Source organism: Pelecanus crispus, chromosome 18 (assembly GCF_030463565.1).
Source record: "Pelecanus crispus isolate bPelCri1 chromosome 18, bPelCri1.pri, whole genome shotgun sequence".
Taxonomy (NCBI): domain Eukaryota; kingdom Metazoa; phylum Chordata; class Aves; order Pelecaniformes; family Pelecanidae; genus Pelecanus; species Pelecanus crispus.
In genome coordinates this window covers 2,955,078-3,022,454 of record NC_134660.1, presented here as the reverse complement: position 1 = coordinate 3,022,454, position 67,377 = coordinate 2,955,078, and the positions used below count along the sequence as shown (strand labels likewise).

General features: G+C 52.6%; 6 protein-coding genes across 10 annotated transcripts; 4 read left to right on the top strand and 2 right to left on the bottom strand.

The window, feature by feature from the left end:
- Positions 1-57: 57 nt before the first annotated feature.
- LOC104029464 (gastrin/cholecystokinin-like peptide) lies at positions 58-491 on the bottom strand. The gene is made up of 2 exons (XM_009480811.2): positions 287-491; positions 58-182 (listed from the first exon to the last, which is right to left on the bottom strand). Exons 1-2 carry the CDS (start codon positions 483-485, stop codon positions 58-60), a joined length of 324 nt encoding a protein of 107 aa, XP_009479086.1. The 5' UTR covers positions 486-491.
- A 7,314-nt stretch (positions 492-7,805) lies between these two features.
- Positions 7,806-9,029, bottom strand: LOC104035276 (eukaryotic translation initiation factor 1). Its single transcript, XM_075722778.1, has 4 exons — positions 8,945-9,029; positions 8,556-8,719; positions 8,344-8,445; positions 7,806-8,027 (listed from the first exon to the last, which is right to left on the bottom strand). Exons 1-4 carry the CDS (start codon positions 8,973-8,975, stop codon positions 7,983-7,985), a joined length of 342 nt encoding a protein of 113 aa, XP_075578893.1. The 5' UTR covers positions 8,976-9,029; the 3' UTR covers positions 7,806-7,982.
- A 20,862-nt stretch (positions 9,030-29,891) lies between these two features.
- On the top strand, positions 29,892-34,661 carry LOC104025899 (keratin, type I cytoskeletal 14). Of its 3 annotated transcripts, XM_075722689.1 has the most exons (9): positions 29,892-30,156; positions 30,205-30,425; positions 31,725-31,807; positions 32,343-32,499; positions 32,994-33,155; positions 33,251-33,376; positions 33,502-33,722; positions 34,182-34,219; positions 34,564-34,661. In XM_075722689.1, the coding sequence occupies exons 1-9, from the start codon at positions 29,892-29,894 to the stop codon at positions 34,659-34,661; spliced, it is 1,371 nt and encodes a 456-aa protein (XP_075578804.1). The 3 variants fall into 3 exon arrangements, with proteins under 3 accessions (XP_075578804.1, XP_075578802.1, XP_075578803.1); XM_075722687.1 differs by having other exon boundaries at positions 29,892-30,425; XM_075722688.1 differs by having other exon boundaries at positions 29,892-30,425; positions 33,502-33,726; positions 34,207-34,219.
- Positions 34,662-40,126: 5,465 nt separating this feature from the next.
- On the top strand, positions 40,127-45,306 carry LOC104026201 (keratin, type I cytoskeletal 14). Of its 3 annotated transcripts, none has more exons than XM_075722686.1 (9): positions 40,127-40,233; positions 40,333-40,660; positions 42,479-42,561; positions 42,868-43,024; positions 43,293-43,454; positions 43,550-43,675; positions 43,801-44,021; positions 45,085-45,113; positions 45,215-45,306. In XM_075722686.1, the coding sequence occupies exons 1-9, from the start codon at positions 40,127-40,129 to the stop codon at positions 45,304-45,306; spliced, it is 1,305 nt and encodes a 434-aa protein (XP_075578801.1). The 3 variants fall into 3 exon arrangements, with proteins under 3 accessions (XP_075578801.1, XP_075578800.1, XP_075578799.1); XM_075722685.1 differs by having other exon boundaries at positions 40,309-40,660; XM_075722684.1 differs by lacking the exon at positions 45,085-45,113 and adding an exon at positions 44,641-44,690 and having other exon boundaries at positions 40,127-40,660; positions 45,209-45,306.
- A 6,100-nt stretch (positions 45,307-51,406) lies between these two features.
- LOC104034362 (keratin, type I cytoskeletal 19) lies at positions 51,407-55,007 on the top strand. The gene is made up of 7 exons (XM_009487333.2): positions 51,407-51,940; positions 52,319-52,401; positions 52,679-52,835; positions 52,937-53,098; positions 53,436-53,561; positions 53,699-53,925; positions 54,920-55,007. Exons 1-7 carry the CDS (start codon positions 51,407-51,409, stop codon positions 55,005-55,007), a joined length of 1,377 nt encoding a protein of 458 aa, XP_009485608.2.
- Positions 55,008-62,133: 7,126 nt separating this feature from the next.
- On the top strand, positions 62,134-67,091 carry LOC104031779 (keratin, type I cytoskeletal 19). The gene is made up of 8 exons (XM_009483881.2): positions 62,134-62,715; positions 63,687-63,769; positions 64,328-64,484; positions 64,741-64,902; positions 65,328-65,453; positions 65,575-65,801; positions 66,130-66,275; positions 67,066-67,091. Exons 1-8 carry the CDS (start codon positions 62,134-62,136, stop codon positions 67,089-67,091), a joined length of 1,509 nt encoding a protein of 502 aa, XP_009482156.1.
- Positions 67,092-67,377: the final 286 nt, after the last annotated feature.

Here is a 67,377-nt window from a genome sequence, read left to right as displayed (position 1 = left end):
AGGCAGAGACGTGCACCGAGCGAGCTGATGCTCTGCACAGCATGGCCAGCGCAGTGGCTACGCAGCATCAGCCAAGTCCTCAGCGCTGCGGCGGCCAAAGTCCATCCAGTCGGGGTAGTAGTGGTCGTGCAGGGCCTCCATCCCCTCGTCCCCGTGCACGTAGCCCTTGCGCTCGCTCAGGTCTGCCGGGGGCAAGGGCAGCAGGTTAGAGCTACCCCGGGCTGGGGGCCCGGCTGTGCCTTACAGGCCGCCCCCCGAGCGCTGCCCACCCTGCACCTCCTGGTACCTGTGAAGATGTGGGGCAGGAACCGGGAGATGAGGTGCTTCTGCTCCTGGGACAGGGACTCGGGCCAGTCCCGCCGGACCAGGCTGGCGGGGAGCTGGTGGGAGTCCCCCGCAGCACCCGGCGCCTCTACCGCGGGCCGGCACAGGCAGGCAGTCGCCACGATGGCGAGGACGAGGCCGATGCACACCTTCGCCTTCATGGCTGCAGAGAGACTGAGCGGGGAAGGGGAGCGGAGGGGCTGTGGACCCCGAACTGGGGGCACACGCTAAGCCTGCGGTGAGGGGTGACCCATACGGGGAGCAGGGTGCTTTTCCCCAGAGCACGGCCAGTTCCCAAGTCCCCTCTGTCCCTCCCAGAGAGTCCCCAAGTCCCCTCCATCCCTCCTGGCTGGTCCCCAGGTCTTCTCCATCCCTCTCTCCCAGCTGGTCCCCAAAAATCATAGATGGGACTCATAAGAATCACTGAGTCCACTCCCCTGCTCCTCGCAGGGCTACCCAAGACTAAACCCTATGCCTAAGGGCGTCATCCAGATGCTCCATGAACTCTGACGAGCAGGGAGCTCTTCCCCAGGGCATGGCTGGTCCCCAAGTCCCCTCTGTCCCTCCCAGCTGGTCCCCAAGTCCTCTCCATCCCTCTCTCCCAGTCGGTCCCCAAGTCCCCTCTGTCCCTCCCCAGCAGGTCCCCAAGTCCCCTCCATCCCTCCCCGCTGGTCCCAAGTCCTCTCCATCCCTCTCTCCCAGTCGGTCCCCCAAGTCCCCTCCATCCCTCCCAGTCGGTCCCCAAGTCCCCTCCATCCCTCCCTGCTGGTCCCCAAGTCCTCTTCATCCCTCTCTCCCAGTCGGTCCCCAAGTCCCTCCGTCCATCCCCGCTGGTCCCCAAGTCCTCTCCATCCCTCTCTCCCAGTCGGTCCCCAAGTCCTCTCCATCCCTCTCTCCCAGTCGGTCCCCAAGTCCCCTCCGTCCCTCCCCGCTGGTCCCCAAGTCCTCTCCATCCCTCTCTCCCAGTCGGTCCCCAGGTCCCCTCCGGCCGGTCCCCCCAGCCCCGCCGGGACTCACCTGCTGGCTCCGGGGCTCTGCGGGGCAGCTCGGTCCAGGCCAGCCCGGCTCGGCCCCGCTTTTAAAGGCGCTGCCGCCGCTGCCCCACCCCGGGGCAGGCCCACGGGCGCCCGTGTGTGCACAGACACAGACACGGGGGGGGGGGGAGTGTGTCTGTGTGTTTACATTTTTTTTTTTTTTTTAAAGGCACACCCCGTTCAGGGCATCGCGCACACACCACCCGAAACTGCAACTGCTCGGCCCAGAGGCCCTGCACAGCGGGCAGCTCCGCTGAGCGGATGGGTGCCCCTTCCCACTCACCTGCTCTCTCGGGCGCGTTCTCTCCCCTCAGGCGCGACCCTCGGTTTCCCTGAAGCAGAGTCTTGGACACGACGCACGCCAGGCGGCTTTATCGAGTGGTACGGCCGAAAATGGCAGCTCGGGCTGGGTGCCTCCGGAGAGGGACCCTGAACAAAGAAATCCCGGGATAATTATACCCTTGCCAGTTAAGTTCTCCTCCCCTCACGCGATGCTTCGGTCCAATAGCAATATTTGGGTCTGGGGTCTCCTTGGACTTTTTTGCATCCTTTGTCTCCAGGCAGGATATTCCTCCTCTTATCGTGATGGCCGCAACTTCTGCTGACGGTTGTGGCTACCTGCTCTTCCTGGTTTGCCCCGGTTTTGGGCCTTCTTTCGTGGGGCCAAGCAGGAGAGCAGCACGCTGTGGAGGTGAAGGTTCCCAGGTTGCAGCCCAAGGCTTTAACAGGCCCGGCTGTTGACTGCGTCACTCTGAGCCAGGCAGTGCCTTCTGCAATGTATATAACTAGCTAAAAGGGACAGACATAGGTGCAGACGTATGTATCGGTGTAGATCTAGACAGAGCTATAAAGCTAGAGTTAGCGGGGGGGTGTCTGTGGCACTTGGCCCCCTGCGGCCAGTTTGTCTCTGTTACACAGACATTCACGCATAGGTAGGTGACTATACATAGCTATAGGTACACATACAGCGAGAGTGCGCACATCAGCTGTATATGTGTAGGTAAGCTCATTTGCAAGGAGACTGTATGGAGCAACTGGCCACAGCACTCTGTGTGTGCACACCTGCAATTTATAGCTCACTTTCTAACTAGATGCATGATTCAATGCATACACAGCTTATACATACATGCATCATGTACAGCTACATCTAGCTATAAATGAAGGGAGGTATAGCTACAGATACAAAGCTATAGATATAGCTGATAGCTATATATAGTGATGTGCATGCACAGCTATACATATATATATAGAGAGAGAGTGTGTGTGTGTATGTATGGATGGAGGACATATGGGACAACTGGCCAGGATTAGCTGCATGCATACAAAAAATGTACATCCATGTATCTATGTCGTCACATGCCACACACAGACAAGCCATACACATACTGAAAGCTAACTATATAGTTAGGTAATTACATACAGCTATACCTGCATGCTCATGCTGGTGTGGTCTCTGCACGTACAAATGCACACATGATGACATAGCTAGGTTCATACAGACTAGATTTAGCTGTAGCTGTAACTGGAGACACATGTATCTTGTTACATAAAAACCACACAGGTATCACTAGCTATAAATACATGTATCTATACGTATATACAAGTATATAAAACTATGAGGGCAGCAAAGCTGGGGAAGGGTCTGGAGCACAGGGCTGGTGGGGAGCGGCTGAGGGAGCTGGGGGTGTTCAGCCTGGAGAAGAGGAGGCTGAGGGGAGACCTGATCGCTCTGCAGCTCCTGGCAGGAGGGGGCAGGGAGCGGGATCGGTCTCTTCTCCCAAGGAACAAGCGATAGGACGAGAGGAAATGGGCTCAAGCTGTGTCAGGGGAGGTTTAGGTTGGATATTGGGAGAAATTTCTTCATGGAAAGAGCGGTCAAGCGTTGGAACAGGCTGCCCAGAGAGGTGGGGGAGTCCCCAGCCCTGGAGGGGTTAAAAAACCGCGTAGAGGTGGCACTTTGGGACATGGTTTAGTGGGCATGGGGGTGTTGGGTTGATGTTGGACTGATGATCTTAGAGGTCCCTTCCAACCTTAATGGTTCCTAGTTTTTACTTTCATTATAAATGAGCCAGCCACCAAGCCAGGAAATTATGACTCTGCCCTTAACTGGTTTAGTGGTGGACTTGGTAGTCTTAGGTTAATGGTTGGACTGGATGATCTTAAAGGTCTTTTCCAACCTAAACAATTTTATGATTCTATGTATATACAAGTATATAAAAATAAAGCTGTGGCCATTGATAGAGAGAGCTGTGGGGGGGTGTGCACGCATATGCCTACGTGCCTCTATGTCTGTATGGATGGAGGAGAAGCTATGGGGCGTTGGTCCCAGCAGTATATATGTGTAGCTATAAACACGTCTGTCTGGCTCCCTACATACATACTGGCCTAGGCAGGTATACATACACACACTGGGCACTTGGACCTGAGAGTATAATGTGCTATAGTACATGCACACACACTCTCTCTCTCCTATGTTATATTATATATGTATTATTATCTTTTGTAATAGACTATGCATGCAGACAAATTATATGCTACTTCTTCATGTATTATATAATAAACAGCAAGTATACAGTATAACACATAACATTCTATACAATATAAAGTGCAGGTAATATACATAATGTACATAATTGTAACAGATAATACAGTGTATTTTGTGCATCTATCTGAACACGTACATATATTCATACCTATGGCTACAGCTCTAGAGCTACAGATATAGACACACGTGCAGGCACCTATGTTTATATGGATGCAGAACATATGGGGCACCTTGCCCTTCTCTGTGTGTGTGTGTGTACACACCTGTGGCTCTCTGCGTATATAATGTATGGAGACTATATGGGGCAATTTGCCCCAGTGGCATGTATGTATGTGTGTGTGTACACATATATGTGTGTCTGTGTACATATTGATGTACACACACATATATGCGTGCCTATATCTGTATGTATATATGTATACATATACATATTGAGACAGCTACATAAGCTATACTATGTCTATTATACATGCTATGTCTATATATATGTATATACATATATATGTTTGTCTATATATAGCTCTGTGTGTGTATGCACACCCCTCTACATACCTAAATCTATGTGTGTATATGTACACATGTAGCTATAGGTATAAAGGCATGCATATGTGCATGTGTGTATAGGCACACATGTTGGTACTGAGTGACAATACATATGTAGCTACATGTATATGTGTATATCTAGATACATATATATCTCCATCCACTTAAACATACATGTGTGTCTATGTACATATCTATATGTATACTTATGCAGATATACATATTGAGATGGCTACATAAGCTTACTATAGCTGATATACATATGTGTACATACACATATATGTGTCTACATATATAGCCATGTGTATACATACATGTAGCTATAGGTATAAAGACATACGTGTGTGTATAGGCACATACGTTGCTAGTGATTGACAATCCATGGGGCCATAGTCCCTGTCAGCACACGCATGTGCCATTGCTGTCACCGCGCGTGCGGTGACCCCTGTGCACGGGGGCCGAGGGGCAGCTCCGGCTGCTGGGTTGGGGGGGCTCACGGGGTGGCTGGGGGTGCCCTGGCCGGGGAGCACCGGCCGCGTGCTGCCTGCCATGCCCAGCCCCGCGGTGCGGCTCCGGGTGCCGCTGCCACGCTCGCCCTGCCGCAGGCTGGTGACATCTTTGCCCCCGGTTACAAACCCGCTGGCGCCAGGGCCCCCCCCGCCACCATCACGGGGGTCCCCAGGGTGCTGTGCCTGCGGCTGCCTGGGCTCCGTGGAGCATAAACCTGGGACCGGCGTGGCAGTGGGAGCTGGGCGCTTTGCCAGGGCCTTTTCTGCGGCTCTGTATCTCTGCCCGCACCCCAAAAAGCTTTGGGGCATCACGGTGGGGGTGGGCACTGCTCGCTGCCTCTGTGCGCGGTGACGGACCCCGGAGCTCTGGCTGGGGACACACGATGCCGAGCACGGCCTGCCCCAGCGTCCCCCCCAGTAAATCCTCTCTGCCGCCTCTCGTCTTTTCTTTCAACATCGATAGTTCCTCTTGCCAGTATTTACCCTCATCTCGTTGTATTTGTAGAGAACATTTGTCTCACTCCTTCAATAAAACACGCGTGAGTGACATGCCACGGATCGGGTGCACGTCGCCGTCTGCCCGTGCCCCCGGCGCTCGCTGCGTTTGCAAAGAACGATATCGGTGCTCCTCAAACAACCCCAAAACAAATGGGCTTTGAATGGGCAGGAAGGCAGCAGCCGAGCAATCGATTGCTCGCGCTACAGGGCGGTGTTTTTACAAGGAACAAACAAATTGTTTTGCAATTTCTGGCTTTTAATGGCTCAATCTGGGCCAAATGAGCCGTCAGGGTGACGGGGACTCAGCAGCCATTTCCTCCAGCGCGACGGGCTCAGCAGCCCCTTGACGCAGGTTGGCAGCTTGACCCGTGGGCGCTCAGGCTGGCCCCTTCTCCCAGCCCTGGCTGCACCACGACGGGACGCACCTAGGAAAGCCCGAGCACGCAGCATCCCTCGCCTCTGCCCAGCCGGCTCCGGCTCTCCTGGCCCAGCCTGGGCCGCGCTGGCAGGGGAACGCCGGGCCAAGGCAGTGCCTCCCTCTTGCGTCTGAACAGCTGCGAGCAGCCTGGCAAACCCCAGCAGGGAGAAAGCCCGGCTCGATGCACTCGGAAAGGCCCCTGTGCAGGCAGGGGAAGTTAAATTTTTAGAGTAGAAGCAGACCGGAGATTGCGCTGCGTCGGGCTGCGGGCACGTACACGCACCCCAGCGTGCCAGCCTCAACGCTGCCTGCACCGGGTCTCCAAGGTGCAGGCAGGGCTCGAGGTCACCTGCCTCCCCAGCGCGCTCGTAGGTGCTTTGCATAATTGCGGCAATTTGGTTTCCGAGCGCAAAGTCTCCCAGGAGAGTAAATGGCAGCGAAGTGAACCAAGCGCTCCACCACAGCGTGCGGAAAAGGGGTGGAAAGTCAGGATCCTTGCAGGCGGCGAGCGAACAAACAAGGCTCTGTTCTTAGAAAGCTGCCAGAAGCGCAAGCGGCTGCCCAGGCAGCTCCCTGCGTTTCCGCTGCTGCATGGGGTGCGAGCGAGCCTCCCCAAAGCACCCCGGCCCTCGCAGTGGGCAGGCTCACGTCTGCAGCTGCAGCATCACCCGCCGCAGGCTGGACGGGGCCAGGGGCACCCAGGAGGGAAACTCACAGACTTTCTGCGCTTTCTTAGGGATCTGAGCACGTTTCATGGTGCTGTTCCGCAGGCGGCAGCTGCCAGCCCCCACAACGGGAGCTGCCCTAAGAGGGCACGTTCCACCCGAGGTGACTTTGTTCTCACTCCTTGGGGGGCTCAGGGAGGAAAAGGCCCCTCAGCCCCCGCCCAGCCTGCGGCAGGGTGACACAGGCCCCCCCGTCCTCCCCGCTGCAGTTTGTCGCTGCCAGAAGCAGAAGTGCTGACCGCCCCGGCCGGGCTGACAGGAACCCCGCACGCATGAGATCTGGTGCGAGGGTTAACGAACTCCAGCCCAGGAAGGGAATGACTCAACACCCACTCCCTCGCGGGCTCTTTACCTCAACCCGAGGTCAGGGAGCAGAAGGAGCAGCACTGAGTGCTCCGTCTTCCCCTTTTGCCATTCCCGCAGTGGGTCACACGGGGAAAACGCGCCCCAGGACCCCACAGAATTCCTGGGGGCTGCACATCCCACCCCAGCGCTGCTCCCACCAAGCTCCCACTCTGACAGTACCCGAAGCACTGAGCCAGCGTCACTGCGTAAGGAAAGCAACTGAATGCGCCAAGCAAATGCTTTTGAAAACCGTTTTTATTTAAATAAGACTTTAAATACATTACATAAAACATTAAGAATGAAACCAAAAATCTATTACTTCACAGGGCATTAGGCAGCAGCTGCTAGTGACACATACGCTCTGCGGCTCTATCTACAATGATACTCCTTACATTAGTCCAAAATTGATCCCTTGTCAGAAGTTTAACCCAAGGTTAACGGTTCCTTCGAGTACGCTAGCCCGGTACCTTGGGGCTTGTAGGGTACCGGCACCTGCCAGGCCTGAACTGCAGACATCCAGCCTTGAAGTCATTCTTCAGTTACTCCTCTTGTTCAAAGTCAAGCTTCCCCAAATCCCTCTGCCACCAGGAGCCAACACTGCCTGGAGGGAAGGCGCTATCTCCCTGTGCCATGGCACGGCTCGCACTCAGTGCCTCGCTCCGTGTAGGACTGCGGGAGGCACCGCGAGAATTACCGTCCATCGGAATGGAAGAGCAGCTGGACTGAGGAGCGATCCGGACAGTCTCTGGACTGACAGGCCGAGTCCCTTGGCTTAACTTGGAACATCTGGTTACTTTTAGCTTCAGGCTGGACCATGCCGAACGCCCGATTTACCTCTGTTAAATGAGGGACAGCAAGACGAGATAGCATGGGCTCTTGTCAGTTTATTACATCACTGAATTACACTAGTCCAGACTGAACAGTGGACCCAAGATCATTACATTACACAAACCGGCTGGTTTTAAACTTATGACAAGGGACAGATGGGAATTTCATGGCAAGGAAATCTTCTTGCATAAAGCTTCAGTGACCCACAGGCACTTAAAACCCATGGACTTTCAGCTGGTCGTCTTTAGCCAGTCCAATCTGCAAGAAAGAAAAGGCCACTTTACAGCACGCCGAGGCAGACAGGCCTCTGCGCACGTCCGTGCGCACGTCCAGGCGCTGTAGAACTGTTGAATCTCTGCTCCCCCCTGAAGGAGGGAATGAAGATTAGACTGCAGCTGCAAAAACCCGCTGGAAAGCATCTGCCTCAAGCAAGAATTTCAAAAGGAACAGAAAGAGCCTCCTCCGTCAGCCTGCTCTTTCAATACTAACAAAGGTAGAACCTGCATGGTTATTACAATACTTGTGTTTAGCTTAAAATTTAGCTAGCGCGCGCAGCAGACCAAAGCCACCCTACCTCTACGAGGAACTGGCATATGTTCTTGCGCTGGTCACCTTGCAACTGAATCACTTCTCCATATTCAGGGTGTTCAATTACAGTACCATTGCAGGCAAATTTCTACAAGAAAAAGCGAGGCCTCCTTAGGAGGATACCGATGGCCGACGCCACCCGCGGCCCCGCCACCCGCGCAGGCGAGGGGCAGCCCCGGGCCCCGCCGCAGCACCCACCTTTTTGAAGGCCTTCACCAGTTTCTTTTTATCGTAATCATCCGCGATGCCCTGGACTGTGGTGAGGGTCTTCCTGCCGTTCCGCTGCTGGATCCTTATATGGATGTAGTCCTCAGTGCCGGCAGGGAGCAGGTCATCACCCTTACTTGCATCAGCAAAGGGGTCTGCGGAGAGCGCCCGTCAGACCCCGGCCCGCCGCGCTCCCCATTGGCCAGCCCGCCCGCCCGTCACGAACAAGACCCGCCCACCCCCCCACCCCCCCGCGGCTGACGCAACCGGCCCCGGGAATAGCAACTGCGCCACGGGGCGGGGCCGCCCCAGGGCGGGGCCGCCAGGCCGCTCCCCCGGCCCGGCCCGGCCCGGCCCCGCCGCCCCACAAAGGGCCTCACCGAAGGGTTGGAGGTTCTGGATAGCGGACATACGATACGCTTCCCTTCCCTCGGCGGAGGCGGCGGCGGCGGAGGCGGCGGGGCGGCGGCGGCGCGAGCGGCTCTCGGCGGAGGATGCTCTCGCGGCGGCGGCTGGAGACGCTGTCAGGGGGGCGGGACTGGCGCCGCCCGCTTATATACCGCCTCCGTGTGACGCCAGCACGCACGGGAAACGAGGGCGGCGATTGGCCGCCGAGCGGGGGCGTCACGCCGCACGGCCGAACGCGGCCGCGCCCCGGCTGGCGCCAGAGGCGCCGGCGCATGCGCGGTCGAGGCCCCGGCGGGGGGGGACCCGGCCTCGCGCGCGGCGGCGCATGCGCAGTGCGGCGGGCGCCTGGCGGGGCCTGGGCCGGGCCGGGCCGTGCTCGGGCGCCGGGGCCCCCTCGGGGCTGCCCCGCCCCGGCCCCGCCGCCCCCGCCTCCCCCCGCCGGCCTCACCCGCGGCTTCGGCCGCCCGTGGCGGCCCGCTGGGCCCTGCTGTGCGGCGGGCTGGCCGGGCTGCGGGGCCGGGGGAGCGGCGGCCTGGCGTGGGGCCCGGTACCCGGCGTGTGTGACCAGGCCCGGTGCGGGGCGGGATCGGGGCCTGAGGGGGGAGACACGGCCCGTGGGTGCAGCATCCCCGAGGTGGGACAGGACCCCCTGTGCGGTGCCCGGGCTCCCTCCCTGCCCGGCTCCGTCCCCCCACGTCGTCCTGCGGCAGCGGTGCCCGGCTGCAGCACCCGCCGGGTGGACGTGGGAGCGGGAGCCGGCAGCAGCAAGATGCGGCTTGGTTGCCCACGTCCCCGCAGCCCTTGCGTCCGCATGGTGCAACGGCCAAAAGCTGCTGGGAGGCTGAACGGTGGCGGCACCGACGCCCACGGGGCTCCCGCGGGTGCACGAGGCGTTTGCTCTCCAGCCCATGGTGTGTGGAGAGCGCCTGGGTTTCTGCCAGTCGGGCAGTTTTATCTCCCGATGGTCGAAAGACGCAGTAATCCCCCGCACTGCCGGCCCGGGGGTGACGCTGCCGCGTCCCAGTTACCTTGTGTGGGCCCTCGCAGCCCGGGTTTGGCCTCAAGCCCAGCATGGGCCGATTTACCCACCCTGTGCTCCTCAGATGCACCTCTACGGGTGCTTTGTGGATGACTTCTCTATGAGCTCCAGCCCGAGAAAGACTCAGTCTTGCCCCGGAGAGCTTGCATGTGGATCTGTGCCTGTCACTTGGCTATCACCACGATGACAGCCACATTTCAAGCAAGTACAGCGCCATATGCACGTAGAAATCGGGCTTCTGTACTCGTTTTCTAAGGCTGCTTGGCAGGGAGATGCTCTGAGGACACCAGGGTGCTGCAGAACACGATGTTCCTGAGCGAGGGCCTGCGGGCTCTTTGATGCCAAGGGGAAATGCTCAAGGTATCATCTGAATCTGCCTGAAAAGGAAGCTTTTTTGCCTCTTTAAACATGTGAAACAAGTCCCCTTGCACTTACTGTATTTCAAGTCAGACAGTCAGACCTTGGCAAAGTTAAGTCCTCCTTGCAGGGTGAACTCAGTTCCTCTTTTCTGTCTGTCCCGAATGGCCGGTGCAGCGTGGCCAGTGTTGGCTCATCGCCTCCCCTGTGCTGCACAGCCAGGGGATCGCGATGGCCGGGCTCGGTCGGGACATCCCAGTAACCCTGGTCACGGCGCTTGGAGAGGGGCAGCCTCTGGCCTTCTGTAAGGCGCTGAGACAAAGGTGTTTTCAGGAGTGGGCTCAGCAGAGCCATGAACCCAAATGTGACCTGGACTGGGGGTCCCTCGGGGACCCTGTCAGGTCCTGGCTTATGGCCTGTGCTGCCCAAGAGCTCCGGGACTGCTGGGTGAAGCTGCTGGTCATTGCCTCAGAGGCCCGGTCACTGGTCAGTGGGAACTGGCGATCTCAGGTCTGGTCCTTGCCTTGAAGCCCTGTGGATGGAGACGTGACCGAATGTACTTCAAAACCAGATGTGTTTAATCCTGCTTCCAAGTCCTAATTTGGGGGCCAGGAGCCTGGGTCTCAGTGTTCAGTACGAACTGCTAAAGAAAGACCATTTATCGCCTTCCTGGTGCCTGCTGTGTGGCTAAAAACCCCTCGCAAACTGACGAGTGTCTCCCAGCACTGGCTCAGCACGATGCAGAGCGGGGGCTGCTGGCAGATGAACATCACATCCAGCTCAAAGATGTGTTACACGTTCTAAAAATACACTGAAACCCCACATATGAAGAACAGTAAATCTCCTACACAATTAATGGGGTCAAAAGCCATATAGATCCAGACGGCGCATAAACTCTCCTCTGGGAGCTAGTTAGAGCTGCATACAGAGTGGGAATATTGTCCCCAGGGAGGTACGGGTCTGTTGCATTGCATCTGTTGGGCTGTGGATCATATATCCCGGAGCTTATCAGCTCCTTTTAGATCTCCTGCGGCCTCAGCTCTCACTGTGTAGGTGTTCCTGCCCTGCTTTGGGAGCCATCTCTGAAATACTGTGTATTTTTGACAGATTATTGGCATCTGGGTGTGCTGCCATCTGTGGGGCCTGGCAGCCATTACATGGTTTGGATGTTGCATCATTCTTGGGGGTTTTATTTAAGATAAAGGCAAATTGTTTGTCTTGCACTAGGTAGAAGGAATAATTTGCGTTGCTGTATTTCAGTGTCTCTCTGGTGTTTCTAAAGCATCTGTCACTTTTGTATGTCCGTATGTGACGGATCAGCTGGAGAACTGGCTTAAATTTTCATTAAAATGTGAATGTGCTCCATGACCATCATGACCAAGCAGATGGCTCTTCTCTCTCCTCTTTTTCTGATTAGATTTTCCTTCTCTCCCAGAAAAGGAACCATCTCTCGCAGCCGCGTGGTGTGTATCCAGACAGCAGAGAGGCAATTAGACATTTACACTGCATCTTTCTGCTGGAGGCATTTCAAAGTCCTTACTACAGCAAAGGGACTGTTTATCGTGTTCAATGCCAACCACTCAAGAGTCATTCGTACCTCCTGTCTTATGTCTGCTGGTGGACAGACTGGTCTCACATCCGAGCCAGGACGCCCAGGATGCCCCAGAGAGTCAATTTATCAGCGTCGCTGTGATTCACAGTGTCCATATGATACGTCGGGGTTTGTATCCTCACCACTGGACCCCCAGAGCCTTTGGTAAAATACCAGAAGGGGCAAGTGTGTGTCAGACACCAGAGCTAAGCCCTTCGCTGGTGATGGGCTGAACGCTATCAGGGAAATGTTAACAGCAATTTTTCATCCTTCAGAGCAGGATTCGGAGCAGGCACCTGCAGTCTCGGGTGGCTTCGGCTGGGCACCGGGGCTGAGCCCCCTGCACCCTCCTCACCTCCCTCCGTCTTTGGGTGCTGGGTCCTGACCTGTTCCTGCCTCCCTGCCCGCCCCAGGAGGTGCCTGCTCCCAGGGCCACGTTTGTCCCGGGCTCCCCACGAGGTGGCAATGCTGATCTCCTTTGCAAGAGCAACTCTTGCAGCAGGTAGCACCCAGTTGCTGCAGTTTATTTTATTCTCAATGCTTGGCAAATAACCACCTGCCTCCATCCTCTCCAGGCTGAATGCTGGCTCTGTGCACAGGAAAATCCCAGTGCGTGGGGCCGTGGCAATGTCTGGTGAGCTGCCAGGTTTGTTTTTGGGTCAGCAGGAGGAGCGGAGAGGGCCCAGAGCGGTCTGTGTCCTTATCATCCCCTCAGTCAAAGATACGGCTCTGCAGTCGTGCTTTGGGCTGGGGGTGGCTTCTGGAAACCATCTTGTCCCTTAGCAGTGCGTGGTACACATGGACCACAGAGGAAACGCGCTGATGGTGAGGGCAGGGGCTGCCGAGCATCCGTGCTCCTGCTGGACCCGAGGATTTGGGGGGGAAACACTCCCGCGTGCACCTGCGCTTGTGCGGCACGACAGGCCTGCGACCCTGGGGCGATGCAGCTCAACCCTGTGTGCAGGCATCGTGCGACGGTGGTGCCAGGGGCTCACGGGTGCTCTTGGGTGGGCGACCAGCCCTGGGTTGCTGCAGGTCTCGCCCTTTTGAGTCCTGCAAGGCCATTCCACCCTGTGCTCTGAGGTGGGGGGACTCGGTGCCCCTCCAATACACCTGCGAAGTGTAGCAGAAAGGAAGGAATCCCAGCATTTTGCTTTACTGCTTCTCCCACAGCTCAGGAATGCCCTCTGGGCTGAGACATTCCTAGAAACCAGCTTTTCTCCTCTAACATCCTTCCTGCAGCCTCTGTGTGACTGCACAGACTTGGATTCAGGATGAGCTGGATTTTTTGATGTACAGTATTTGATCCCATTAATCAGCGCAGGCAGCACTGACAGACGTTAGCCCTGGTGATTAACCTGCTCCTGGAAAGAGCTGAGGCATGGCCGGGGTGAGCCCAGCTGTCACGGGGCCAGAGGCAGCGGCAGGGAATCCCAGACTATTTGCTCAAGTACCACATTTCCATTCCTCACACAGCTATTCCTGGCAATTCACGTCCCGAAGTTTGCAAACCCTGGAAGTGTTTACTTAACGAGCAAGTGAACCGAGGTCAGGGCCGTGGCCTGCGGGATGCGCTCTGCGATACCCATCCATCCGTCGGGTGCTCCTGGGATGGAGGCACTGGATGTGCAGTAACACAGACTTTCAAAGGAGGGTTTCAAATGCATCTTCCCCAGCGCTGCAGCGTGTCCGGGCGCAGCCCTCTCTCCTGCGACGCACAGCAAGGGCCATCTCTGGGCACGTCCCCACTCCTGCCTAACCCAGTGACCCCCGGTCACCAATTTGGCTCCTGGTGTATTACCATTACGGCTTTCTAATGACATTTATTCACCCTCCCTCCCGCTGCTCAGCTCCCCTTTCCCCTGGCAGGGACCTTCCTCCCCACTGCTCAGCCTTCGCCTTTCCCAGAGCCAGCTGTGAAACCTCTCCTCTCCGCGAGGTGCCAGGAGAGGTCTAAGCACCGGGGCTCAGCCCAGCCCAGCCCAGCCAAGCTGCTGGGGCTGGCGAGCAGGCACAAGCCTGGCTCCCAGCCTGGCTCAGCCTCTCCCTGCCTGCACTTGTGCACAAGCAACAGGGACGTCGCGGCTTCCCCCGGCTGGGAACGTCCCCGTGTCTGGCCGCACGCGGTGCCCGCCGGGTGGGCGCCGGGGAGCCCCAGCGGGGTGGGGGGCTGCAGCCCCAGCTGCTCCGTCCCTCCGGGCTTGGGCCCAGCCCCTGCGTGCCTGTGGAGGGGTGCTGGGGGTTGTCCCAGGGAGGGTTGTCCAGGGGCTGGGGGATCCCCTGGGATTCCTGCAGAGGAGGGATGCTGCGCCCTTTGCTGCAGCCCCGGCCGGTTCCCGTGTCGTTCCCACAGGGCCCGGATGAGGCCTGTCCCGCACCCACGGGGATTCCCCCTGGCCGGGGTTCAGGCCTCCGTGCACGCATCGCTCAGCGCTCACATTGCAGGGAAGGCATCAAATAAACGTCCACCGTGTCAGGGTCACCGGGGCCGGGGCAGCCCCAGCCCTCGCTTGGGGACTTGGCATCAGCCTGGAGCAAACCTGACACAGGAGCAGCGATTGCAGGGACCGGGAAGGGTGGGAGCAGCTCCCCTGGCCAGCACCCTGCCTGCCCTCATGCCAGCACACCAGCAGCCTGTTGGGTTCTGCCCGGCCTTGCTCTCCCCATGGAGCTGGGGGAGGTTTGCACCAAAGCAGATGCCTGCTCAGGGCTGGGCGGTTCCTGGGCAGTGCAGACCCTGCCAGGGCTTCCCAGGGTCCCCACCAGCTCTGCGGGTGTTTGGTGGAGAGCAAAGCTGCTGCTCTGAGACACGGTGACCCCGGTGCATGGGCCACGCTGTTCCCAGAGACATCTCTGGGCCCCCCAGGGCTGCTCCCCCTGCCACTTAGTGATGAGGAACAAATGTGAGGGGTTTTCTGCGGCGGAGGGGCCCAGAGAACGCAGTGAGGGCAGCTTGAGGAGCCGGGACAGGAGAGCCCTGATGGGTTTTTGCACTTGGCCTCTCCTGATGGAGGACAGGAGCGCGGTGCTGCCAGCACCAGGCACAGCCGGTGCTGGGCTGACTCAGAGCCTCAGCATCGGGCTGTGCCGGGGCGGAGGGAGGGATTGTCCCTGCACAGTGGCTCTGCATGTCGGCCCCAGCACGGCCTGTTTGCACATGCCAACAAATGTGCTCTTGCCAGGCACGTCCTGCTTTCTGCAGTTTTTCACACCTGGGTCATGCTGTTGGGACGGAGAGCAGCTCTGGGTGCCATGGGAAGGGGCAAAGGCACCAGGTTTTGCTCCCGCCGGCTCCCTCACTGGAATGCAGCGGAGCTGGCTAGCGTGGCAGAGGAACAGCCCGGGACACAGGGGTCCAGCCGGGGATGTAACACATCCTCTGCTGCTTCTGCCCTGCACAGCTCCAGCCCTGCCTCCCGCCGTCCGGCTGGGCAGGGGCAATGTGGCAGTCCTGCCCTGCAGCCCCTCTGCTCGCGTCTTCCCCTTCTGCTCTCGCTGAGCCAAGCAGCTTCACCCGAGCCCAGAGGGAGCTCCCCGCTCCATGCCAGGGAGAGAATTTGGGCCATGGAGAGGGCCTGGGAAGGGCCTTTGCTGGAGGACTTGTGGGCCGGGCAGGGCCCTGCGGAGCTGGGCTTGCCCGGCTCCTGGTGTGTGGGAGCTCACGCCTTGCACCAGCACTAGCACTGGGGAGGTCTGCGGACACAGGATGGCCCAAACCGGGCCCTTTCCTGCCATGCTGGGTGCCCAGGTATGAGGATACCCCGAATGCACTGGGAAGAGCAGTGACACCCTCCTCCCAAGTGCCCCCACGCACGGCCCCGTGCTGCCGATGCTGCCTCACACAATGGGGATCAAAGCAGAGTCCTGCGTTACCGCACAGCAAGGGCAGAGTGGAAGGGCCTTGCTGCGCAGCTCTCCCCACGTGTCCGGGGGGCTCCGAGGCCCACGAGAGGAGCAGCCCCTTCCCTCCCCGGAGCATTGCTGCCAGCTTTGCACTGCCCCGTGCACCTCAGCTCAGGCTGGGGGTTACCCTCCTGCTCATGCCAAGGGAGGAACCAGCCCTGCCGTGCAACCAGCCCAGCTTGCAAGCAGCTCAGGCGTCCTACCCTGCCCTGGTGTGACAGGGAGAAGACACCGGGCTGAATGCACTTCTTGCTGATGCAGCGGTAAAGGGACAGGAGATTATCGGGGTAACAGCAGCAGAAATGGCGAGCACAAGGCAGAGCCTGCCTGTCCCCACTCTGCTGACTTGAGCAGAGAGAAGGGGCAGGTCAGGCCAAACATCTTGGTCAGCATCTGCCTTGCTCCAGTTTGTATTTCACTTACAAGGCAAAACCTGCGAGGGGTGGGAGCCCGTCCCTCCAGCCTCAGCCCTGCCCCTTCCCTGCCCCACAGCCAGGCACACTCATCCTTGCCCACACACAGCAACTCCCCGAGGCCCAAACACTGGCCGCTGGCCAGCCCTCCTTCCCGCACGGCTGGCAGAGCCCAGCCCTGCCCGCCCCGTCCCGGCACGACGCCCGGCGCTGCAGAGATTTGCCTCTTACAAAACACTTGGCCATGGCACCCACTCTGCCTAGCCAGGATGGGAGCTGGCAGCAGGGCTGGCCGTGCTTTGGGGTCCTGGCACCCTGGGTGCTCCCAATGCTCAGACCTGAACGGGGACGTGCTGGCCCTGGGGAAGGGGGAGCTTTGCGGGCACAGCCGGGCTGCAGAGAGCACAGGTTGCAGTGGCAGAGGGACACTTGTGGGGACCCCAGGCCCTGGGGTGCCTGAGGTCCTTCGGGGCATCGTGGCTGCCAAGCCCGGAGCCACAGCTCGTGTTTGCTGCCATGTTCTGCAGCTGCCTGGCCCTCCCGTGCCCACTCGTGCTGCCTGGGGCTCTCCTGGTGCCCCACGGGTGCAGGAGCAGCGTGTTTAGCTTGTCCCATGGCGCCAGGCAGCACAGAGCTGCTCAGGCCCCTTATCTCAGCAGGCCAGTGTGTGCCGGCCTGGCAGGGGGACAGGGAAACCTTGGCAGGCCGTGCCTTGGGGGTTCAGCTGGAAAACAGCTCGGCCACAGCCCCTTCTTTCAGCTACGAGACATCAGGGAGCCAAGCACCCATCTGCCTGCAGACCTGCCAGGCCTCACCGAGCAGCAGCATGCCAGCCATGTCAGCAGGGACGTGCTCTCCCCAGGGGACCCTGAATCCCCTCAGCTCCCCCCACCGAGGCAGGCAGGGGTGCGGGCTGGGACCTCCTGGCTGCTCCATCCCTATCTGCCCCCAAAGCGCCTCTCCCTGCAGGGGGATGTTTGCCGCAGCCCCCGAGCGCAGGCATTGCCGTACCGGCGCTGTCCATGGGCTCGGCCTTCCTGACAGCCACCGTGCTCACCCCGTGGCGTGGGGCTTCGCTGGAAAACCAAGTCAAGATGGAGCCGTTGCCTTTCCACAAGTGGCTCTGCTGCAGTTTTGGCTGCGCTCGTGTCATGGGCTCAGCCTTGCGCTCACCGGGAGCTAGAGCCGTGGCAGATGGTCTGGGGGCTGATGGTGCAGGGCAGGAAGGGCTGGTGGATCGAGCAGGTTTCCAGGGTGCAGGGAAAGCCGGGGTCCGGGTGCCGGGGCTGGTGTTGGCCCCGAGGCTGTGGCACCCTGGGCCGGCAGCAGGCTCTCACCAGGCTGGGGCCGGGTTTGGGTGAAAACGCGTGGGGCTGAGGTCGGAGGTGGAGACGCTGCCCTGCTCCCTGGTCCCCCATCGCCCTCCTGCTCCGGGATGGGCTCCGGCTGAATTTCAGTCTTTGCCTTTGCTCCTTAACCAGGAGCAGGAATAAACACCCCCCGCAGCCTCCCCCACCCGGGGGCTCTTTTGGAGCCCTTCAACCTCGCTGGAAGCAAACACAACCGAGGGGACAGGGGCTGCTCAGCGGCCCCCAGCATGCAGCCCTGGAGCAGGAGACCCCCGGGAGCTGGCGGGTGACAGGGTAAATTGCAGGTGTGTCAGCCCGGTGTTGTTTCAGCTGACATGGCCGCCCTGCCGCGTCCCTGCCGCGGCTTGCCCCCACGCCCAGCGCCGGGCTGTGATTAGCGAGGCGGGGGCCTGCCCGCACGTTCCCATCTCCCGTGTCAGCACCGCCGCTGCCGCCCTCGCCCTCGCCCTCACCCTCGCAGGCTGTGCCAGCCGGGTGTGCCACCCCACCGCCCGCTCGCCCCGGGGAGACGCCGCCGCTGCGCTGCCTAATAAGGAAACCACCCGCTCCCTCCTGCTTGCAAAACACCTTGGACTTGGTGCTCTGCTGACGCTGCCCCTTCCCAGCAGCTCCTGGGAGGTGATGGAGGCCAAAATGGCCTCAGTTTCTCCCAGCGGCGCTGCAGGCGACAGCCCCGGGACCCTGCAGAGCCGATGCTCCGAACCCCAGCAGGGTCGGTCATTGGGGTCCCAGCGCCCCGTCTGCTGAGCGAGGGATGGGGGGGAGGGGATGCAGGCGGGGAACCGCAGTCTGAGCACAGGGCAGCTCCGTGCCGTGGGACTCGCACGCCGTGCATGGCGTGCGTGGAGCCCCAACTCCCAGGCCCTGTGCTGCAGGACCCAAAGGGTTTGCTGCCTGGCTGGCGGTGCCGGCTCTGCGCCGCGTGCTGCGCTGGCCTGGCTGGTGTGAACCACATCCCTGGTCTTGCCAATGCGCCACGGCCCAGTGCTGCGTGCAGAGCCTTGCTGCAGTAATGCTCTCATTCCTGAGACAGCTTTTGCTGGTGCTCAGCCCAGGCTGCTGCGGCACGCACCGGACAAAGGCTGCAGCAGGACGGCAGTCCTGGTGTCCCAGCGATCCCACGGTGGCCTCAACACTGGGTCACCGCCACGGGGTGAGAAACACGGCAGTGGCTGCAGGACGAAGCAGGCAGCTCTGTCGAGGGCTGTGTAGCAAAGCTGGCTCAGGGAACCGGCTACCTGCATCCTCCACGTTCATGGGGGACAGGGAAAAGCACAAGCAACGGGGGATTTGGGTCCTTCCCCACTGGTTTACCAGCCAGGAGGGACGGGATGCGTGTGAAGGGGCTCGGCGGGTCCAGCCCTGTCTGTAATTTGGGGAACACTGGCTGCCTGCTGGCTGTGGGCAGGCAGAAGTGCCCTGAGCACAAATGGCCCCTGCACCCCAGCGAGTCCCACGAGTTCCCTCGTCCCTCACAACAGCCCTGGGTCCAAGCCCGGGTCCCGGGCTGTCACTGGGGAGCTGTCCCCAGCTGAAGCAAAGGTGAAGGGCCTGGCTGGCCACCCGGGAGGCTCCACTCTCTTGGGGACACCGGTGCAAACCCCCCAGCTTCCAGTCACCAAGACCCACAGGCTCTGACCCCTTGGGGAAGCACGGTCGGACCCCAGCTGTGTCGGGGCACTGAGCTGCGCTGCAGCCGGCACAGGGAGCGAAGGCACCAGCACTCCCTGGGGCCTGCAGGAGCTCCCGGGGCAGCAGGAGAGGGGACGGGGCTGTCTGCAGCACCCAGGCCAAACCCGAGACAGGGCTGACAGGAGCACCCCCACGTCCCCTGAGCCCGCCGGGCTCCCCGGGCAGGGCTGCAGCTGGACTGTGCAGGTGGAAAGTTATTTCTCAGGAACTGGCTGATGGTGAAAGTTGTTTCCCAGGTGTGGCCCAAGAGGAATGTAAATCCTCTGAAGTCCTCATCTCCCCTGTAATTACCGTCAGGCAAGTTTCAGCTTGGAGCTGGGCCGCCCCAGCCCCAGGCATGGGAGCGAGAGGGGGTGACGCAGCCAGCCTGTCCCTGCAGCGCACATGTCCCCTCCTGCCCCGGGAACACGCCTGTTGACTCATGGGGACCGCGGAGGAGGCGAGGCCGGGCGGCACGGAGGGAAGCACCCGCAGTCGGGGTGCTGGGTGGGTGCACCCCACTGGGCTCGTGCAGGCGTGGAGCCCCACGTCCTCCAGCCCAGACGGCCCATGGGGGGACAGAACACCCACGCGCTGCCCTGCCTGCCCTCACCCAGGGGATGGAGCCTTCTCCGCGCCGGAGCGGGCAGTGTCCCAGTCCCTGGGTCTCAGCAGACCCAGGAGAAAGGCACGTCCTTGGCTCTGCGGGATGGCTCTGGCCATGCAGGACACAAGCTGGGCTGCAGCCTGGCCTGGCCATTGCCCCAAGCATCGCTCACCCAGACCAGCTCTGCAGACGCCGGCCCCAGGATGTTGCCACTGGGCCACTGGATGTTATTTCTGACAGCTCTGAGCCAGCAGATGCCAAAATGCCTCGGCTCGTGGGGCTATCAAAAAAAAGGGCCATGGCATGAGGCTGACAGTGTCTGGCCCATCTCAGGGGAGGCCCGTGCAGCCGTACAGCTGGAGCTGGAGCAGTGCGCGGGGGCCAGGCTGCCTCAGGCCCCTGGCACGGCGGCTCGGGGCCAGGGGCTCGGGATGAGCGCGCTGAGGGTATCCCTAGAGGGAAATCACTCAGAAAGGAGCCCTGCACCGCTCCTGCACACTGCAGCCAGGTCTCTGCGTGCTCGTGCTGTGCAGTCGGGGGGCAGTAATAGGCGCATGGCCAAGGGCTGTCAGCTGCAGCCGAGCAGAGACAGCAGCCACCGGAACCCCGTGTCCTCATGGCAGCGCAGGGGCTGCACGCCGAAGGGACCCCCCCTGCCAGCCTCTGCACGCGGTGAGGAGCGAGTGGTGCCGTCTGTGGCAATGAGTCAGAATGACGTACAGACGTGCGTGCCCATGCGTGTGCACGCCCTTACACAGTTGTTCACACTCGCCTCCTCCCCTCTCCACCCAAGAAGGGCGAGGGCCCAGCTCTGCCTGGCAGGAGGACGCAGGCGCCGGCTCAGCTCCAGACCCAGCGAAGTGGCGGCTCTGAGGGCCTGGCTCTGCCTGCACTGGGAGCAGGAGCAGGCGCTGCCTGCCCGGCCACGGGGCTGCCAGGGTGCAGTGAGGGCAGGACCTCAGGGCCCAGCTGCGGCCAGCCCCGATGCAATGCACGAAGCCTCCCCAGCGTGGCGGTCCATGCCCTGCCTCTCTGCAGGGTGCTGCCAGCGTACCCCACGTGCAGTGTGCCCCACGTCCCCTGTGCTGCAGAAGCCCTTTGCGGGGAGCAGCACTGGCAAGATGCAGGCAGGGAGTGGCTGCCCACACTGGAGCAACCCCTGCACACCACGGCGGACCCCTGCACGCTCCCTGCACACCCCAGCACCCGCTCTGCACAGCCCTGGACACCCCAACACACCCCAGCACCCCCCTGCACATGCTGGTGCACCCCAGTACCCTCTGCACACCCCTGCACACCCTGGCGCAACCCTGCACCCCCTTGCACACCCCAGCAGCCCCCCTTGCACACCCCAGCAGCCCCCTGCGCACCCCAGCAGACCCCCCCTGCACACCCCAGCCTCCCCGCACCACCCAGCATCCCCCTGCACACCCTAGCAGCCCTCCCTTGCACCCTCCAGCCATCCCTAGCCCCCTGCACACCCCAGCATTCTCCTGCACCCCCCAGCACCCCTGCACACCCCAGCAGACCCCCTTGCACACCCCAGCACCCCCCAACACCCCCCAGTCCCCCCTGCACACCCCAGCACCCCCCAGCCCCCCTTGCACCTCCCAGCCCCCCCCCCACCCCCCAGTCCCCCCTGCACATCCCAGCACCCCCTGCACCCCCCTGCACACCCCGGCACCCCCCAGCACCCCTGCACACCCCAGCAGACCCCCTTGCACACCCCAGCACCCCCCACACCCCCCAGTCCCCCCTGCACATCCCAGCACCCCCTGCACCCCCCTGCACACCCGGCACCCCCCTGCACCCCCCAGTACCCCTGCACACCCCAGCAGACGCCCCCGCCCACCCCCCCCTCCCCGCACCACCCAGCAGCCCCTTGCACACCCCAGCCCCCCCTAGACACCCCGGCAGCCCCCCCCTCGCACCCCCATCACCCCCGCACCCCTCCCCTCGCCCTCCCGGGCCTCGCGGCCGCGCCCCGCCCCGCCGCGCCGCCTGCCGCCAGCAGGGGGCGCCCGTGCGCAGCGAGTGCGCGGGAAGCGGCGAGGCCCGGGCACAGGCCCCGGGGCGGGGCCGCCCTGCGCAGCCCAAGCGGGGCCTCGGGGCGCCCGGTGCGGGGCCTCGGGGTGGGGCCCAGCCCAAGCGGGGCCTCGGGGCGCCCGGTGCGGGGCCTCGGGGTGGGGCCCAGCCCAGTGCGGGGCCTCGGGGCACCCGGTGCGGGGCCTCGGGGTGGGGGCCCAGCCCAAGCGGGGCCTCGGGGCGCCCGGTGCGGGGCCTCGGGGTGGGGCCCAGCCCAAGCGGGGCCTCGGGGCGCCCGGTGCGGGGCCTCGGGGTGGGGCCCAGCCCAGTGCGGGGCCTCGGGGCACCCGGTGCGGGGCCTCGGGGTGGGGGCCCAGCCCAAGCGGGGCCTCGGGGCAGCCCAAGTGGGGCCTCGGGGTGGGGCCCAGCCCAGCACCGGGCCTCGGGGCAGCCCAGCGCCGGGCCTTGGGGCACCCAGTGCGGGGCCTCGGGGTGGGGCCCAGCCCAGTGCAGGGCCTCGGGGCAGCCCAAGCGGGGCCTCGGGGCACCCAGTGCGGGGCCTCGGGGTGAGGCCCAGCCCAGTGCGGGGCCTCGGCGTGGGGGCCCAGTGCAGGGCCTCAGGGCACCCGGTACGGGGCCTCTGGGCAGCCCAGTGCGGGGCCTCGGGGTGAGGCCCAGCCCAGTGCGGGGCCTTGGCGTGGGGGCCCAGTGCAGGGCCTCAGGGCACCTGGTACGGGGCCTCTGGGCAGCCCAGTGCGGGGCCTCGGGGTGCAGCCCAATGCGGCGCTGCGGTGCAGCCCAGCGCCGAACCCCGGTGTGCAGCCCAGTGCAGGGCCTCGGTGTGGAGCCCAGCACCGGGCCTCAGGGCAGCCCAGCACCAGGCCTCGGTGTGGAGTCCAGCACTGGGCCTCGGTGCAGCCCAACGTGGGGCCTCGGGGCGCAGCCCAACGCCAGGCCCCAGCAGTGTCCCCAACATGTGCCCCGTGCAGGGCCCAGCCCAGCTCCCCACTCCGCACCCCGTCGCCCCTTGGCTCGGTGCAGGGGCCGTCCCGGGCCTCCCCGCGGGGCTGGGTGCACCCCCCCCCCCCCCCCCGAGGCTCCCGCCACTTTGCGCTGCCGGGGCTGCCCGGGCCAGGCGGCAGCGGTGCCTGAAGGATGCACCGGGCAGCACCGGGCAGGCGGCGGGATGCTTGTCCCGGTCCAGCGGGCCAGGCTACACGGCGGAGCCGAGCACCACCCGCCACCCCCAAACAGACAGGCCCCGGCTACGCAGATCCGCATCTATGCAATTACGGTGCACTGAAACAGGGATGAAGTTTAATGACAAGCATTTGCTCTTCCCTTCAGTGACTGGCTGAGCACAGTTGTTTGGATTAAAAGAAAAATAACAGAGGCAAAAGAGCCGATTCCAAAGCTGCAGCTCATAATTACTGTTATGTATCAGGAGGATCAGCCGTGCTCCTGGCAAGAGAGCGGAGCCGGTTGCTGTGCCAAGCCCAGGCAGGTAATTGCCTCATGCCAGACACCCAGCTGACAGGCCGGCTTTGTCTCTTCTCTTTGAACTTACTTACAGAAAATCATTAGTGCTCCAAGGTGGAGCTGTGGCCTCCAGCCAGCAGACCTGCAGGGCACGGCACGAGGGACGAGCGGGGACCGAGGTCCCGGCGGGTGCTGCGGCAGGGGCTGGCAGAGCCGTGGGTGGGCGGCAAGGCTGGGGGGCTCTGGGCCTGGGGGGGAGGCTGGGGATGGATGGGGGGAGGTTTACGGCTGGGGAACTCTGGTAGGCACGGGCTGTTTTGGTCTTGGTAATGACTTCAGAAAATTGCCCGCCAAGTACGGATTAACAAGCGGCCAAGTAATTTACAATCGTGCGGGAAGTGATGGCGCAGCCTGGTTACAGGGACTGCTTTGGGGCAGCACGGTGCATCTCCCCAGCGCAATGGCTCTCACGCTGGGCACCCCCTTCCCTTCCCGGCAGCCGTGGTGGCCTCCTGGGAGCGCTCCCCCACCATCCCCACACCTGCACAAGGTGACCAGACCCTGCTGCACCTGGGCCACAGTGGATGCCTCGCTGCCTTCGCACAGGCAACAGCCACCGCAGCCATCAGCCCTCGAGGAGCATAGAAAGCGAGGTTGGGAGGGGACCAGAACACACGGCAAATCCTACCCGAGGGGCCACACCAAAGCCCTCCTCCAGAGGGGACCAAGCCAAGAGCCAGGGTCCCACCCAGGGAGAGGGGCTTCCCCTGGGGAAAAGCCATGGGGGCTGTTCCCACTGCTTGTGCCCATCCTTCTGTGTCATCGGGGCTGTGTGTGTGGGGTGGGTCTGCACAGAGGCCAGGACAAGCCCTGGGAGCGGGAGGGCTCCAAATCCCGGCAGAGGCTGCTGCGGAGGAGTCACGGGGCTGGTGGAGTCCCTGTCACCAACAATGGGTTTGGCACATCCACCTGGGGTCCTTTGGCGTAACTGGCCGCACCCCAGAGAGAAAAACGCGATTCCTGCCCTTCTGTGAATGCAAGTGTCTCCAGGCTGACGCGAGCATCTGCCTCACCCCACCGCCAGCGTCACAGGTGTCCCCAAGCCAAGGTTCCCATCTGCAGCTTGGAGACCTGGCCTAGAGTCACTGTAGGTGCAGCAGGTGTGGGCACAGAATGAATGTGGGAGCTGCTGCTTGTTGCCTACAGTCAGCATGGGAAAGTATGTGTGCAACTCCCTGCCTGCTCTGCAGTGCTCAGCGAGGGGAGAGGAATGAACAGATAGGGTGTGATCGTATTTCCACACCAGCAGAATGAGACATGAGGAAATGCAAGAGCTGCCTGCTATCTGGAAGACAGACTCTGGAAAAATAACGTGGGAAACTCCAAAGGTTGGGGTTTGCTGTGGAGATAGAGCTAAAGCAATTTGTGATAGCTTGGGAGTTTGGCTCTGCTCAGACACAAAAAATATTCTTTTGCCTAGAGTAAAACAAGTACTGATTCCTTGTCCATCTGTCCTCCCTTCACCAGCCAGAACAACTCTCTGGTCATGCCTCTGACTCTACAGCTCGTAGAGATTCACAGGGAGAGCTTCGGTCCTGCATCCGCTGCGGGGTGGCTCTGGACCAGGGAATCCCCATCTCTGGTCCATGGCTCTGCATATCGTTACTGGCCTGAGTCCTGGAGCGTACAAGCCGGGATGTCACCAGAAAGCCCTTTCAGCGTAAGAGGGAGATGAGCTGCTCACAGCACTGAGCTCGCTGGAACGGGTTCCTCATCCCCAAGCAAGGACAGATGGGCTGAGTGAGTCCATGGAGACAAGACTGGTTGTGATCAAAAGCGATTCAGTATCTTTATTGCTAAAGCATGCCAGCAGAAAAGCAGTGCTCAGACAGCCTTCGGTTGGGTGAGCTGACAGCGTGATGGGCGGTCACAGCGCTTGGGTGGCTGCGAGGATGAACAGCAGGAGCTGGGGGAAGAGCTTGAACGATCTGTTGAAAGACTGTCTAGTGCCAGACAGGTCTGTGATCCCGAAGCGAAGCAGTGATAACCGCATCGCTCTGCACTGCCCAGCCCCTTGGATGAGCTGCTCCCAGAGCTGAGCAACGGGGCGTGTGAACTGGCTGCCTTCGCAGTGCTGATTCACTGGGAATCACTCCCGTAAGGGGATCTCCTTGGCACACGCTCTGCCGAAATGGGCAGAGCGGGTCTCAGGCCGGGGAGCAGGTCTGTGCTCCAGCAAGGTGCTCACTGGTGGAGGTGGCTTGTAAAGCGTCAAATGATGCCGGGCCAGGACTTCGCCTGATGCTCTGCAAACAGCTTGGGGCACGGGCCAACATGGAGGAGCATCACCCTCTTCCACATTCACCGAGAGCAGAACAGGGCTTGTCGATGGGCTGCTGATGGAGGCTGCCTGCAGGGTCCCACAGGCAGAGCGAGGCCTGGCTTCACCGTTGCAGAATCATAGAACGCTTTGGGTTGGAAGGGCCCTTCAGAGGCCAACCCCCCTGCAGTGACAGGGACAGCTTTAACTCGATCAGGTTGCTCAGAGCCCCGTCCAACTTGACCTTGAATGTTTCCAGGGATGGGGCCTCCACTGCCTCTCTGGGCAACCCGTTCCAGTGCCTCACCACCCTCATTGTAAAAAATTTCTTCCTTATATCCAGTCTAAATCTCCCCTCCTTTAGTTTAAAACCATTACTCCTTGTCCTGCCACAACAGGTCTTGCTAAAAGGTCATTGCCAGGACCCAGTCTGGAGCTCAGAGAAGGACAATACAGAGTCACTGCCCTGTCTTCCCTCCAGTCGGCCCTTTTCCTTGCTGGCTCCATTGCTGCCTCCCCGGCTTCTACAGCCCAAGGGGCCGAGGCCGTGCTGCCTGTCTCCCTTCATCCTGCAGGCAGCAGAGCGGGCAGCAGGGGATCAAACCGGGTGAGCATCACACATCACGCTGCAGCTCAGGCATGGCTAAATGCCCCGAGCCTGCCCAGAGGGAGTTTCCTTTGCACACACACCATGAAGTTTCCTTTCATGGAAACAGATCTAGGATTACTTTTTTTCCAGATAATGTGGAAGGGCTGTCAGGACATGTCCTTAAAGATGACAAAGAATCAGCAGCTGAGATAGATAGAAACAAAGACAGCATATTTCACTCCACACCTTGATATATTTGTTACCCATCTTGGTGTTGTTCAAACTTACAGAGCAAACCTGTCAGCAAGGGTAGAGCCTGTGCCTGCCATTCCTTACATGCAGGAGACATCTTTCCCAGGGTTGCGTCCTTCAGCTAGTTTCTACTAGCTGTGAATTGTGAAAGGCACTCAGGAGAAGCTGGCCCATAGGGGAAACCCAATGACTCCTAATTAGCTCTTATTAATTGCATTAAAAGCACAATTAAGTGCTATTCTTTGAGGCAAATGCAACGCATTGACCCTGGCCTTTTCACACCAGCCCTCACCACACTGGGTTACTGTGTGCTCTGCTTGTCCGCTCCTAACGTATAATTTCACCTCCCTTCCTACGTGAACTGGAGGAGTTCAGTTCTTTATTTGCCCCTGCAGCACACCTGAGGGAGAGATAGCATCTACAGCATGCTTCTTGCTGGAACAGACTCTGATACCATCTCCTGAACATTATGATGTGTTGTGTTTTTTTTTTTTTTATCTCAAGGGAATTTATTGTGGGTGAGTGTTTCAGGAGAGCCTGGGAGATTGAATTCTTTTGGTATCATAAAATAGCTGAAGTGGTGCATGCTCCTCTGTATAATCATACCCTGTCGACAGAGCCAGCACAAGGGGAGCTTTGCACTAAGGGTTTCTCTTGTAAGAGCAGAGCTGGTTTGGGGATTACTATTTAGGAGCTCAGCCAGAGGTCAGGGCAGCAGCTGACCGGCAAGAACATTGATCAGGAAAGACCAGAAAAAGCTGATCTTTCAGGACAATCTCCAGATCTCATCTTAGGCTCCTGTGCCAGCTGTAATAAAAGAGCTTAAACATGGACTGAGGTCATGATAATACAGAAAGAAAAGCCCTAAATTCAGGTATTCCCTGCCTGTGGGGCTGTGGCAGGGCTTTGCCTCATTTTAGGGCACTTGTCACCTTCAGGCTGACTCATAACTTGGCCTAAAATGTGGGGGTGACCTGAGCAGGAGGACAGACCTCACAGCACAGTTTTTGGCCCATGTGAGGGGCTCATGGCCAACATGGGAATTGCCTGGAGCAGGAGGGTGTTTGCTAGAGCAAACATGAGCAAAGCGAGCACATCTGGAAGAACTCAGAGCAAGGGTGGCCAAGGAATGGCACTTGAGCACAGCTCCCACATGATGGCTGTTGGGTAATCCCATACCCACCGCTATGGAGGGAAGCGGGCCAGCAGGAACCCTGTTCACCCTGCCAGGTTGCCCCAGGATTTTGCTGCAAGCTGAGCGTGAACATCTGCACGCTCTGCCATTTGCCAGCGGTGCATTGCTCCCAGGTCCCCTCCTTTCCCCCAGCTCTCTGAGGCACCCAGGCATGTGTGCATCCCAAATCCCCAGATTTTGCAGCTTGGGGAGTCAAAAATCCAAATCTGAAGCCAATCAGTTCCAAGGCAATGCTGCCCAGAGACTAGAGCCCTCGACTAAGAGGATCTGCAGTCCGTTTCTGGTTAAGCCACTTCCTCGATGGCTGCCCAGAAAAATCACACCACCTCTCGTGCAGCTGCTAAAGAAAGAGAATGTGACTCCCGATTAAGTCCTTGAGATCTACCAGCAATGCAGATAAAGCGTTGTTGTTATTGTGTCCTTCAGGGAACAGATGAAAGAAAGGAGGCACTATGAATTACCAAGGGTGAAGCTCTGGGAACATCTTAGCAACTCCAAAATCAGTTAAGTGCCGTAGAATGTGAAAACAGCCAGAGGGGGCCAGGGAAGGAAGGAGATCACCACAGAAGAGAAAGCACAAAAGTGTTCCTATTCCCTATAACTCTCTTTCACTACCTCACAGACACCTTTAGTAAAAGAGAAAATAACTTCTCTTATCTGAGAATTACATTGCTGGAGCCAGGCAGGCAGGAGGTTGGGTGTGTGATTTTCCACTGTATACTGCAAGAGCTGGCACCACATCAGTAAAGGCACATTTTTTCTCCCCAACAAAGAATAAAACAGTGCAGCGTCTCCCTTCCTGGTTCTCTGCTGCTTTTTTCACGCTAATACCTGTCCAGCTGCATTACTATAATCACTGTGCTCAATCCCTTAATAGCACAAAGCAGGCGTGGCTATCGGGGTGGCTGCCTTGCCTCATCTCCGTACATCTCTTCTGCGTTGTCCTGTTTAAACCCTCTGCTTCGCAGGTGGTCTCGGTGTCATTGCTCCTCACCGCTGTGTGTGTTGCATCTTGCCCATCAGTGCTTTTGATACAGGTGCCGCTGGTCCTGCTGAGTTACGTTAGCATTGTGTCTTGCAGCTGCAAATGAGTAGGAAAAAGCACGTCTGCATGCAGGCATAAGCACTGATAAGAGTTGATCACACTCTTCCCATCAGGAATTGTACTTAATGTGTCCTCGCGGTCAGTGTCTAACGTAGTTTCAAGTTCTTTTTCTCTGATTTAGAATATTTAAGCATTAAAACCTGCCTCAGCAATGAGATAGAAGAAATTGTGGCACAGAATTTAGAAGTCACAGACTGCTTCTTTGGAGTTTGTGAAAGGTGATGCAGCAAAGCAGGTGCCACTGGGAAACATCAGGTATCTACCTTTTAAACTGCCTGAAAAACCATTGCTGTAGGGACTTTCCAGTCTCTGCAGACCAGTACGTAAGAAGAAATTACTGGAGTTCCTTCTCTTTAGAGCTACAAGATTTCTGCCAAATAAGGTATCAGTACACAAATACCACCAGGTCTGTGCTTGTCCTGGGATAGAGGACCTGATGAGAAAATTTCCATCTGGCTTTGGGTTGGCCCATATAAAGATTATGGATGCACAGAGCTCTTAAGTCAGCAGCTTTTGTCAGCTTTAGACTCTTTAAAAAAGCAAATAAATAGATTTGTAGATTTTTAATGATATAAGACACTTGCGGGTGACTTGGCATATCACAGAGGACTCACTTGTGTTACTTCATGAAGGAGCAGCAGGGTGGAGCTGGAGTAAGCACCTCTGCATCTCAGGTGCAACAGTGAAATGCTAAAACATAGCCACGAGCAAGGAGCCTTCGGTCTGAATCACGCTGGGTGCTGGGAACTAAAGCAGAAGGAGAAGATCCTGTGTACACCGTAGTGCTTCTTTCTAGTGGGATGTGACAAAAGACATGAAATTGGGGAGAGAAACATGATGATTCTGGAATTTGGCTGTGGCTGTCAGGGGTGACGACAAGCACTGGCAACGCCTCCTGCCCGGGCTATAAAGGGCTCCAGGCCAGGGGGAAGCGAGCACTCGCTGTCTGCGCTGCCGAGCCCAGTGTCTCTCTCCAGCCCTCCAGCCTCCGCCAGCCTTCGCCATGAGCACCACTGTCAGGCAATACTCCTCCTCCACCTCCCTCAAGGGATTCGGTGGCCTGGGTGGAGGCTCCAGCAGGCTTTCCTCCGTGCGTGTTGGGGGAGCAGGGTACAGAGCCCCCAGCGTCCACGGGGGCTCTAGCAGCTACTCTGTCTCTTCCCGCATTGTCTCGGGGCTCGGAAGTGGCTATGGGGGCAGCTACTGCAGCAGCGTAGGAGGGGGCCTCGGCGGTGGCTTTGGGGGTAGCTATGGGGCTGGCTTTGGGGGTAGCTATGGGGCTGGCTTTGGAGGTGGCTTTGGAAGTGGCTTTGGAGGTGGCTTTGGAGGTGGCGATGGCATCCTCCCGGCTGGAGAAAAGGAGACGATGCAGAACCTCAACGACCGCCTGGCTGCCTACCTGGACAAAGTGCGTGCCCTGGAGGAGGCCAACACTGACCTGGAGGTCAAGATCCGGGAATGGTACAAGAAGCAGGGACCTGGTCCAGACCGTGACTACAGCCCCTACTACAAGACTATCGAGGAGCTCAGGAACAAGGTAGGATGCTGTGACTAACACAGTGGGATGTCTTGTTATCGGAGAGGAAGCAGAAACACTGGCTGCCACCTGTGTAATTAGTAAGCACTAACGATGTCGTAAAAAGTGTCTCAGATGCAAATGCAGAGTGCCAGGCTGGAAATTCAGATTTCTCAATGTCAGCTTTCAGTTACATCCTTCTAGATGGAACAAATGGCAGTTTTCATGGGAAGAAGCTGATGTAAAAGGACATAATGCAAAAATGAAGAATAAGAGACAAGTCTGCAAATTTTTTGAGAGTTTAAAATGAGTATGCAGGGAAATGTAGGTGTGCACGAACTGTGAAACGTTGATGTGGTATTTGTAAACATTCAGTCAAAGAATTTGCAAACTCATTTCAGCTCCTCGGTGTTGATGTGCTTTAGATGCTAAAGGGAAAAAGATGGAACTGAACAAAACCAAGTTTTTCGCCTCCTTTTGGCAGTCACTGCCCCAGGGCCAGGCTTGCTGCAAACCCACCAAGCCAGGCAGCTCTGGGGGGATTTCTCTTGGTTCTGATTTGATTCCTACCACCCCATTTTGGAGAAAATACTCAAGAGTTGACTTTGTTCTTCTCTGTTACTTCTTAACTATGAATTGTCCCCAGTAAACATAAAGGAAGGCTGTGTAGAGCCAGAGCTGCAGGAGTGCTGGCAAATGATGCAGGCAACCCATTTTGCCTTCCTCTTCTTGGCACCATAACTGATGTCCTCCCAGACTCTGACTTGAATCTTCTCCCAGTGTGGATTATTTGCTCCTGTTTTTGTACTATAAAAATTGGAAGCTGTAGGCACCTGCTCACTGCATTTTGCTCCATTTCTGCAGTCAAAAAATTAAATCCATCCCTGAACAAATGGGCACAGGGTTTGCCAAGCACAAGCACCCTGCTGGTCCATCTGTCCTGCCAGAAGAGCCTCACAGTGCTGTGGATGGGGGAGCAGGCGATTCCTTCTTGACCCTTGCATAATCAGCACACCCTGAAGCATGGGAACAAATGCTGTCATCAGATCTCACACATCTTACGTGGCTTCATGCTGCCTTTTGAAATACTTACTGAAGGATTTTTGGAAAGGGAGGTCACAGAGTAACCAGCCCCTTCCTGCAGTCACTCTCAGCTGTGTCTCGCTTGTCCTGATTCAATAGGCACGTCTCCTAAAGAAACCCCAAGCTTCCCCAAAATATTCCTGTCCCGACAGTCTCACTTGTGCTCCCATCCCTTGGCCAGCCAGGAGGAGTTCCTGACACTCCTTTAGTGTTTTTTATTTATCCTCCACCCTCCAGGTCCTGGTGGCCACGGTCGACAATGCCAACCTCCTCCTGCAGATTGACAATGCCAGGCTGACAGCTGATGACTTCAGGACCAAGTAAGCCACATTTCCTGGAAAGATGGAACAAAATCTGCAGAGACGTTTAATGAAATGAGGAGAAAATCCCTTCCAAAACCCAAAAGGGCAATGTGGAAACAAAGCCTTCAAAATGAAGGTGCAATTTCCAAAGCAGCAGGTTATCTAAATCTATAGGCATTTAGGGATTGTTTTGCTTCCATCCAAAACTTCAGTTTTATTCCCATTGCTTGTTCCTCTGTGGTACGACCTCTCCTGTGCAGAGAACTTGCACTGTGCCTCTGCTGTGCATTTAACTTTCGTGTGTATAGCCCAACAAAGCCCAGACCCAGCAACAAGGCCCAGCGATATCAGGAGCAAGGTGATGTTATGGACTCAGATGGCCACTGTTTTATCAGTTGTTCCCCTGCATTCACTAGCATTCACCATCAGAAGGTTGTCCATGCACCACTGGGGCCATGCAGTATTGACACAATGACAGCAGCAGCACTGAGGTGCTCTGTCCCTCGCTGGACAAGATCCTGTGCGACTTTTGTGACTGTTCTTGTGTTCCCAGGTTTGAGACGGAGCAGACTCTGCGCCTGAGCGTGGAGGCCGACATCAACGGCCTGCGCAGAGTCCTGGATGAGCTGACCTTGGCCAGAGCTGACCTGGAGATGCAGATTGAGAACCTGAAGGAGGAGCTGGCCTACCTCAAGAAGAACCATGAGGAGGTGAGCACAAAGACAGGCTCAAAAAGGTCCAGCCTGGGCCCAGAAATATGAGGTCTGGTCCAACCTTTAAGACTATGCTGAGTTTTGAACTGCTGGAAGATGAGAAGTGCTGGCAAGAAGTGGAGATGATGCATTCTGGGTAACAGCACATCCTCTCCAGAGCCTGTATAAATAAAACCATTCACCACTTGTTATTTCAGTAGTGTCCACGGTAGCTGTTAGAGATTTATTAACAATCCTAGCAGCTTCAGGCCTGGAAGGTCTATCTCCTGAGAAACAAAGCCAACTACAGGCTCTGATTTATCCTCTGAAGACAGACAGATTTAACTCAAATGAAGATTTCTTGAGAATTTGGGTTGTTGGTGATTGTGGAGCAAAGCCCTAGACATATCTGGCGAAGGACGCTATCTTTCTTGAAGAACTCTGTCTGGATAGGAACATCCTTATATGATGATTGTTGGATTGCATGAAGATGTTTTTCTCTTTTCTACCAGGAAATGAATGCCCTGCGTGGGCAGGTGGGTGGAGAGATCAGTGTGGAGATGGATGCTGCTCCTGGAATCGACCTCACCAAGATCCTGGCTGAGATGAGGGAGCAGTACGAGAGCCTGGCGGACAAGAACCGCAGGGATGCCGAGCAGTGGTTCTTCAGCAAGGTGAGCTGGCTCGCCGGCACTGCAGCAGGGCACGTGGGACCCAAGGCTGTGCCCACTCGCCGGTGCCGTAACGGCGCGTTTTTGCCTTCTTGCAGACGGAAGAGCTGAACCGGGAGGTGGCCATCAACACGGAGCAGCTTGTGAGCGGCAAGACGGAGATCACAGAGCTACGACGCACCATCCAGAGCCTGGAGATCGACCTGCAGTCCCAGCTCAGCACGGTACGAGGAGCCGGCTCCCTGTGGGCTGGGGGGCACGCAGGAGCGTGGGCAAGGGGACGCATGGGTGCTCCCATGCCTACCGCCCTCCGTCCACCACTGAATGTGTCCCTCTCCTCTGCATGCAGAAAGCAGCGTTGGAGGGCACCTTGGCCGACACAGAAGCCCGCTATGGCACCCAGCTGGCCCAGCTGCAGGGGCTGATCACCGGCGTGGAGGAGCAGCTGGCCGAGCTGCGGTGTGACATGGAGCGCCAGAACCAGGAGTACAGGGTCCTTCTGGACGTCAAATGCCGCCTGGAGCAGGAGATTGCCACGTACCGCCGGCTCCTGGAGGGCGAGGATGCCCAGTACGTAGAGGGGCTTCTCTTGGGAGGGCACATCGGGAGGAGATGGGTAATAACGAAGGAAATAGAAAATGAACAACCTGCATTCCCTGGAGGGTCCTGTGAGCCCGTTTCCTGACCCATGGCATGCAGTAGGGTCTCCCTTTTCAGTCCCACTTGTCCAGAACAGTCCAGTGTTTATCACAGCGCTTCAGCATCCCTGGGATCCACTTCCCATCCCTCCAGGGTTTGTGTGATCCTGGGGAAGGAGCAGGTACCACTGCTGCCTTTATGTCTGAATCCCTGTGGCACATCCTTAGCATTTTCTTCCTTTCAATTTTGAGACTAGGCAGTTTCCAGAAGACGTTTTAATCACATACTGGTACAAGAAGAAAAGGTAGTGTTTTAAGTAAGGATTTTGTCTCAGAAACCACTCACTTTTTTTCCATTTCTGACCATTCTTTCTCTTTTCTCCTCCTGTAGCATGTCTTCTCACTACGTCTCACAGCCTGTGAAAGAAGGTAAGAACATGTCTTGGCTGAAGCACTGATCACACATAGCTCTGTCATATCCTTAACCACCTTCTTAGCACAGGCTCTTTTTACTAATTTACTAAAATTACTATTTTATTGTATTTTCAAAATGTGAATTGACATAAACCACTCTTATGATATACCAAAACATGTTTCAGAAAATGATCTGTGCAGACTGAAACTATACAATAAAGTATGTAGGAGCAGGAATGCGGTGGTTATATTGGGTTTCTGAGGCAGTTGTTGGTAATAACAAATCTACCCATGCAAATCTTTAAGACACTTTCTCCTTGCTTCCCTGTAAATAACAGTTCCTTCTTTCTCCATTGTAGCACCTGTAACTACCCGTCAAATCCGCACAATCTTTGAGGAAGTCCAGGATGGGAAGGTGATTTCCTCCCGTGAGCAGATCACCCAGGCTGCCCACTGAGACGGCTGCCTGGTTTGCTGCAAACGTCACACAGCAAAGCAAAAGAAGATTCCAGCTTATGTGCTGTGGCTATGCAGATCACGAAACGCATCTTCTCTTTGTATCATGCCCCTGCTTCCCTCACCCTTTCTCTAAGCGCTCTGCCACACTCAGAAATCAAATAAAGCTTTTCTTTGCACTTGTGCAAACCAGGGTCTTGTCTTGTTGCTCTGAAGAGCCAGGCTGTCCCACTCCTGGAGCTGTAGGACACAGCTCCTCTCTGGAAGGAGTAATATTCTCCATCTTTGGTATCCAGACAGTGGGGCCAGTACACCTACACTTCTGTAATACCTGAGACCTGGGTGCTTCAGTGAAGACAGTTGATGCGGGTGGAGGTCTAGAAAGGGATGGATTACACGGTCATGGAAGGTGAAACTTGGAAGTCTTTGTATTTGTCATGGTTCAGCCCCAGCCAGCAGCTCAGCACCACGCAGCCGCTCGCTCGCTCCCCCTGCCCCGATGGGATGGGGGAGAGAATCGGAGGAGTAAGAGTGAGAAACACTCCTGGGTTGAGATAAGAACAGTTTAATAATTGAAATAAAGTAAAATAGTAACGATAATAATAACAATATAATAATGATAATAATAATAATATACAAAGCAAGTGATGCACAATGCAATTGCTCACCACCCACCGACCGATGCCCAGCCAGTTCCCAGCAGCGATCGCTGCTCCCCGGCCAACCCCCCCAGTTTCTATACTGCCCATGATGCCGTATGGTATGGAATAGCCCTTGGGCCAGTTTGGATCAACTATTCTGGCTGTGCCCCCTCCCAGCTTCTTGTGCCCCTGGCAGAGCATGGGAAGCTGAAAAGTCCTTGACTGGCATAAGCAGTACTCAGCAACAACTAAACCAGCAGCGTGTTACCAACATTCTTCTCATACTAAATCCAAACCACAGCACCGTGCCTGCTACTAGGAAGAAAATTAACTCTATTCCAGCCGAAACCAGGACAGTATTTCATCTCAGATTTGGCACTGTGACTTTCAGTGTCAGGGCAAAGTGCATCTTCCCTGGCTGCAATGTACAGCAACAGTAGAGCTGAAGCTTTTAACTCAGTGAGTCCAAGCAAGAAAGTGAACAAAAATCAGGTCACGCAGCCCGGACCCTGCAAACGACTCCCTTCCCACTCTGCCTCAGCAGTTGCCATGCAGCCCAGATAACAGGCTTTGTGATAAAATGAAATTAAGCTGTAGATGTGGCAGGGATACACTGGCTGACGCCCCTCCAGGAACACAAGCTCAGCTTAGTTTGATTCTTGCTTCCAAAGGCACCACTAAAGGGTGAGGAAAACAAGTGATGGTAAGTGGTGGGTATTGTCTATACAAGCAAAAAGATTAAAACTCTTCTGCGACTTATTTCTGGCACTCCCTGGCTGTCAGTGGCTGTCAGTGGCTGTTCCTGATGCAGCAGTTCACGTCGCTGTCAGCTAGCCCAGCTGTTCCTGGAAAGCCCGTTCAGACACATTCTTGGCTGGATTCTGCCACATTTATTACTTCATACATCCAACCTTGAAATCAATGGGATGATTCAGAGAAACGCTACTGAATATGTGTAAGAATAAAACTGGCCACACAGTTTTAGGACCCCTTTCCAGAAAATCTGCCTGGATTTTATGGGGAGATAAGTGAGAATTCAGTTTGTTTTCAAAACGTCGAAAGGATCCCGACAGTGCATCACCTACACCACAAGCCGAGGTAGCAGGGGCAGGGATGCACAGTCTTGAGGCACCCTGTGCTGCAGCCATGCAGCTCTGCCCGCTGTCGGCTGGGGCTGTCCCCACCCTGCCCACGCAGAGCGGATCCTCTGCGACACGTGCAGGGCATCAGCTGCCCCATGCACCCCGTGCCGCAGCCGCGAGCGCAGCAGCCCTGCACGAGCTGGCTTAAAGTACTCCCAGCATCCACTGACTTGTGGTAGACATAACTTTGGTTTTGAAGCTTACCGCTGATGAACAGTGATCTCATTTCCACTCAGATTCCACCAAAGGACTCATAAACACAACCCAATAAAGGAGCGCTGTGGTCAGAACGGTTCCCACTGCTCTGTCACTGCACGCCCTCGTGGTGCATCGTGGATGGGCCACAAGCAAATAACAGGGCACGATTCCTGACCCAAGGCTCTTCCAGCTGCAGCATCTCTGCAGTCCTGCAGACTGCGCCCTCTCTGCTCCCGCACCCTGGAAGGAGCCTGAGGGGTGTCCCCCGAGGGGTGCTCCATGCCCCGGGGCTGGATGAGGGCAGGCGTTGCGCAGCGCGACCTCAGATGCCTAAGAAGGGTAGGGACAGACTCAGCTGGCTGTTAACACCTAGGGCTTCCCAGGTCACCTCTTAGGGACCCCCTGTTCTCCCCATGGATGGTGCAGGGACCATCAGCGCCTCTTGCAGCTCCTCCGAGGAACCCGCGGTGGTCGTGCCTTTCCGGCTGCCACCCTTGCGACACCCAGCGCGGGGATGCTGAAGGTGCCTCGCTGGAATTCACCCTTGCTTTGTATTTTTCTCCTGGAAAAGTCTGGGCACCCCCACATTGCTATAGAAACAACAAGTAATACTTCGCTAACAAAATCCCCTGTTTTAATTACTCCTGCTACTGCAAATTGTGAGGGAGGTGTGGAAAACAGATGTTGATTCTCTCCTGCCTTAAGCATTAATAATTAGTCCTGACCTTAAGAAACCCGTTGAGGAAGGAGCTGCAGGTGGTGGCTTATGCAGACAGGCAGCGGCAGCTTGAGGCAGGTTTCCGAAAGTGGTATTTTATTCCAGAAAGACGGTTTGACTTCTCAGGCTACACTGAGTTAATCTGACATAAAAGACCACTTTAGAAAGAGACATTAAGGTGTGGCTTTTCAGCTCATTTTAGGGAACTTTCCTATGGTAATTTGATATTAGGGCAAACTTTGTAAGTGCACTAAAATAAACAGAGAAGTGCTCTTGTATAGGTAGTTTTCATCTGCCAGGTCTGCTGATATGTATGTTTGGAGCCAGAACTTTGTCTCCATTTTCCTCCTGAAGTAAGACAGAATTGCATGTTTAAACACCAATGTGCTACCATAAAATTACTGTTATGCTGTAGAACTGGCATTCTGATTTTGAAACATATAAAAAATAGGCTTATAGTGTGCACACACTCATGAAACAGAGGCAGAATCTGATTTAATAGTCAGCCTTTTATTTAAAAGAGAGTGCGATACAAACAACATGCAGTCATTTGTGGTTGTGTTCAATGGGAGGTCATGCAAATAATGTCTTAGAATTTTTAATATGTTGTTTTAAGTCTTAATTAACACCTCATGATTTTAATTGCTGCCTTGTGGTATCATCAAAATATCATAGACATTTTGAGCAATGTGTATTTTTATGACACGGCAGTTAAATAGGAAACAAAAGATGAAAGAAGAGGCAATTTTATGTAAAGAAAGAATATCCTGTTAACCTTGTAACGTTGCGACAGTTGCTCATCCTACAGCCTGTCTGCGGGAAGCTGGTTATTGCAGCTGGCTGACTGGTCTGAAAGGCTTTGCTCGTGTCAAGGCTGAGGGTCTGGACTTGCACGGGGGCTCTGCACCGGTTTTGTCACTGACGTTCCCCTTTCTTTGTGCCACCGCTGCACTCAGCGGGGACAACCCCCGAGTTCTGCCCTTTTGTATCACCTGGCTGAAGGTGAGGAAATGAAGATGGGTTGAAAGAACATTCCATGGAGCTACACGTCCCAGCCGCCCCCACGCTGCTGCGCCTTTGCCATCCACACCTGGGGAAGGTGAGCAGAAAGTGGGCGTCCGCTGGCCCCGTGCCCCGTCTCCTGGCGCTCACGCGACAAGAAGATGCTGCCGCCGACAGACTGAACCCGTTCTCCAGCCAGAGCAAACAGGGTGGAGGTTCCCGTTCTCCAGTTCTCCAAGTCGTACAGACTTGTCTCCATTTACCAGTGGCAAATGGGAACATCGCTAGCTGTGCTTCTCTGTAGCAGCCAACCCTTGATATTCCAAGGACACGTCCCACTCCTGTATCGTTTCCAGCTTTCTTCAGATAGAGGGGAGGGATTCATGCCCCTGAAAGCATGTAATGTACCTTTGTTGTTTATTTCCATACTCTTTCCCCCCTCCTTTGGCAAATGATCTAAGGAAGAACTTGACTGTTGGGAAGGGGTTGTTGGGGCCTGTCTGCGAAGACAGTCAAACAATTCACCATGCACACACATGAGAAATATCTTCTCCTCCACACCCTGCATTATTAGCTAGTGACACTCAGATTTGTGGTTTCTGCCCATGACGCAGGTCAGCACGGACAACAGACAGCGGAGCCTGACCGTGCCTGGTGGACTCAGTTTTCAAGCTTTTTTGCTTTTCAGAGGCAACCGATATCTCGCCTGAAGCTCTGTTTACATGGGAGCTGTAAATTCCGAACTCACACTGAAGTTGTGCTCCCTGGTCACAACTGATTGAGATGTTAATCACAGAAAACATCATTAGCATTAGCTGCTAAGCTATGTTACTGTCAACTTTGCGCTCTTGTTCACGGTGCTTAGAGACCAGGAGCTTTTTTGCTTACATCCTTCATCTACTTTATGCTATTCCACATTTTTTCCTGGAGCATCTCATAATTTTTAAGTTATGTCAGCTAGTACTGACAGTACCCTGCCCTTTCTGAACGGTTTTCTAGGCTCTCGTTCACAAAGAACAACACAAAACATCCACTGCTTATTGCCTTTTCATATTCCTCCACTCTTGGGCGGTCTCTGAAGCGAAGTGAAGAATTGAATGAGCCCTGAAGCATGAACTCCCTTTTCATTGCTTTTTCATTACAGAACATCCCTCTCTGTGGATAAAAGAGAGGACTTGTATTTCTAGGATTGGTAGCCAAGTTCCTTCTAGCACCGTTGTACTCACGGGACTGTCGATGTACATTCAGGGCTTCACGACATGGTTGTTGTCCCTGCAGGTGTGCTGTGTGTACAATGTAATGTAAGTAGAGACAGGAGCCTGTAGTAGCTGGGACAAAAAGACACAGCAAAAGAGATGCTGACTTACTCGATCAAAATGCTGTCTGAATAGCTCAGTTTCAGAGCTAACAGTACAAAGCAGTATTAAAATGTAGCCCTGAGCAAGGAGCCTCCTACTTTGAATCACACCTGACCATTTCCTTGTAAACGGAAGAAGCATAAAAACGCCCTTTGTGAGATAAGAAGTTTCTAGTGGAAAATGACAAAAAGCATGAATAGAACAAAGGCAACAATGATGATTCTGGAATTTGGCTCAGACTTTAGGAGTGATGAAAATCATCGGGAATGCAACAGAAAAAAAAGCGCTGGCAACGCCTCCTGCCCGGGCTATAAAGGGCTCCAGGCCAGGGGGAAGCGAGCACTCGCTGTCTGCGCTGCCGAGCCCAGTGTCTCTCTCCAGCCCTCCAGCCTCCGCCAGCCTTCGCCATGAGCACCACTGTCAGGCAATACTCCTCCTCCACCTCCCTCAAGGGATTCGGTGGCCTGGGTGGAGGCTCCAGCAGGCTTTCCTCCGTGCGTGTTGGGGGAGCAGGGTACAGAGCCCCCAGCGTCCACGGGGGCTCTAGCAGCTACTCTGTCTCTTCCCGCATTGTCTCGGGGCTCGGAAGTGGCTATGGGGGCAGCTACTGCAGCAGCGTAGGAGGGGGCCTCGGCGGTGGCTTTGGGGGTAGCTATGGGGCTGGCTTTGGGGGTAGCTATGGGGCTGGCTTTGGAGGTGGCTTTGGAAGTGGCTTTGGAGGTGGCTTTGGAGGTGGCGATGGCATCCTCCCGGCTGGAGAAAAGGAGACGATGCAGAACCTCAACGACCGCCTGGCTGCCTACCTGGACAAAGTGCGTGCCCTGGAGGAGGCCAACACTGACCTGGAGGTCAAGATCCGGGAATGGTACAAGAAGCAGGGACCTGGTCCAGACCGTGACTACAGCCCCTACTACAAGACTATCGAGGAGCTCAGGAACAAGGTAGGATGCTGTGATTACCAAGACATCTTCATTAAAGTCACTTTTAAAAAGATGACCTTGTTCCTAAAAGCTGAGGTGAAGAGTATTAACAAATGACAGGTAATTGTTCTGAGACAGGAAAACAGAAAGAGCATGTTTGGAAAATAGTCGTAATTTATGAACCACAGTTTCTTGATCATGTCCTGCACAAGGCACAAAGATGGGTTTTCTATTGACTGTTTCAATATAAGGAGAAAGACGGGGCAGGAAAGCAAGAGTCAGAGGCTATCAGCCATTGCTGCAGGTTACCTGATGCTACAGGGTGCGGGCTGCAATGCCAGTTATCGCCTGCCTTTCCTCGATGCTACTTAACACCCCAAGTATGTGCTCCCTTTTCCAGGCTCCTGATTAAGCACTCTGCAGGCAGGGACAAGTTATCTCTTTGGCACGGCCACTACTGAACGATATGCAAATGGAGATGCTAAGTCATTCTCATAAATATCCTACAAATCAGATCTTTTCTAGCCTGATAGGAAGCTCAAGGTAGAGGTTAAAAAAAGAAACTGCCCTATGGGATGCTTGTTCTTTGGGAGGTGCAAACACAGACACAAATAAAAATCCAGGAGTCAGAATATACTGGGTTGTGGTAGGTGGCTTCAGAGGTGCTGGTCAGGTGTGTCACCTGCTCTAAAATGCAGTAGATGAAATCATGGCCAAGCTTGTTTCTTTATTCTTAGCAGCTCCCTGGCTGATTTTAGGAAAAGGTCCTTGAACAAAAGCACCAGAATCTGTCCTTCCTCTCCTACCCTGCCATCCTTGTCCTCCCTCTGCCCACATTACTCATGATGAGATGATTGCCTGGTCCTTAATCACTGCCTACGGGAGGTGACAGCAACCTTAGTCAGCTCAGGCTCCACTGGAGGGGATGGAGGTGTGGGTGGTTGGGCAATGACAATACCTGGTCTGGGAGACTAAAAGCCAGGGAAATGGGGCAGCTGCTGACAGACTGAGCAGTCAGCCCCTGGGGGAAGTCACATACCTGGAATTTTTCAGTTCTTTAACCCTTCTCTGGGGCTTCACCTTGGGGTGAAAGGCTCTTGCCTTGATACACAAAGCTTCTCTTCAAATTCCAGCTTGTCAGGTGTGCTCTGATCTGGAGCACAGAAACATGTGGAGGCAGGAGCTGTCTCCAGATTTGAGCAATGAAGTGCTGGGTCTCAAAGAAACCCTCTGCTCGTGATCCAGAGGGAGGCAGACCCTTCCCTCCCCTCCCGCACCGCAGCTGGAAAATTACCACATCAATATTCCTGGTTTACTGCTTGGATATCCCCTGAAGCATCAGAACTCAGTGAGAACTTTTCATTAGCTTGTGGCTACAGAAATTACTGCTCATTAAATGGCCAATCATTTTCAAAATCCCAGAAGAAATATTTGCACCTCAGGTGTAATTATGAAAGCAAAACGATTCAGGCACAAGGCATTCCTTCCTCAACCATTTTTTTCTTTCTCAGCTGGGCTGTTCAGCATTGCCAGGCAAAGCCCAGAGTGCTGCCAGGACTCTGAGCATGGTGTGAGCGCCTGGAGATGCCACTCTGGCAGGGGCAACAGGCTGTGGCATGTGTGCATGCCGGCGTCTTCACAAGACCGAATCAGTGCCAATGAGAGATCGAGCATGAGTATCCTGTCTGTCTCTGCAGAGTCCACGTGGAAGTCCAGCCCAACAGGCAGGAGGTTCAGCACTGCTCCAGTCCTCCTTCTGAATGGGAACTCAGGCAGCAGCATGCCATTTTTTGAAACTACTTTTTCACTCTTTCACTTTCTTTTATCTCCCCCCCCCAGATTCTTGCTGCAACTGTTGAAAATGCCAACATCGTCTTACAGATTGACAATGCCAGGCTGGCAGCTGATGACTTCAGAACCAAGTAAGTCTAATGCCTTCAAGAGTTCTTATGAAAAGGGAGGGAAAAGCCAGTCTGTTTAAGGCTTTGCTTTGCTTTCTGCAACTGAAGTTGCTCCACCAGGTCACTGCTCACTAAAAGTGTGACATTTGGGAAGTGTACCTCTCTTCCTGGACACAGCATTGTCTGGACATTCCTGCACTGTGGAGAGCTGTGCATGCACATTTCATAAAAGATGCTTGGCAAAAATACGCCAAGGAGGGGAAGGAAACAAGTAGAAAAAAACTGTCCACTGGGCTCCCCAGTGCAACTGTGTGTGTGTGTTCCCAGGTTTGAGACGGAGCAGGCGCTGCGCCTGAGCGTGGAGGCTGACATCAACGGCCTGCGCAGAGTCCTGGATGAGCTGACCTTGGCCAGAGCTGACCTGGAGATGCAGATCGAGAACCTCAAGGAGGAGCTGGCCTACCTCAAGAAGAACCATGAGGAGGTGAGCACAGAGATAGGCTCAAACTGGGACCTAAAAAATGTACCTTGTGCACAATGGAAAGTGGCCAGGTCAAATGCACAGGAGTGTCTCTGCAATTAGGGCTGTCAGGAGACACTCAAGTGGGTAAGGGGGAGGGAAACAGTCCCTTCTGACAGAAACTCCAGGAGAAGGTCTGTGGGGTTCATGTCCTGGGTGCAAATAAGAAATTTGTCATGATGGAAATATACTGATTTCACTGTGATGTGTATTGTGTCTTTTTTTCTGCCAGGAAATGAATGCCCTGCGTGGGCAGGTGGGTGGAGAGATCAGTGTGGAGATGGATGCTGCTCCTGGAATCGACCTCACCAAGATCCTGGCTGAGATGAGGGAGCAGTACGAGAGCCTGGCGGACAAGAACCGCAGGGATGCCGAGCAGTGGTTCTTCAGCAAGGTGAGCTGGCTCGCCGGCACTGCAGCAGGGCACGTGGGACCCAAGGCTGTGCCCACTCGCCGGTGCCGTAACGGCGTGTTTTTGCCTTCTTGCAGACGGAAGAGCTGAACCGGGAGGTGGCCATCAACACGGAGCAGCTTCAGAGCGGCAAGACGGAGATCACAGAGCTACGACGCACCATCCAGAGCCTGGAGATCGACCTGCAGTCCCAGCTCAGCACGGTACGAGGGGCCGGCTCCCTGTGGGCTGGGGGGCACGCAGGAGCGTGGGCAAGGGGACGCATGGGTGCTCCCATGCCTACCACCCTCCGTCCACCACTGAATGTGTCCCTCTCCTCTGCATGCAGAAAGCAGCGTTGGAGGGCACCTTGGCCGACACAGAAGCCCGCTATGGCACCCAGCTGGCCCAGCTGCAGGGGCTGATCACCGGCGTGGAGGAGCAGCTGGCCGAGCTGCGGTGTGACATGGAGCGCCAGAACCAGGAGTACAGGGTCCTCCTGGACGTCAAATGCCGCCTGGAGCAGGAGATTGCCACGTACCGCCGGCTCCTGGAGGGCGAGGATGCCCAGTACGTAGAGGGGCTTCTCTTGGGAGGGCACATCGGGAGGAGATGGGTAATAGACACAAAATATGCTGTCTGGGGACTCAGTCCGATTGCAGCTTTCAGGGTTCATCTTTATGGGCTTAAGCTGCGCCAGGGGAGGTTTAGGTTGGAAATTAGGAAAAATTTCTTTACGGAAAGGGTGGTCAAGAATTGGAACAGACTGCCCAGAGAGGTGGTGGAGTCACCATCCCTAGAAGCGTTCAAAAAATGGGCAGATGTGGCACTTCGGGACATGGTTTAGTCTAGTCTACCATTGATTGGCTTAGAGTAGACTTGGTAGTGTAGGTTAATGGTTGGACTGGATGATCTTAAACGATTCTATGATTCTATGATTTATGTTCATACCAGCCACGGATGGCTCTGTCCCTGGTGTCTGTCTGCAGTGAGATGCTGTAACAGGCACCTTTCACTGCTGGAAGGGGCAGTGGCCCCTCTGCCCTCCCGGAGACACCGGAGCAGAGCAGTGACTTTAGCAACCACTATGAGACTTTTCTGCTTTCCTCTTGCCTGAATACAGAGCCTGTGTAACAACAAAAAAGGATTTTGTCCCTAACTTCTCTTTGTTTTTGTCCTTCTCTTGTAGCATCTCTTCCCAGTACTCCTCTGCTATGTCCTCACACTCGGGCAGAGATGGTAAGAACCTATCTTGCTACACACATTTATAACAAAGAGCTTTGAGACCTGCTTTTAGAGCAGCTGCCAAACTGATGAAGTGAAAATCACTCCTCGGGCATGCTGTGCCACCTCACTGATTCAGAGTGACAGCAGTCAAGAGAGCTTGCATGCATCTTACAACTGCTAACCACAGGAAAAAGCTGTCAGGAAGGAAATACCTTGCACTCCTTTACCACAGGAATGATTTGCCCTAAATGGGCCTTGTGATTGAGCAGCCAGTGTCCTGGCTTTACACAGACCTGCAAAATCAAGCGACACCATACATTTAGGGACAGTGCCTTTTGCCATCTTGAGCTTTCCCATCAGCCTGGCTCTTCCCTCTTCCTAGCCAATGTAGGGTTGTTTAAAACAGCATTTTCCAGTACCTTGTGGAATATCCCACATCTTCCTTAAGAACGTGCAACATCTGATAACCTATTAAGAAATTTCCCTCCTTCCTGCCCCCTGAATAATTGTCTTCCGCTTTCCTTTTGCAGTCATGTCATCTTCCCGTCAGGTCCGCACAATCGTTGAGGAGGTGCAGGATGGGAAGGTGGTCTCCTCCAGGGAGCAGGTTGCGCTCACCACTCGCTAGGAGGACAAGCAGCTCTGTGGACCCTCAACCCCGGGCTCCAGAGAGCAGCAAGCTGAACCAAGTGTTGCCTGAGGCCGTATGTGATGGGGTTGTGTCACAGAAAGCAGCCAGCTTCATTCATCTGCTCCTCCTTCCTGTTTTACCCTAATTTCAAGCGGGTGCCATCATGCACTCTGTACACATTTAATAAAGCTTTTTAGCTTGTTTATGCAACTGCAGACTTGTCTGTCACTGATACATAATCTCCCAAAGCCTCAGGGTTGTTCATTCGTGCCAGGGAACGTCCTAAGAAACCACAAGAAGAAGCCAGTGAGAGGAGGGGAATGGAGAGATATGGGTTCCACTTAGAGCAAAAATAATTTGAGAGCTTTTTCTGCTGAATTCATTGCTTGTAAATACATGGGACTGACTGAGACATAAACCAGATAAGTTTGATACAAAATGAAGGCAATAATGGAAGGATGATGCTTGAGGCCAATGTGCCACATGACTGATACTTAGAGCCAACAAAACAAAGCTCAGTTCTCTAACTCTCAGTATCATAAAGAATCACTTTCTCCTGTAAATTGAACTTAAATGACTTCAGCAAGACTACTGCTGTCATGTATACCATTCTGAGACTCAAGCACAACATCAGGCTCATTGGCAAATCTTATACATGCATGCCTTCTGTCTTATTTGACTGTCTTTAAATCACGCTATTAGGCACATTGTATGAAAACTTTATACAGGCATTTTCATGCTGCCCGAGGGCTGCACCTAACAGGTTCTAAAGTAACCATTGCTTAATCCGCAGAGGGATGAGTAGCAATAACTTTTTATCACTATGGCATCTAGTAGATCACTGCTGAAATCCTTCTTGAAACACATGAGCTAGTTATTGTCAACAACGTCCGCAGGCAAGCTGCCATTCAGGATTAGGTGACGCAGCTTGTGCGCTGACAGCCAGGTTCCAGATCTGCCTTTGCCCACTCGCTTCCTGGAGAGTGACAGAGGAAGCAAAGGATGCTGCGTGGGTTGCACATCCACCAAACATGTCTTGTGGGCTAGACAGGAGAGGAAATAATTTTAGACCAAAAAGCCTGATGGAATCACTTGGATCCAACTTCAGGCTTCCTAGCCAGCAGTACTTGGGAGCTCTGTCCAGTCTTGGACCATGGCCTCATGTTCATCACTCGCCACAAGAATACAGATTTGGGCCTTAGACAAAAGGAAAAGGTAATAGTTTGCAGTAAAACAGCTTCCCTTTGCTTATAATGATGTACAAGGGGTTCCTGCAGCTGAAGTTCAGCACGCTTGTCTCTTGGATTATTATTGATGATTCATTCTCCCTCAGCCTCCACAAAGGCATTACAGTCCTTATTGGACAATTATGAAGGCATGCGTCCTGCCTTCTGCCTGCGTCTGCCTGAACAGAGTCTTGAAAAGAGTCAATGATGTCATGCTGGGCATGAGAAGACAAGCGAAGGAGAGGAAAGGTGATCGAAGAAGTGGGGAACCTGCCAGGTCTTTCCAGAAAAGGGAGTGTGAAGAGATGTTATCATTCTGTATTACTGTTTAGCAATTACAGAAGAGGGTAGGAAATGAAACACAGACCAGAGTGCAGAGTTCATTGACTGTATCATGCTTTTCTCTTTGCTGGAATAACAGACCCTTCTTGCAGAAATAGGAAGTCTTCCAACCCAGGTGAGCTACTGCCATCTCAAAAATAAAACCTAAATCAAGCAATAATGTACTTTAGCACCAAGCTGTCTTAGACTTTATGGCAATAGGCAAGGGTGCAGGCTGGAAATTCTGATTAAACTGCAAATGTGCTATTTTTTTTGCCATCAGAAGAGAGTTGCTATATTTCAGTTGTAAATGGCAGCTTTTTAACTCTAGAGCCATCTGCAGAATGCCCCAAGTGTATGAATACAGAAAGGTTTTCTGAAAACCACAAACATTATGGATTAAATAGAAGTAGGACGCTAAAAGAAGATGCCAGTCCAAGAGTATCTGTCTCTGCTGGCAGCACAGTAAGGCATGGCCACTTCTGCAGCCAAAAGCACCCAAGGGAGAGATTTATCAAGCAGCATATTTAGTTACCTTTGATATCTGTCCCCCAGTGCTAAGATATCCATTTACATCCGTCAGAAGGAATGGCCTGAAATGAATACCTGAGAAGAGCTGGGAGAGCTGATGGAAAGCCCAGGTTTGTAATCAGTTGATTCAGTTCCACTGGAAGGACCTTATCAGGACTTTTCCTTATTCACCAATATATATTTGCATCAACAAAAAGGCTTAAATTCTGCATATGGCTCCACATAACCCTATTATCACAAACAAGAGCTCAGCACAAGTAATCACGGTGTTATGTTACAGTGCTCTGAAGAAGGAAAATACCACATAACTACTAGGCAATTTACTTTCTATTATCACTCTTCGCTACACACAGTTTGCATCTGTGAAACATGACAAATTATCACATCCAATAGATGGACAAACACTAGTTTTGGAAAGCATTTTTCAAATTTTCTACAAGATGCAAGCACAACAAGAAAAGTCTTGTTAGGATTCAGCAAGGAGTTATAGAAGCAAGTCCTCTGTGAATAATGGTGAAACGTTAATGGACAACAAAACAAAAAAGGAAACCCAAGAACATCCTTGAAAGGTATTTCATCAGCTGAGACACAGAGAGAAATATGTAGGATGTGCCAGTGTCAAACTTAATGTATAATAGCAAGAATACTTACAATGTGTAACACTTAAAATGAGTATCATGTTTCGGATCTTTAAAGCTCCATGTTCACATCAGACAGTTGTTTTTACAATGCCCTTGAGAAGGAGGGTTACTGTTATTATTGTTTCCAACCTACAAAGCATGAAATTGAGACTCGAAGAAGCTGAATGATTTGCCTAGAGTGATTTGCAAAGCTGGGATCAGCACCCTGGAGCATTTGGTGTCATCAGCGAGATGGAGATAGTTTTGGTACAGCCAATAACATGCAGAAAAAAAGTGGAATGACAATTACATCAATAGCTAGATAGGCAAATACTTTGTAAATAGCAAGCCCAAGAGTTTTCCATAGGTGAAACACTGAAATTTAGCCGACGATGAGCAGACAGGAGCTAGGGCTGCTTGTAGTTCTCACTGCTGTATCAGGGCCTCCTGATAAGGCTCTGCCAGCCAGCGGCCAGCCCTGCACAGGCTGGAGGGACACACACAAGCCCAAGCTGGTGTGCTTCGGATGCCAGACGGTGCCAGGCTCTCAGCTTTTCTCCACCTTGGCACTCCCTGGTGGTTGCTTCAAGCCCAAACCTGGGCTGAGGCTGGCAGTCACGCCGGGTGGTGGACAGCAGCGTGGACTCCAGCAGGGACGCAGGGTTTGGTGTCGTGTCTGAGTCACCAAGTCTCCAGGGAAGTTCTCTTGGACATGAAAACAGCTAGTGACTCAAGGAATATTTGTAATAACGTGAAATGCTGGATCTCCTTCTTGGGGGCACATTATACTTTCTGTACTTCATATGCATTAGCTTAAGAAACAGTCTTAAGCCTTAAAATATGCCAAGACTACCAAAGGACTTCCTTCCGGGGAAATCTCATCTTGCTTTCTCATTTTCATTGCTCTCTTGAATCTGATCATTTTGTGCAGTAGAACAACCCTTGGGATTAATACCACAGTGCCCATCCTCTACTACCATCCTGCTCTCCCCTATAAAGCACAGTAAAAGATGCAAATGCAAAGCTGAAGTATAATTCCTTTCTTTCTATTTTTTACAAAGCTGATTAAATGGGAACAGCACCTTTGCCTACGGGAGGCTTTTCTGCTCATTTGTTACTTGAAGTAATAATTTTTCCTTGTCAGGCCTGCACTGCTGTTTCTGAAATGCCTGCTGGGAAATCCTTGTAAGCCATCATTCCTCTCCTCTTACTCCCTTGGGGCACAACGTTGCCTGCGAGGGGCTCCCAAGTCAACCGAGGACGGCTCATCAGAGGCATTGCCCGTGGCTGGCTACAAGACTGTGGTGAGCAAATTTCCGTCTGTAGACTCCAGTCTGGAAGTCATAAAAGTTAATTCTGGAAAGAGCCTTCCATTATGCATGTAGATACTATCATTAACAGATCTCCTCATGAAAAAATTGAAATCTGTTTAATAAAATGAGGATTGCAACTCCTGACAGGTCTTGAGGTATGCTCTGGTGTAAAAGCAAGAGCTGGTTTTAATAAAAATTTCAAATTTTGGAAAGGAAAAAAGCCACCATGAAGAACACACAAATCCAGTAAAATCAAGAGTGAAACTATTATTCTCCTTTACAAAAGCTGTAGAAATCCAAATTACCTTTGGCTGCAGAGACCTATGTCTGAAGTTCAGAAGGTAAGGAAGAAACATGGACATCTCTGCTTCGTTTTCAATAACTGCCCCCCCGCTGACGTTTTAATTTTTCTCATTGAAAAATGAAGGACTATATATTTCTCAAGTAAATGAAATTAAATGTTAGCTCAGCATTATTTTTACAGTTCTTCTATGGAAAAAAGACAGATTTTGACCAGTCCTGCTCCTAATGCACTCCCGCTCCAGCAGCACGAGCAGCTGCAGGGCTGCTGCTAGGCTCCGGGGCAGAGGTGCCTGATCCTGACCATGCCACAGCTCCCACTCAGGATCTTGCCATGAGGCATGCCATGGCACCATGGCACAGGCTCACTTGCTAATTATGGATGTAACAAAGGGTGGACATCCACAGAATCCACACCACATTTAAGGTGTTCTGGATTTGCAGTGTCAAGATAAAATCAAGAGTAATGAACTTACCCAAACAGCATAAGCAATATTTCTGTAACAGGCTGCACCTGACGCATCCTTTATGTGATGTGTCCAGGTGACCTGGATGCCAAAACCAATGCTGAACAACACATGGCTGAAAGTCAGCCAATATTAGCATGGCTGTATTAATATTATTAATAAAATGAAAGATTCAGATGACAAAACATTTTAATTATTTCCCTTCTTCCTCAATTCAGCATTCCAAGACTAAAAAATAGGTTTAATATCTTTTTTTTAAATGACCTTTTCTAGCGTCTTCTCTAAATTTAACACATTTCCCCTAGATTATATTTGGAGAATTTCCATGGTTCTGGTTGGAACTGGATCAGAACTATACAGGATCAGGCTGCTTCTGAATTTTTCCACATTACTGTTTTAGAAATCTTATGAAACATCTTATGTAGCTGCCCTCTCTTGGCAGTGAATATTCATAGTTAATTGCAACATTTGGTACTCAGGAAATAGCCATTTCTCTTTTATTTTGGATAAATATTTGAATATTTTGTCTACCCTCCAAAGCAGCAAAACAAATACCATGCAATCTCCCATCTGAAAGGGGATGTTTTGATGCATGCAGGAGAAACAGAAGTAACAAATAATCACTGGTACACTCAGATGCAATATTTTTCTGTGCACTCCAAGAGAAGAACATTCTGAGGTCTAACGACCCAGACCCCGGCAGGTTCTCACTCAACTGGCAGCCACGCAGAATGGGACGGACCCTCGCTGCGGTGCACGCGCAGAGAGGCAGCATGGCCCAGGGTGGGCTCCTGGCTCCAGGGACCGCGAAGCAGCTGAGTGAGGGGGCACCCTCGCTTCTGGCCACAAAGGGGTCAAACAGGCTCCATCAGATACGATGGCTTTCCCACAGCTTTCACTTTCCAGGTAGACTCACCCACGACAGGGATGGATAATTGCGAAGATGTTTCATTCCCCGGGCACTCTCAGGTATTGTCATTTTTTGTGTCACTGTTGTTTAGTTGTCATCCCAAGTCAGACCTGATGATTCAGGAAGTAACATTTTTGATGTAGTTTTGAAACACGCTTCTGTTAACCAAAGCATCTTTCTGTTGTGGGATTTCTGGAGACAAACGCCTTTGGGGAAATATTTCCGGCTGAAGAAAAAAATAGTACTAGCCAGGTCACATGGAGGAAGAATAAACAGCCCTTCTCCAGTGGCAACATCCATGAGGAATGGTATAAATAGAGGACTGTGGGGACAGAGGCATCACAATCAGATCCCGCAGAGATCTGTGCAGCTTGCCTTGGGCTCCCAGTTGGATCCTCGTGCTCTCACTATGAGCTGTGCCGTCAGGCAGATCGTTACTACCTGTTCCCAAGGCAGGAGCAGCGCTGGCAGCTCTGCGGCTGGTAGTGGAAGAAAGGTCTCCTCCGCCTCCTCGGGAAGACTTGCTGCCTATGACTTAGGTGGTGTGGTCGGCAATTTTTCTGGTGGCAGTTTAAGTGAGGGATTACTTGGGAAGCAGCTGAGTGCCGGCAGTGCTACTGGTGGGAGCTTTGGAGTTACCCAGAGGGCTTGTTCCACCCTTGCATTTGGTGGTGGAGGCATCTGCACTCGAGGCATTGGTGGTGGCTTCACCAGGGCCAGTGTTGGTTGCGGTGATGGGATCTTATTCGCTAACAACGAAAAGGCGACGATGCAGAACCTCAACGACCGCTTGGCCTCCTACCTGGACAAGGTGCGACTCCTGGAAGAAGACAATGCTGACCTTGAGTGCAAGATCAGGGAGTGGTATGCCAAGGTAGGGCCCAGCTGCGAACCACGGGACTACAGCTGTTTTCATAAGGAAATCGAAGACCTTCAAAACCAGGTAAATCATTGTTTTTCAGGAAAATTCTAATATTTCTTTGGGCTTTGCTTGCACATGTGGATAGACCAATGTCAAACGGCAGAGACAATAGCTGTGTCTCCGGAGGTGCCCATGAAGCAATAGTTTATATGAAACGGATGGTTTGAGGGAGGAGGACACTGCATTTACAGAGAACTGGAGTTTGAGCACAGCCTGTTCCACCAAGCTGGCACGCAGGTTTCCCCACTGTAATGCCATCTAACTGATTAATATTCCCAATATATGGAATCATTATAAAATAAGTGGGTTGCATTACCCCAGGTGGATGTTTCCTCCAGGGCCTTCTGTAGCCAGAGGAAGCCACAAGCCCAAATCTCTCTTGTACGTTTTCTTTTCCAGATCCTCTGTGCAGCCATGGAGACTAACAAAATCCTTCTGAACATTGATAACAACAGGATGACTGCTGATGACTTCAGAGTGAAGTGAGTACGGTCCTGTGCTGGACCGAGGGGTTCACACTGCCCGTGGAAGGGTAGGTGAGCGATGGTGATGGGGAAATCCTAACACTCTGCTTGTCATGCTGCTGCATTAAAATGCAGATCTCTGTGAAAGGTGTGGATACCATTGGCAATGTTCATAGCATTGCATGTCTGAAGCGAAAGAAGAATTTGGTCTTAATTTTTTTCCCTACAAACTCAACTCAAGGGCTTGCTGTGGTTTACTGACATGCTGACATTTCTTTGTTGCCTGTGGCTTAAGGTACGAGACTGAATGTGGTCTCCGGCAAAACGTGGATGCAGACATTTGCAACTTACGTCCTGTCCTGGATCAGCTGGCCAGCTGCAAGACCGACCTGCAGCTACAGTGTGAGGCTTTGACTGAAGAGATGTGTTGTCTCAAGACGAACCATGAGGAGGTTAGATTGCCCCTTACTTTTAGAGAAATAAGAAGAAAGAAGAAGGAAAGTAGTCCCCCCGAGTGTGAATATTACTGATACGGGGCACGTATTCTCTGCAGGAAATGAGCTGTCTGAGGAAACAGGCGACTGGAGATGTGAGCGTGGAGGTCAATGCCTGTCCTGGCCCAGACCTGAGGAAGATCCTGGAGGATCTGAGGTGCCAGTATGAAACACTGATGGAGCGCAACCGCAAAGAGACTGAGCAGTGGTATGCCTGCAAGGTACTATATACATACAGAGCTGTACCCTACTCTGCCTCTTGGGGGAAAAGGGAAAAATGAGAGATTAAGAACACTTACTGGAGATGTCTTAATATCAGCAATTCTGTCATGGATGTGCTCAGCATCTCATTGTACTGCCCACTTTCAGTGCTCTTCTGTTCATGGCAGAGGGGCTACCACATGGTGTGAGAGGGTCACAACAGAATAAATGGGGGGGTTTAGATTTGGAGATACTCAGGTGCACTGCAGGGCGTGCACAAGCAGCGCGGTGAAGCCCCTGCCATAACAAGATGCTGTGGCGAGGTGAGGAAAGGGCTGCTCTTTTCTAACTTTGCAGGCGGAGGAGGTGAATCTGGAGGTCATCACAAGCAGCCAGGAGATCGAGTCAAGCAACAAACAGGTCACTGAGCTGAGACGTCAGCTGCAGGCCTTGGAAATCAATGTACAAGCCCAGCTCACCATGGTAGGTGATGCCACTACGATTCACATCTCAGACTCCCCAGCTCTCTTTAGAAAGCTGCATGACCGGAGTCGGACTTGTAACCAGACGGGCTAAGCTTGCAGCATACCCGGGGGCCTTTGTGTTGTTTTCATTCTCAGAAAGAAAACCTGGAATCCTCTTTGGCGGAAACCGAATGTCGCTACAACAAATACCTGGCTGAGCTGCAGAGCCAGATCTCCTGCGTGGAGCAGCGGCTGGCTGAAATACGAGCAGAAATGGAGTGCCAGAACCAGGAATACAAGACCCTCCTGGATGTCAAATGCCGCTTGGAGCAGGAGATTCAGACCTACCACTGCCTGCTGGAGGGGGGACAGCACGACATCATGTACGCAGACTACAGACAGACCCGAGCAAAGTAAAATCTCTATGCTTTGACTTACAGGGATATGAAAACTCGTGATACAAATGGTAAAAGCAGCACTGTGGTGAGGAACCAGTACTGACCTGTTACCAGACAGGGCCTATTAGCAAACCATGAGGCATTTGAGGATTTGGCTCTGGTAAATGTTCAGAGTGCAAGCCAGAGACCATTCCCCCATCTTGGGCCGGTGAAGACAGCTGGGAGAGGCCCCCAGAGCTGTCCCGGCCACCTGGGCAAGGTGCAGCATGGCAGCTTGTTAAAGGGCGGGTTTCACTGTGAGCTGGGCAAGGACTTTTATGAACGCTGTCATTTAACTGAGTTTTATTGGCTTTGCCACAGCTAGACAGGATTGAGGACTGGCAGTTAAATTAACTGAAACAATAAATTATCTAAACATTTTCAGTTTCACATAACAATTTTAATTAAAGTTTTGGGAAATTTAATTTGTATGCAAAGCAGTTGGCTCTTCCCTCCCTCCTATTGCCTGAGATTTTGAAACAGTGAAGCATGCTGTTAATCTCATAAATGGCTGCATACACACATAACTGGCCTGAGCACCCACCTGCTCCATTAGTTTGGAAAAAGAGGTATTTTAATGGTGGTGCCCTGCGGTGGGCTCTTCTGGACTCTCCAGTCCTAAATTAGTTACATGAAAAATCAGTTCTTGTTCCGAGATGCCAGTTGTAATGGATGAAATGACGCTGTTAGAGCTTGTTTCAGAGCCTTGGGTAATCCTGAGTGTCTCAAGATGGAAAAGCAATAGCTGTCAACAGACAGGCAGGATGGAGGATGTGCTAATTGTTGCTTTTAACGACCCTCATGGTTCAAAGGGGAAATGGCCAATAGTGACTGAAGAGACACAGCTAAAGCCAATGCTACGAGTGGCTCCAGGTGACGGGGCAGATCTGCAGGGCGGAATGTCGGGGCTTTGGTTACCAGAGCTGTCTCCTTTCCACAGAGGGCCAGTGGGAAGAGGAGTCCCTGCAACATCAGCCGGAAGAAGTGGTGGGCTTAAAGCCAGCCTGTGTCAGCCATGCCTGCCCTAAGCCTGTGCGCTCCGGGTGAGGATGCGTAAGGTGAGGTGTCCTCTAGAAGCCTGTGAGCATCACTGTGAGTTGCTTCTTCAGTCCCACTGTGCACCTGGGGAAGAGGGGGATGAGAGATCTCCAGGCTCTTCTGGGTGGTGAAGAGGGGCTGGAGACAGTTTCTTTTTCCTGGAGAAAGGCAGTGCAGGGAGTCAGACGTGCAGGATCGTGGTTGTGACTGTTGGTGGTAGAGCACAGGGATTAATCGAGCTATGGTAGAAAGCAGTGGCAAGGGTTGCACCTATGGGGCATTTATAAACTTATGCATAGAAAATATGACGCTGGGGGTTACTGGTAGTAAATGTGTTTAAATAAGACTTTCAGCACATCACGAAAATGAGGAACAGGCAGTGGGAATCAGTCACAAGTCTTTCAACAAGCATATAAAAGTAAGAAAGCTGGGGAGAAGAGGGAAAAGAAAGGTCAGTACGAGAGCAAGGGCAATGTAAGAGAAAGGCACGGTATGCAGATGAAACCCCTGGCAGAGTAATGCTTCCTGCTCTCCCTCGGCAGGTCACTGCAGACAAGGGAGCTTCCCTGCCAGCCCCACTGCACATCCCCCTGAGGAGGACTCTTGAAGAACAAACCGTTTGGAAAAAGCAAAGCAAAAGTAACCTGACAGTTCTCAATTCTGCTTATAGCACAAAGTCGGAAGGGACTTTGCAGGACGGCTGCCTTCCCGCCACCCACGCTGCCTGCTGCTTCATCCTCTGATACTGCTTTGATCCAGTCACTGGTCTTCACTCGGGCTAATCTGTTATGCACTCAGTTGTCTAACAACTACCAAAGCTTGTCTCTAATAAAACTTTGCTACTACTGACACAGCCTTGAACCTGAGAAATAATTGCAACAAGCAAATTAACATACAAGTATTTAAAAAAAATTGTTACACAGCTAGTTATATTGATCCTTTGGTTAGAAATCCACCTTTGATCTATAGCCACAAAGCAATCATGACAAGGGAAGAAGAAAAATAAGCAATCTGCCACGCTGCTCCTGCTGAATTCAATGGCTGCAGGATGGTGACGGAGGGGCAGCTGCGGGAGGATGGGGGAAAGGGACCAGCTGATGCTGTGGAAAGGGCCATTTGCCACCGGAGGAGGAAGCAAAAGCTAAGACATGAAGTAGGAGGTGATGAGGAAAGAAACATTCAGGGAGGCTGGACAGAGTGCAGAGAAGGAGTTTCAGGGCAGTCTGACTGATAGTCTTGTATTGAAAGAGACTTCTGAGCGAAAATGAAGTTTTAATTAAAGTAGGTGTGTGATAATATAATATAATATAATATAATATAATATAATATAATATAATACACAACACCTTTGAGTTATGATGAATGTGCAGTAACAGGATAAAATCAAGAACAACAAGTTTTCCTAAATAATACCGAAGTAGTAATTTTGAAAGCAAGGCTTTGCTGGACTTGACACACCCTTCTGGTGGAGGAAAACAATTCCCAGAGAAAATGCTAAATAAAGAACCTTGAAATGGATTTGAAAAAAAGGCAAACAGGAAGAACCAGCTGGCAACATGTGGGAAGATAAAAGGGTGAGACAAATTAATATGTGGGAGAGAATTTTTTTTTAAAGTGAGATACAATAAACAGCCAGGAAAAAAAAAGATGCTGGTATTTTATTACCACAGAGAAACGAATTACAAACACATTCAGGAACAGAACTGCATTTTGCTGCTTGTGCAAGCAAAGACTCAAGATCCAGCCTGTCCCTTCTCACTGGTAGCTGTACCTAACAAATGTGTCAGATGGGCTGTGAATGGTGCTTACAATCTTTGCTCCTCATTATGTAGTTCTTTTTTGATTTCTGTAGGGAAATATTGGATGGGGTTTGATGACTAGCCTTATATAGGGGTCTAACATGAAGGCTTCCAAGGGGATACGATGAGTCTGAATAGCGTCCATTTCTAAAGAAAGAAACAGCTCAGACATTTCTGGAATGACAACATGGGACAAGCCAAAGGTTGACTACAAACAGCTATTCTCTTGGCAAAAATCACAGCAAAGATGGGACTTTTTGTAGCTAATTTTGTTTCTTGCTCTGCACTTTTGCTCTGCAGAAAGCCTTGCTTGCTCATGTGTCACGTCTCATGCTCTAAGCTTTCAACTCCAAGTTGCACGTCATGACCGCACCAGCCCAGAGGGCCGGGGGCTAAGCAATGCACGACCGGCTCGGCTGGCCCTTTGGGGGATGGCCTCTCCTCAGTCTTTGTCCAAGTAAGAGACAGTTGTTAGCCCTGTGGAGGTAACTGCTCTAACGAGCTTCTGGACAAGGCTCTGTGTTAAATACTTTCTCTACTAACTCCGTATCTCCTGTTCCTGCAACACTAATTATACTGTGCATTTCAGTATTATTTAACCTGCCTCGGTGTTTACATGGCACCTCTGTGGTGGCATTAAATGCAATGCAGAAATAAAAAGATGCCTTCCCTGCCCAGTTTATAACCTGGACAGTGATGGGAAACAGTGACTGTGGAAACAGCATAGGAAGAGGTGGGGAAGATAAGATAAACGAAACACAGAGGACGCAGTGCATGGGACAACAGGAGGAAAAGTGACCTGGGACATTGGCTGCAGCCTCCTGCAGTCAAACTTCTATCATGTTCCGCGTACACAGCCACTCACACCAGCACATAGGTACTGCAGCTTCTAACAGCTCGTTCTTTTATTTTCAATGTGCAAATCTTGTAAAGCAAGAATGAATCAGTATTTCAAAGACAGACAGAGACTTAGGCTGAAGGTATAAGATTGGGAGAGGAATCTAAAGATAAAAAGAGCAAGGGTGGGTGCCCCAGCAAGAAGAGGGGGAGTTATATCAGCACTCAGGCTGATAAGCAGGAGCTATCAGCCTCACGACCAGTGGCTGTAGATGAAATGTGCTGTGATTGCTCGAGCAGGTAATGGTCCTACACTGTCCTACAGAGAGAGCAGACACATGTGGATTACAACACCGTCAGAAAAAATCCCTGAGGAGTGAACATGCCAGAGGTTTAAGACATCAGTGAAGGCAGGGAAATAAAACAACTAGTTTTGCAAATTGCCAGTGCTGGAAATCAGCCATGAGTTAAGGACTGCACAGCACAAGCAATTACACCTGATTACAGGCACTATGCTTTTTTAATAGTAGGCCATATTCTGGTGTCATATATAAACTATAATTTCTCTATAAAAGTCTATTTTATAAAATACGCAGACAGGTACAGTCTCACTCACACCCATAGTAACTATCTGTGAGGTTTGTAGTTTTGTTTACTGGCTTGTTTAACGTTTATAAAGAATTATATAGACAAGTACACTACTACTATAATCAAGCAGGAGATTTCTCAGCTCAGTACACTGAATAATATAACTTAAACTGCCAGTATGAACCACATATTGAAAGTGTATTGAAATTAAGAGACCTTTTAGTACAAGTATGAAATAAAGATAAAAAGAAGACACTCTGGGGAGGCTCTGGCTGGCCCACACCTTTGGCTGTGTCTCTGTTGTACCACTGCATGGTATCTGAGCGCAGGGAGCACCTGCATACTCCAGTTCTGCTTGTCAGGTTCTGGTTTGATCCACGCGGCTCTGCCAGCAGGGACCGCAGGCTAAAGCCTTGTTTTTCCTCCTGACCTGCACTGCACTCAGCTGTCCATGCAGGAGTGAAATTGCTGTAGTTTCGTTCACCCATCAGTATTCCAATCTGTCCTGATACAAATTCTCTTGTACTCTTCTTTGCCATGATAATCAGTAGTGCTTCCAGAGATGCAAATGCTGGGAAGTCTGGCTGCACTGTTGTCATCTGGTAGGTGCTGGAAGGAAATTAAAACCCTTCACAAACTGAATCAGGGAAGATTGTGAGCTTCAGTAGGAAGAAATCTGGTTCTGTCAACCTCCATGTTCTGCTGAACTTCTACTTCATCACTAGCAAATGTTGAGAGGTAGTCTGAAGATGTGAACAGTCAGCAAGAAAGAAACTGAAACAGAGTAATCACCTTGGTCTCTGAGGCGTATTTAAGACCTAGGATCATGCTGTTAACAAAATCATTGTGATAATTATTTCACTTGCCTTACAGGAATTTTGTTAAACATGGTGGTATAAACCAATGAGTCATGAGCCAGAAAAACTCATGGTCTGCATTTGAAAGATGGGAGCATGAGGTCTGGAGCCGGCTCAGTATCACATCAAAGATGTGTTTAATAAATGATGCCTAATGGCTACTATGCAAATTATTAATGGTAATTACAAGTGACAAGATAAAATCATATTCCAGTGTGGTTGCACAAACATCACTGAAGCAATGCTTATGAAAGCAAAGTTCTGTCAAAGTAGACACACCCTTCTTGTAGTTGACACAAGGAAACATCATCAACTTTGATAAGTAAAGCGAGCAGAGCATGGGAGAGACAGGCTGACATTTTGCAAAAAGGCTGTGCACTGGGACAGTCACACAGGCCCAAACTCCACTGCCCACAACATCACTTGAAAATGTAACATCTTCTGGCCTCCTCCTGAGCTGCCCATCGCTATGTGTCAATATTTACACTTATTACCGCTTCGTCCACTTTCAGGTCTCTCGTCTTTTCCATAATGCCCACAAGACTTAACAGCGTTTCCACTGACATTGTGCCGAGACCACTGCTAATCACGCTGGCTAATAGCCTGTCATTGCTTCCTTTATTTCCATCTGAACCAAACCATTTGTTTCCTCCTGTCTTACATTTAGGTTGTAAATCTCTTGGGACATTTTTATGTCTCAGACTTGCACAGTCCTTTCCTACACATTGTTCTGCCCCAAGGCTATGCTCCTAGGCTGCAGGAATACAAATAATAACAAAAGTGGAGGTAAAGAAATCAGTTCAGTGGGGAAAAAAGCCAGTACAGATGGATGTTTCAGAACAAGATGGTGGCTCACAGCTAGCGAAAGCAGAGCACCATATAGCCAGCACACACACACGCACGCCTCCGCCTATGTGTTGGCGAGGTCTCAGTGCCGAGTCTCGGAGCCCCGACATGGTTGTGGGGAGCAGGGCAATATCACGCTGCCTTGAGTGAAACTACCACACGGCCGTGCAAGCTGCCCACCTGCCAGCAAACACAGCTGCAGCTACCCAACACGAGCAAGAGAAAAAATCAAGCTGGTTTTAAAATACAGTCTGGTTATGAACTTCTTCTGAAAACCTACACAACAGAAGCAAAGCTCCAAGCAATCCAGACATTATATTAATTTCTGTTGGCTCTTACAGCCACACCCTGCCTTCAATTATATTCCTCAAAATGACAGATGAAAGGCAGATTTACTCCCTATCCTCCTTTTTGCTCATGATTTTCACTACTGTGAGTCTAGGCTTTGTGGGGAGCATGGGGGATGTGTTTCTAGGAGGAGGATGGACTTGTATTTCAGCCACTGCAGTCTTAGCCAGGAATTTTGAGCTCTGACAGACTCCGGCTCTGTCCTTGAGCAAGTTATTTCACTCAACCACCCAAATAATGAATATTCTAGGATGCTGCCAGCCTTGGGTAGGCTTCTTTTTATCATTTCTGATCTAAGCAAAGAAATAAACTATCTCACTGGAGGGTGGAGAGTCCTAACTTAAGCTGGTGAGAAGATGAGCACATCTATATATGCTTGGGGACACTCTCCTACCGTGGTGACAGAAGCCACTTAACTACACCCATAGTAACGCCTTCCCACCAGTAAATGAGAGGTGGCTGAGCGTATGAGTGTAGGTTTTCTCTGCCCTTCTGTCTGGAGGTGATGGCTGCTCTCAGGGCTCGCTGTCAGGTGTCACACTCACCGCCAAAGAGGATTTATCACAACTGGTCCTGTAAATATGGACATACTTGAGTCAAAGGTTACTTGTGAGTAAGAGTTGCTTGGGAATTCCACCCTGTAGGGAACAGAAGCCTCCATCCCCTGGAGAGCACAATATCCTCTCATTACAGCAGTCTGCCAGAAAAAGATACTTGCACTGGTGGAGCCAGTTCTCCAAACGCTCCTCTGGCTGTTGCTTGCCTGGTTTTGGAGATCGTGCTCCCATGACTAGCTAGGCTGTCCTAATGCCTGCTACTACTCTGACAAACTCGGGTAAGAAATGCTCAGCACAATCTTAGTAATGGCAAAGACCTGTGGGATCACATCTCAGTCCATCCAGGGAACTGGATACGCTGCCCATGGATACTCCCTTCCCTGTCATCTCTTTCTTTATCTATGATCACCACAATGGTGACAATGGTAGCATGGACAGCAATTAAAGTAATTGAAAAATAACTTTGGAGAGGTACTTCATACACTTCAGCTTACATCAAGTCTGTGTAACATCTAGACACAGAGATAAATGGGGACTTCCAACATTTAGCAGGCCTGATCTTCGCAGACTGTGAGCAAGTTGACTTCTTGTGTTTGCATGACCAGAGAAATATAAGCCACAAATGCGGAACTAAATCCATGAGTGAATTACCTCAGTGATTTAAGAAATCTCACAGTAAAGCATGTATTAGACCTACTGTCTGTCATTGTGCCAGGTGCCAGGCATCTACACCATGATATCCCTGGTCTTTTCACTACTACAGTCATTACTATTCACACTTTTCAGAAGTGATTTATATTAATTTCCCATTTTTGTTCACGTACTCTACCATAGCATGTGATATAAAAATGTTTATTGGACTAAGAATAAAATAAATACAAATTAATAAAAGATAAAAGGCACTTTGATGTTATAAATACCAATGTTTCTTCTTTGTACATAATCTAGGGCAACTTTTTTTCTTGACTTGTTGTAAAGTTTGCATCATACAAAAAGCTGATGACTCATAAAACATTATTTTACTTTTTGGAATAAGCTGCTGACATGTAAAGTATCTTCCTTGTGAACTGGGATTTCTAGAGGGAAACTGCCTATGGGCTATTTATTCTTGGCATAAACAGCAAGACTAGCCAGCCCCGTGGGAAGAAGAAACACCCTATAGGTGACACCCCCTTTGGAAGGTATAAATAGAGATCTGCGGCAACAACCAACCTGCAGTCTGATTCAATATCAAGCTGTGCATCTTGCTTTGGGCTTTGGGTTGGATCTGCAGCTGTCCTCAAAATGAGTTGTAGTATTAAGCAGACAACTGGCTCTCTCAGGGGCAGGACCAGCGGTGGCAGCTGTGTTGTTGGTGGCGGTGGTGGTGGTGGAGGAGCACGGATCTCAGTCTCTTCTGGAAGATACACAACTTGCGGGATAGGTGGTAGCCGAGGGTTTTCTGGTAGAAGCTACTGTGGTGGTGTGAATTACGGAGGAGGACTGAGCACTGGCAGTTTGGTTGGTGGAAACTATGGAGGTGGCTTAGGAGCCGCTGTCCTCGGAGGATGTTCAGGCATTGGATTCAGCGGTGGCAGTGCTCGCTTTGGCGGTGGCATTGGAGGTGGCCTTGGTATTGGTCTTGGTGGAGGGGTAGTTGGAGGTGGTTTTGCTGGTGATGGCATTCTTCTTTCTGGTGATGAAAAGGTTACCATGCAGAACCTTAATGACCGCCTGGCTTCTTACCTGGACAAGGTGAGGTGCCTGGAACAAGAAAATGCTGACCTGGAGTGCAGAATCAGGGAGTGGTATGCCAAGCAGGGCCCTTTTTGTGAGCCACGGGACTACAGCTGCTATTATAAAGAAATAGAAGATCTTCAAAATCAGGTAACATCATTTCTCAGCTGCTTTCTCCCTTGTAAGCTTCTCCCATGGTGTTGGTTCACAACTTAATGCAAATATCAAGAGTAACGTTTCATTGTTGTAAAGTGCTTTTTGTAAACAGCCATTAAGACAACTGCCTGTAGAAAGCCCTAAAGCTCAAAGGTAAAAACCTTGAGTGTTTGGACTGTTCCCATTGCTTTTAATCATCAGATATATTAGAAGGGGAAAATGTTATGTTCATAGAATACATCTGGATTGGCTCAGTAGTCTTTCTGAATTAGTTTTGTGCCAAGGTGTTTAAATAGACACATGCCAAGAAAGCAACTAAAAGAGAAATATATAATAGATTGCATTCATTTGCCTGAATCTGTTGTATTCTGTCATCAGTCTTGCAGAATCCCAGTTAAACGTTATTTCCTTTTTTTACAAGTTTGCTCTTTCATACAGAATTGGAAAATATAGGACATCTAATTAAAAACAAGAACAAAGAGAGCATTGCCATAACACATTTTGAGTACGCAATTTAAAATTAAAAACGTTTGCAAAGTGCGTTTGGCAAAAAGTCTAGGATGTCAACACACAGAGAAGAATAAAGTGAAAAGAATCCAGGAAACAGACAGAAAGAGCCAGACTTGTAATTAAGTTTTGAAACAAGCTTTTAACTCTTATCCATGAAAGTAAGATTTAGATTTAAAAGGTTAGGTGCATTGTGGCAGGTGCCGGACAACACTAATTATACCTCCCTGACTGTCTGCATCTGAGCCGCGTGTTTTATTCTTTTAATGCCTTCACCGTACTTCATTGAACACTTGCCCCTGTGACTGCTGCACTCCTCAACTCCCCATGCCTGCTACCCAATTTAAAAAAAAAAAAGAGAGAGAGGAAGAGGTTAGGTCTGGTAGCACCAGTCAATGGGTACACTCAAGCCCGAGGATACAGGGAAGAGATTTCAGGAGTGAATATTCTTTTTCCAGATTGTCTGCGCAACCATAGACAACAACAAGATCATTTTGAACATCGATAACAGCAGGATGACAGCCGATGACTTCCGAGTGAAGTGAGTACCCCTTGGCACACAGCTGTCCCATTCCTCGGTCACTGCGCTCCCGCTCCAGAGCCGGTGAGGAGCTCCCAGACAGGTCTCCCGTGATCCTCTGGTCAGGACAGGCTGAAGCCTATGCAGAAAGGCTCCTTCATCCACTGCCTCCAGAGCTGCCTTAATTAGTGGCAGATGGAAAGTTTGGGACAGCAAGATGTTTTTGAGTGGAGATTAGAGTTCTTCAGAAAGCAGAAGGGATCTGCGGGCAGGGAGCAAGCGTGGGTTCACCTGAGCTGCCATGCTGGCACGTGGTGCCTTTCAAAGGGGAAGCTTTACTTTTTTCCTGCTGGAGTGCAGAAACGTGGTGAGTGACACCTCCGCCCCAGTGAAAAAGCTCCAGAGAAGGCAGACTGAGTGCAGAGTTGACGGAGCAAGCCTCAGACTGCTTTTCTTAGCACCCTGTGAGGCCAGTTAGGAAAATACTGTAAGAAAGACTGATGGTCAAATGAAAAAAAAAAGAGCAAATGGTGGTGTCAGACACTGACTACTCTTTCTTGCTTTCTTTCTCACTCCCAGGTACGAGACGGAGCTGGCCCTGCGCCAGAGCGTGGAGGCTGACATTAACGGCTTACGCCAAGTCCTGGATCAGCTGACTCTCTGCAGGTCTGACCTGGAGGCACAGCTGGAGTCGCTGCGGGAGGAGCTCTGCTGCCTGAAGAAGAACCACGAGGAGGTAGGGTCCTGCCCCTCTCATGTCAAAAGCACTAATTCAGGCAGGATCCATCACCCTCCCTCTCCACGGTCCCCAGCCCTGGGGGGGCTGCAGAGGGGCAAGTGGTTGATGGAGACGATACGTGCGAACTAGGAGCTGTGAATATCCAGCAGAGAGGGTCTCTGCCAGGGGCTCTGCTCTTCCCTACAGGGGAATTAAGCTCCCTCAGTTTTTTCCTTCTTTTGAAAAAATGACATGATCTGGGTGGTGTTTCCAGGAAATGAACTGTCTGAGGAAACAATCGACTGGAGATGTGAGCGTGGAGGTCAATGCCTGTCCTGGCCCAGACCTCAGAAAGATCCTGGAGGAGATGAGGTGCCAGTATGAAACACTAATTGAACGCAATCGCAAAGAAGTCGAGGATTGGTATGAGTGCAAGGTGAGTAAATTTACTCAGCTCTGACTTTCCTGGGCTAACACCCAGGCAATGGTTCCACAGTGATTTATTACGTGTTAAAACCACACAACATACTGCAACAGCATTCAGCATTGGTTTAAATTGACACAGGGGACACTGCCACTCTGCATCCTCTTCATGGGGTGACAGGAATTGCCACATGTTAGTGAGACTTGAGGTGGGAACTCTTTACAAAGCAGTAAGTAGTGAGAAGAACTGGACAGCAGGACTGTTAGAAGAGCAAGAGGAATGACGAGCAGGGTTTATACTGCATTAGGATGAGAGAGTTCACCCAAACCTTTCTCATTTCATGTTTTTTGCTAGCTTCTCTGCTGTTTCCTTCATATTTAATCTGACTTATATTACACATTCCCTGAACACCTTTACTCTGGATTGGTGATTTTCAGATCGAGGAGGTGAATCGGGAGGTTATTACAAGCGGTCAGGAGGTAGAGACGTGCAACAACCAAGTCACCGAACTGAGACGCCAATTGCAAGCCCTGGAAATCGATCTCCAGGCTCAGCTCAGCCAGGTGGGTGGTGAGCTGATGTAAAGCTCAGGTGTCTCACAGTTATGCTTTGATGTAAGACTTTGTAGTTAAATGCAATGTTTCTCACGCCTGTATTTGTCTTGTGCCACATGTCACTCCTCAGAGGGACAACCTGGAATCCTCACTGGCTGAGACAGAGTGTCGCTACAACAACCACCTTGCTGAGCTCCAGAGCCAGATCACATGCGTGGAGCAGCAACTGGCTGATCTGCGCGCAGAAATGGAGTGCCAGAACCAAGAGTACAAGATCCTGCTGGACGTCAAATGCCGTCTGGAGCAGGAGATCCATACATACCGCTGCCTGCTGGAGGGCGGACAGCAGGACCTTATGTAAGTAGGCTTGAGACGCACCAAACAATGCAATAAAATACCTGTGTCCTGGGTATTTGAACATAAAAGCAAAGTGAGCAATAGGTGGAGGCACTGCACAGCTCCTTCACCCTCACTGACCTGTTCTGGCTGCCTGGTAATCAATGGTGGTAATCTGCTTCCCTACTCTGTGCCAGCCATTGCCACAAGAAGAAAGGTCACTGCAATGTTCTGCCAATCTTATGCCGAAGGGGAAAACAGATTGAGAGCACCAGGGACAATGACCAAACTGTAGTTCTAGTTTATCTGTCACTTCCTTCACTCCAATTTTATTGTCCTGTTCCCTTAGTCAGCAAGGAGGAATTGGTCAGTCTTCGGGTCTAGGAGGAGGAGTCGCAAGAACAAGTGGAATAGGAGGAGGAGGTATCATTAGAACAAGCCACACTTACACTTCATCTTCCCAGATGCCATCCTGTGCAGCTGCGGAGATACAAGGTAAGACCTGCAACACTCTACAAGATTTCCACAGTCCTCTCTATTTTAATGCAACAAGGACAGGCAGCAACAAAGATCTTTACCATATAGCTTACAGATGCTAGTTGAAAGTTTTATTGTGAGATGACTGGGAAATACATGATGGGAGGCCTCAGAGGAGCGGCTACAACAAGTGCTTTCAGGAGCTGTGACTCTGCTAGGAAGCATGAGAACTGCAAAAAGGGAGGAGAGGGAAGAGGCACAGAAAGGAGAAGGACAGAGTCAGCAGGCAGGAAAGCCACAGAGAACATGGAGAAAGGACTGACATGAAATCTGGGACAAAGGAAAGAGTAGGAGAAAGCAGAGCACCCAGAAATCAGAAAAAAAGAAGGAGGAATCATGGGAATACTGGCAGAAAACTACCAGTACTATTTCAGGGGGAAACTTCCAGCCAAACTGAAAAAGAAAGAAATGAATATGGCGACAGTTGGTCCAGGAGAATGAGTGTGAGCAGGGGCACTGTTCTGGCAAGGACCCTGATGCCGTTCCCTCATCCAGATTGCTGCTGGCGCAATGTCTGCACCTTCCACCATTTGGCATTTTTATGTAAAAGGGCAAACCATGCTCAAGCTAGCTACAAATCCCATCTGCCTGACTGGCAGGCAACAATCAGACCTTTCCAGGAAGGGACAGTATTTATCTGAAATTCTAATTGAACTGGCTTGTGAAATGATCATGTGTATAGAAAGACAGTGTGGGAAAGAATCTATTTTCACTATAAACAAAGTAACGTTTCCTTTGATCTCTCCAGTGCCTTGCAGAAGGATTTGTGATTAAGCAGAAAAATGAGAATATCCAACAAGAGAAGCTTGAAGCAGAGCCATGGATAAAGAGAGAGAATATTTACTGTATGCCTCTGCAAAGAGCAAGGAGCGTGTTCTTTTGTATTACTCAGCAATGCTAAGCAATGTGTCAGAGGGATAAGCAGAGCATTGGGCCACATTCTGCTTTATTTTGCTATTTGCTTTTTCCAGTCTGTATTGCTGCGTGTGCCCAATCACCATGACTATTGCTGGAGTTAACCAGTAGTATGATCACTAATGTACCTGCTGGTGAAAAAACT

Bases quoted from the DNA above. Each gene is read 5' to 3' on its own strand.
- LOC104031779 (XM_009483881.2), top strand. From the start codon at position 62,134: ATGAGTTGTAGTATTAAGCAGACAACTGGCTCTCTCAGGGGCAGGACC. The intron at 62,716-63,686 runs GTAACATCATTT...TTCTTTTTCCAG, and splicing joins TAGAAGATCTTCAAAATCAG to ATTGTCTGCGCAACCATAGA. The intron at 64,903-65,327 runs GTGAGTAAATTT...GGTGATTTTCAG, and splicing joins AGGATTGGTATGAGTGCAAG to ATCGAGGAGGTGAATCGGGA.
- LOC104026201 (XM_075722684.1), top strand. From the start codon at position 40,127: ATGAGCACCACTGTCAGGCAATACTCCTCCTCCACCTCCCTCAAGGGA. The intron at 43,455-43,549 runs GTGAGCTGGCTC...GCCTTCTTGCAG, and splicing joins AGCAGTGGTTCTTCAGCAAG to ACGGAAGAGCTGAACCGGGA. The intron at 44,022-44,640 runs GTACGTAGAGGG...CTTCTCTTGTAG, and splicing joins CTGGAGGGCGAGGATGCCCA to CATCTCTTCCCAGTACTCCT.
- LOC104034362 (XM_009487333.2), top strand. From the start codon at position 51,407: ATGAGCTGTGCCGTCAGGCAGATCGTTACTACCTGTTCCCAAGGCAGG. The intron at 51,941-52,318 runs GTAAATCATTGT...TTTCTTTTCCAG, and splicing joins TCGAAGACCTTCAAAACCAG to ATCCTCTGTGCAGCCATGGA. The intron at 53,099-53,435 runs GTACTATATACA...CTAACTTTGCAG, and splicing joins AGCAGTGGTATGCCTGCAAG to GCGGAGGAGGTGAATCTGGA.
- LOC104025899 (XM_075722687.1), top strand. From the start codon at position 29,892: ATGAGCACCACTGTCAGGCAATACTCCTCCTCCACCTCCCTCAAGGGA. The intron at 30,426-31,724 runs GTAGGATGCTGT...TCCACCCTCCAG, and splicing joins TCGAGGAGCTCAGGAACAAG to GTCCTGGTGGCCACGGTCGA. The intron at 34,220-34,563 runs GTAAGAACATGT...TCTCCATTGTAG, and splicing joins CTCACAGCCTGTGAAAGAAG to CACCTGTAACTACCCGTCAA.
- LOC104029464 (XM_009480811.2), bottom strand. From the start codon at position 485: ATGAAGGCGAAGGTGTGCATCGGCCTCGTCCTCGCCATCGTGGCGACT. The intron at 183-286 runs GTACCAGGAGGT...TGCCCCCGGCAG, and splicing joins CCTGCCCCACATCTTCACAG to ACCTGAGCGAGCGCAAGGGC.
- LOC104035276 (XM_075722778.1), bottom strand. From the start codon at position 8,975: ATGTCCGCTATCCAGAACCTCCAACCCTTCG. The intron at 8,720-8,944 runs GTGAGGCCCTTT...CGCTCTCCGCAG, and splicing joins CCAGAACCTCCAACCCTTCG to ACCCCTTTGCTGATGCAAGT. The intron at 8,028-8,343 runs GTAGGGTGGCTT...TCTTTCTTGCAG, and splicing joins TATGCCAGTTCCTCGTAGAG to ATTGGACTGGCTAAAGACGA.